This window comes from Phoenix dactylifera, chromosome 1, assembly GCF_051530095.1.
Source record: "Phoenix dactylifera cultivar Ajwa chromosome 1, Ajwa_hap1_PhDact_Kaust_v1.1, whole genome shotgun sequence".
NCBI classification, from domain to species: Eukaryota; Viridiplantae; Streptophyta; class Magnoliopsida; order Arecales; family Arecaceae; genus Phoenix; species Phoenix dactylifera.
This window is the reverse complement of record NC_143190.1, coordinates 55298783-55368274: the sequence shown is the minus strand read 5'-3', so window position 1 is coordinate 55368274 and position 69492 is coordinate 55298783. Positions and strand designations below refer to the sequence as shown.

At 41.5% G+C, this 69492-nt stretch overlaps 6 protein-coding genes and 1 long non-coding RNA gene across 10 annotated transcripts in view; 5 read left to right on the top strand and 2 right to left on the bottom strand.

Moving 5' to 3' along the window:
- The window catches only part of LOC103721826 (inorganic pyrophosphatase 2-like), a 1773-nt gene extending 130 nt beyond the window's left edge, over positions 1-1643 (top strand). The window contains exons 1-4 of the mRNA XM_039125434.3: positions 1-59; positions 148-269; positions 364-565; positions 1034-1643. The exon at positions 1-59 is cut by the window's left edge and continues 130 nt beyond it. Of these exons, the coding sequence (XP_038981362.3) occupies positions 1-59; positions 148-269; positions 364-565; positions 1034-1399 (749 nt within the window). The 3' untranslated portion in view covers positions 1400-1643. The remainder of the gene's footprint in view (positions 60-147; positions 270-363; positions 566-1033) is intronic.
- A 4960-nt stretch (positions 1644-6603) lies between these two features.
- LOC120110361 (uncharacterized) lies at positions 6604-7859 on the top strand. The gene is made up of 2 exons (XR_005511296.3): positions 6604-7059; positions 7213-7859. It is a non-coding gene; the product is annotated as an uncharacterized LOC120110361 (long non-coding RNA).
- Positions 7860-11958: 4099 nt separating this feature from the next.
- LOC103721819 (protein NDL1-like) lies at positions 11959-16146 on the bottom strand. 2 transcript variants are annotated; one of them, XM_039125436.3, is made up of 11 exons: positions 15891-16146; positions 14270-14369; positions 13900-13997; positions 13687-13775; positions 13503-13563; positions 13335-13421; positions 13174-13251; positions 13024-13080; positions 12868-12923; positions 12624-12759; positions 11959-12546 (listed from the first exon to the last, which is right to left on the bottom strand). In XM_039125436.3, the coding sequence occupies exons 1-11, from the start codon at positions 15948-15950 to the stop codon at positions 12274-12276; spliced, it is 1095 nt and encodes a 364-aa protein (XP_038981364.3). In that variant the 5' UTR covers positions 15951-16146; the 3' UTR covers positions 11959-12273. The 2 variants fall into 2 exon arrangements, with proteins under 2 accessions (XP_038981364.3, XP_008810391.4); XM_008812169.6 differs by having other exon boundaries at positions 11959-12495.
- Positions 16147-22630: 6484 nt separating this feature from the next.
- LOC148715542 (uncharacterized) lies at positions 22631-24302 on the top strand. The gene is made up of 2 exons (XM_088711431.2): positions 22631-23901; positions 24225-24302. The coding sequence occupies exons 1-2, from the start codon at positions 22758-22760 to the stop codon at positions 24263-24265; spliced, it is 1185 nt and encodes a 394-aa protein (XP_088567557.2). The 5' UTR covers positions 22631-22757; the 3' UTR covers positions 24266-24302.
- A 5777-nt stretch (positions 24303-30079) lies between these two features.
- On the bottom strand, positions 30080-35500 carry LOC103721820 (SNF2 domain protein). 2 transcript variants are annotated; one of them, XM_026810302.4, is made up of 6 exons: positions 34379-35468; positions 33907-33959; positions 31897-31923; positions 31323-31489; positions 31094-31242; positions 30080-30996 (listed from the first exon to the last, which is right to left on the bottom strand). In XM_026810302.4, the coding sequence occupies exons 1-6, from the start codon at positions 35187-35189 to the stop codon at positions 30548-30550; spliced, it is 1656 nt and encodes a 551-aa protein (XP_026666103.4). In that variant the 5' UTR covers positions 35190-35468; the 3' UTR covers positions 30080-30547. The 2 variants fall into 2 exon arrangements, with proteins under 2 accessions (XP_026666103.4, XP_008810392.4); XM_008812170.6 differs by lacking the exon at positions 31897-31923 and having other exon boundaries at positions 34379-35500.
- Positions 35501-36669: 1169 nt separating this feature from the next.
- LOC103721821 (APO protein 2, chloroplastic) lies at positions 36670-43554 on the top strand. Its single transcript, XM_008812171.6, has 4 exons — positions 36670-36942; positions 38063-38130; positions 41259-41579; positions 42381-43554. The coding sequence occupies exons 1-4, from the start codon at positions 36757-36759 to the stop codon at positions 43207-43209; spliced, it is 1404 nt and encodes a 467-aa protein (XP_008810393.2). The 5' UTR covers positions 36670-36756; the 3' UTR covers positions 43210-43554.
- A 781-nt stretch (positions 43555-44335) lies between these two features.
- LOC103721822 (uncharacterized) lies at positions 44336-51811 on the top strand. Of its 2 annotated transcripts, XM_008812173.5 has the most exons (7): positions 44336-44717; positions 44852-44962; positions 46517-46585; positions 47554-47685; positions 51010-51087; positions 51168-51290; positions 51377-51811. In XM_008812173.5, exons 1-7 carry the CDS (start codon positions 44508-44510, stop codon positions 51560-51562), a joined length of 909 nt encoding a protein of 302 aa, XP_008810395.4. In that variant the 5' UTR covers positions 44336-44507; the 3' UTR covers positions 51563-51811. The 2 variants fall into 2 exon arrangements, with proteins under 2 accessions (XP_008810395.4, XP_088563122.2); XM_088706996.2 differs by lacking the exon at positions 46517-46585 and having other exon boundaries at positions 44414-44717.
- The last annotated feature ends 17681 nt before the right edge of the window (positions 51812-69492 follow it).

Below are 69492 nucleotides of genomic sequence, written 5' to 3'. Positions count from 1 at the left end.
TCGGCGCCACCGAGCTTTTTGAGCACCTCCTCCCGACCATGCCGTGGAATTCTCTCATGGTTTGTGCACCGCTATCTCTCACGCACACCGCTCCCTTCTTCATTATATATCATACTCACCTCACCTTATGCTTCGCAACTCTTGCAGGACAGGATGATGAAGGAGCTACATTTACAGGGGAAGACCATCGAAGAAATTTCAGATTGCCTGAAGAGGGCTCCGTTGGACCCTCGCATCATCACGGCCGTCAAATCGGCTTATGATCTTGGGTACGCTTTCTTGTTTTGGTCGGGTCCTTTTCCGTTGTTCAGGCATGATGTTGTGTTGGTACCGTTTTGATGGCTTGTTCTTCTTTTGGTTTAGGTGTGATCTGAGGGTGGTGAGTGATGCCAACCTCTTCTTCGTCGTGACAGTCCTCAAACACCATGGGCTTCTTGAGTATTTCTCGGAGATCAATACCAATCCAAGCTATATGGACGAGGAGGGGAGGCTCAGGATCTTCCCTTACCATGACTTCACCACCTCTTCTCATGGCTGCAGCCTCTGCCCTCCAAACATGTGCAAGGTAACTATTTTCTTAAGAAAACCTTCTTTGCTTAATTATTTATTCAGTGTGATGTATAGTGCCTCTTCAAGCCATAACTTCATTAATGGTTCTAAAAATCTATAATTTTCTCTGATATTTAAGTGGTGGCTTTTCTTCATCCTCCTTTCCGTAATGTTTTAGGGAAAGAAAAAGAGAGTAACGGTAATTTGTTTTGAACTTTGAAGGTTTAAAACAAAGTTTAGCCAGTTTCCTACTTTAGCCCCCCATTTTGAACAAAGAAAACAGAAAGCGTTGACGTAGACGTCCAGACCATCGTAATCTAATTTAGAATCCTCTTATCGAAATTCCACCAATACATTTGCAATATAACTGAAAATAATGTATTTAGAGACTAATAGGGCCTTGAGTTGCTATAGCCCTTTTCTGGCTCTTGATTCTCTTATTTTTTTGGCTGCCAATCTAATCCTGATTTTTTGCCAAATACAGGGCAAGATCATCGAACGAATCCAAGCACAGGCCCTTGCAGATGGAAAGAAGCGATTCATCTACCTGGGCGACGGGAAGGGCGACTACTGCCCTTCTCTCAAGTTCAGTGAAGAAGACTATGTCATGCCAAGGAAGAATTACCCTCTGTGGCAGCTCATTTGCGACAACCCTCAGCAGCTCAAGGCTGAGCTCCATGAATGGAGCAATGGTGAGGAGCTTGAAAGAACCCTCCTGCAGCTCGTCAACATGTCGAACACTGCCGAACACAACAATGCTGCCCAATTATTCTCAGGAGATTGCAAGCTCGAGACCATTCCCGCGTCACCCAATGAAGCCCTTCTACTGGCTCTCAGGGTTCCTCACTAGCAAATATTTGGCACAAGAAGCCAATTTAATTGAATGGTAGTCAAAGACCATGTTTCGCATCACCTTTTTTTTTTCCTTCTTCTTTTGCCATTTCCCCTTCTTTCTCCTCTTTGACCTGGCATGCAATTTTACACTGGAAAGAATGTCAGAGATGGAGATGGATTTTCCTGATGTTTTATGTGGTAAAATTTTCATGTGAAATCCATTGGATAGAGACCATAACAACAGAGGTTTCTTTCTAGTATGGCAAGTGCTTTAATCTTGGGTGCAGAATTAAGAAAGGTTTCTTCAACTTGTTTGCTAACTAGTCAGCAATTCCATTCCCTTCTCTATGTATATGTCTTACTTTGACCTGTTCAAATTAAGCAACCAACTGTATTCTCTCTTCCGGGATTGGCCATAAAGTCATAGGCCACCCTCAGTCTAGTATTCTGCTGCCAATTTGATTACTTTTTTTGAGGGAGGCCGAGGCTGAGCCACGCAATTTATTGAATATATATGAGAAGTATGTACATGAGAGTTAAAGGAGACAAGGATGGAATGTACAATGTGAAGGTCGAATGAGAATAAGTAACAGGCAGTGAGAAAAAAAAAAAAGTAGACGAAACAGCAAGCAATATGATGAGAAGGAGATCGCACCCAACTGATGGTTAGGAGTTAAGTTCAGCTTCCTGTCAGACTGGTCTCTAATTCAATTTAGCTTCCTATTGGGATGCTTTCTTCCTTTGTTGTAAGGCTCCACCAAATGAAGAAACAATAAGAACCCTTCAAAAGCAACATACTATGCCATTGGGAATTCAGCAAAATCAGGTTAAAGTACGTCAGTTGAGCCACCACCTTGATAATGGCTGAAGCTCGAGACTTGGTAGATGGCACTAAGCAGAAGTTGAACAAGAGCTATAGCTAAAGAAAATAAAACTGCAATCCCTTAGTCATTAAAGAGGTTGATTACAACTGAAGCAGAGGTCAAAGCGGGGCTGATTTGTTTTGCAATTTCTTTCCTTCCAAGGATTGCATGACAGTTGAATGGTAACCAAAATATAATACACTCCAATCGTATGTGATTTCCAAAAGAATATCGTATAGAAGATGCAGCTGATTAAAACTCATCATATGAAACCAAGACAGAACCATGCTAACAAGGAAAAACATGATCCTTTGTTTGAGCAATATGAAGTGAGAGCATTTGATGAGAAAAATTAGCATAAAAATCCAACTGATCTGAAATTTGTCCACTACTTTGTTCAACTTTATTAATCATCCACAAGCTTAGAGATAGCATTCTTCACTTTGTTCTTCCAAACTCCATCTGCATATTAGGATCGCATAGCCCCGACCAGTCATTGAAACCTAAGTCTCTTTGCAGTAATTGAGGCAATTGAAGATGTTTTATTTAGAAAAATTCTGGATTTCTGCTCCTTCCAACAGGTCCAACATATAGCAGCAATCAGCATGAGAATGACGGACTGAGCACATTTCGTAAAATGGTTCAACCTCCAATCAATGCATAAATTTTCAAAACTTAGTTGAGGATGAAGCATCCCAAAGAAGAATAAATGATCTTCCATATAGTGGAAAAAACTTATAGGTGCAGAAGAGATGATCAACAGTCTCATTTGTATCATGGCACAAAAAACAACCGCCAAGATGCTTACCCAATTTTTTTTCCAAGGTTGTCTCTAGTGTTAAGCTTCTTTTTCCAACATAACCAAAAAAAGCATTTGATTTTAAGTGGCATTGAAAGCTTCTATAATGAGGGAGCAAATCTACATTTGGTACCCCTAGTGTTCAAAAACCGATAATGTGATTTTGTGAAGGATCCATTGCTACTCAATTTCTAAAATATTTGGTCTTCTACTTGATTAAGAGTGACCAAAACCAAGAGATACAAAAGATTAATAAACTAGATTCGAACTTCCAAGAAGGTAGAGGTTGGCCTCCTAAGCCTCCAAGACATAAAATGCGGGTTATAGTGATGGGCAACAGTGCCACTATTTCTTTTGCTAAGATTGTATAAAGCTGGGAATAGGAATTAGAGGGGTGCATCACAGACCCAAGAATCTTTACAAGATAGTGTATTCTATCCATTGTCAATTTTAAACTGAGCTCTATTCCAAAAGGCAGGGAGAGCGTTAATGACATCACGCCAAATATTAAAACACCTTCTAATAGGTTTCCAACTCATGGATGATTTCAAGTTTGAAGTTGCTGGGTGGGACTTCTTAGAAACAAAAATTGTTCCCTATTACTTATTATGAGGAGTTTGTTAAAGTTAGGAAGGTAATGATAGGGAAAAAAACAATCACAGGGCACCCTGCTGTAGGCTTATAACATGAAACTTTGAATTATCTATTTCAATGTTCATATTTCTGAAGCAGTGGAAATTAAACCTATATATTCCACTGGAATATGAGATCAACTTGACATCAATTCTTCAAAGGTAGCCATTTTGTGGTTCTTCTACTGTCGTTCTCAAAAGTTCTACATATATTCCACCCAAGCTTAGCACTTGCATCAGTGGAGTGACGCATCTTTCAACAAATGGGCACCCAAGCTTAGCACTTGCTTCTTTTTTTTCCCTCCTTTTGTCTTTGATGGAATGGAGGAACATGATCACCTTTGCATTATCAAAGAAGAGAGAAACTAGTGAACAAAAGAAAAATGTCTCAAAAAACAGAAAAATGTTCCTTGGCAAAAGAGGATCACACCAAAAATCATGGATCCCATGATACCACTCGTTTCGAATTTCATGGAACAAAATATCATAGAATGGTCATGTTCAGCTGATTTTTGTTACTATTTAATTTTAATGCTGATGTTTGATAGTCATGTCAAGCCAATGTCATGTGTTATAACATAAAATATATAACAGTTAACAAAAAAAATTGCACCATTATTTGCTCATATCGCCATCCATAGCATTAAAAATATATATTATCAAACCATTCAGAAAATAGATATTTTAACTATTTTTTCTAAATAATATTGTTATAATATGATGAACAAGGACAAAGTTAAACAGGGACTTTTTAAAACCTTAATTTATCTATCTAATGTAACAGAAGACACTGCAATCGAGATATTACTCCTTTTAAAGCAACTTTGGCCTTTTTTTTTTAGCATTTCATTGTACATGCTTACCCTAAAATTAATTCAGCAGTTCAAAAGGAGTCATAGCAGATAATATTTTTAATGCACCATAGCACTGCCCCTTTCTTAATTAAAGGCTCAAAATAAGGAGCCGGCAGTCTACACTATACCCAGAGGTGGGGGGAATCAGAAGCTCCCAGCCCGAATATCCCATCCACTTACCTATGAGAATTAGGCGTGCTATCCACGCGTGTCCGCAAGGATTCGGTACTCGCGGAATATCCCGAATTATACCCCTGTCGATGCTTCTCTGAAGCGGAAAAGAGAACATTAGTAGTGACTTCGCAATCCCAGCCACCTTAGATTAAGGCATGCGAAATGAAAGGAAAGAGAGAGAGACAGGAATAAGATTCCGCAGCCTACGTCCATATCTCTATCCATGTTACGTGATATTCCTTTGGCATATTCTGCTCCCTAACCCCGTGCCTGGCGACAACCCACTGGTCCCTCATAATCTCACAGCATCAGATTGCAAGTCCGAGGAGTCCAAAGGCTTATTCTCTCTGTTCCCAAGAGAGAATAAGAACAAGAAGCAGCTAAATTTTGATCCAGGGATTGTCTTTTATATATATATATATATATATATATATATATATATATATATATATAAAGGGAGGTAAAAAGAAGCCATCCGACTTTTATTGGAGATTAATTGTATTTACAATAGAGATGAGGGGCAAAAATGAGCTGCATTATTGAGGGAGGAGAGAAAAGTGACAGGGATTGTCGTGGCGATCGACTTCGACAACAACAATGGGGTGATTGAACTAGTTGGTAAAGAGTGCTATTGCGCCGGCTGGTAATGACTTGGATCATCTCTTGCAATGAGCTACTTGGCTAAATTGCACGCCTACCGTCTTACCCATTATCCATCTTGATCTATCATTAAACAATGCAAACTTTTCCAAATCAGATTGGATGCTCCTACCTCTCAAAGCTAAAGGAAGGCTAGCAGCTTGGACAGATAGATTTCTCTCTTTTAGGGGTCGGCTGGTCCTAGTCAATTATGTTTTAACCTCTATTCCCCTCTATTATATGTCACTCTTCAAGTTGACCTCCTGGCTTATTAAGAAAAGAAATAATCACTCAAAAAATCCTAAACTATTTAAAAGTTTTCAATTTCCTTCTGAACTTTAATTTAGTAAAATCAAATGATAGAACTCTTAAATTTATTCAATTTGGACCCTAGCTATGAATTTGATCTGATTGTCGTGACTGAATTATCACGTGACGTCATGTGACTAGCTTACATATGCCTCATGTGACATCACGTGACAATGCTATCACAATAGCTCGACAAAATTTATAGCCAAGGTCCGAATTGAACAAATTTAAAAGTTCGATGACCTGATTGCACTAAATTAGAGTTTAGGAACAAATTGAAAACCTCCAAATAGTTCAAAATTTTTTGCATAGTTATTCCTTAAGAAAATTGACTGCTTTCGAAGGGCTTTCTTTTAGAAAGACAATGAAAAGGCTGGTGGGCTTTCTTGTAAAGTAAATTGGGCTAAAGCCTGTCTCAGCAGAGAAGAGGGAGGTTTGGGTATTAAAGATCTTAATGAATTCAACCGAGCTTTTATGGTTTAGATGGGGTGGTGGCTTTTCAATCATGGCCATGGGCCTTGGAAGCAACATTATAAGTGCTTTCATTTCAGAAGAAGACAAAACTCTCAGCCTCTTGGAAGCCCAGACGTGGATGCTCAAGTATTTGGAAGTTTGTAATTGGAAGCCTCCCACCATTATGGAATCATATTCAGTTCGTGGTAGGCAATGGGTTAAATATGTTTTTCTGGAAAGATGCTTGGATTCTAGACGGACCTCTTTGCAATGTTTTCCTTAATCTCTTTCGAGCTTGTGGTCTGAAATCTGGTGCTGTTGCTAAATTTTTCTCCTCCAAATCCAATTCCTGGAACTTGAGAGTTTACTCTACTTTATCTCCAGCTGCACAGGCTGAAACCACTATTCTACATGACCCTCTAAATAATTTTCAGCCTGGCAGCAGGCTAGGCTGCATTCAGTGACAGCTGACCTCTTCTGGTAACCTCTCTTCTGCCTCGCTCTATCACTTCCTCAACACCAGGGGTGTCAAATGGGAAGTTGCTAATTCTTTATGGAAAACCAATGTCCCCTCTAAGGTGAAGTACTTTCGCCTCTGGCTTGGCCTCCTCAATAAGCTTAGCACAAGGGAAAACTTGTATAACAAAACTAGCCATTCCTTGGGTGATTGCCCGGTTGAATACATCAACCATTTATTTGCTGCTTGTTCTTTTGCTGCCTCAATTTGGAATCATCTATGCAAATCTCTCCTTATCCCTCTTCTTGAAGGCAGTCTTTGGGACCTGTGTACCAAGTGGAGATGTTGTCTTCAGCATGCTGTGTTTATACTAGTTGCAGCAGCTTTCTGGGTCTGCTGTCAGGAAAGAAGCATCCTCAGTCAATTGCCTTTAAAAACATTCAGCTTCTCAATGACTGGTCCCTGCTCTGCAAACAGAAAGATCTCCTTGGCTTCTGTAAGTTAAGGGACAAAATTAAATACCTTGCGGCCACTGCAGGCTCTGCTTATTTTGCCGATGCCCTTTGAGGCTATCATGTTTTGGGAACTTACTTCCCCTCTCTCTGCTGAATTCTCTTCATTGTTGCTTTTTATTATTCATTTCTTGAAGACTATGATGGAAGAGGTGCAGCCTGGTGATCATCTCCAGGATCTTCTCTTTTTGCTGCTATGATGGAGGAGAGACAATCCTCAAACACCATGGGCTTCTTGAGTATTTCTCAGATATTAATACCAATGCATGCTGTCTGGATGAGGAGGATAGGCTTAGGATCTTCCCCTTCCATGGCTTCACCCCCTCTTCTCATGTCTGCAGCCTCTGCCCTCCAAACAAGTGCAAGGTAAGCCTTGTTTATTTTCGTCTACGTCTCAACTCCTGTCTGCATAATTCCAACAACAAAGAAAACTTTGTTATATGGCTTTTTGCGCCACTAATGCAAAGTATTAGTGCTGATGCAAGGGGGTGGTAATCTTCTCCAAGTACAAAGTATAGCTGCCTTGATCCTAAAATATTGGACGCTAGCAATCGAATTATCTGAATATTGGCCAAAAAGATCATGTTCGTGTCAACTTTCTTTGTTTTTTCCCACTTTTTTTTTCCTCTTCGAAGTGGCTATTGGAAATTGTTACAGATATATATGAGCTTTGCTAAGGTCATATGTTGTATGGTTTTCTCACAAACTCTACTTGAGCTTCCTGTGGCTTTGGACATTTTGCTTTAGCTAACTGTGGAAATTTGATGTGTTCAATTGCTTGGTACTATATGGGCATCATCATTCATTGTCATGATTCTCTTAAACTCCCTCTAGGTCTGCTGTTGTGATGTGCATCCATATAACACCAAAAATTTGTGGCTTTATGGTCTTTGAATTTGCCGAAAGTTATCTGGAGGTGGAAGAAAAGAGAATGATGAAGAAGCTTATCTCGACCAGCATTAGTGTACTGTCACTCAAATTCAGCTCACCATACACTGGTAGATATCTAACACAAGTTTTCGCTCCAGGAGGCAGACCAAAAAGTGTAAAGAGAAGCTTCCAAGCATTCATATCATGAAACACTGCCGGATGATAACCATGATCCTGGTCCTCGGCGAGCCCTTGACATAAGTCAGGCACTGAAAATTGTAATGAGAAAAGATTACACCATACATCTAAGAGACAGACTGAGAAGGCTGCAATCCTTAATAAGCCTTAGCATCGGTGATGCACTCGCTACATATCATGATAGATTCAATCCAAAAACACCATAAAGGAAAGTAAAACATGCTATCCTTAAAAATATGTGCAAGGACACCTTTTCTATTATTTCTTCAGTGACGATATCGGGCATCTATGCCCTTTGCACTAGGACAATTATCACTGCATGCACCTGCAACTTCAATTAGACATGATCATTAATAAACAACAGCATGTTGTTGTTGGAGAACTGGAAGTGCAAAATCACTGCTCCTGCAACTTAAATTAGCCATGATCATCAATAGACAGCACTGTGTTGTTCTAGAAATCCACATCATGTTTTATACTGAGAAAAGACCAAATGCCTAAGAACAGTATAGGTTCGCTTGTAGTATCGATTCCATTATTATCTGACCAAAACCAAAGTGTTTGAAGTGATGTTTCAACACCTTCTAGGTAAAACCATCAGCAACCATTGAGATGGAACTCTAGATCTTCTCAGCCTTCTTGATCTCTCACTAGAGGTGCCGTCTGATCTCTTTTAGCCTTCAAACATCAGATGGAAGTTTAAAACAAGCACACAACAACTAAGCTTTAGTATTGCAATGTGTCCTGAATTCTTTCTGATTGTAATTAATGATGCTTTTCTTCTGAAAGAGTCATGGGGCTTTTTACAAAAAGCAATATAAACTTGTTTTAATCAGAACCTGTAATCCTTCTCTTGGAAGATGTGTCTTTGTTATTAATTGCAGATTCACCATTGAAGCTCCTAATCTTGGATCTAATTGGCATACCATATGACTTTGGTTCTCGTTATATTTTATTCTTGTTAAATATGACCTCTGCAAAGCATGGAAATTTGAAAGTTTGCTTTGCTTTCACGCATTTAGTATACCATATGAGATATCAGAATAATCTAGGTATACAATTTTCTGAAAAACTGATCAATTTGGAAATGAGTAACAGATTCCTCCACTAAAGAGTGGGCATTGAAATGAAGCACATTCTTCCTTGGTTCTTTATCTTTCTTGCTTTGTCCTCTTTTTTTTCTAAGTTTTATATGCAAAGGAGGTGTTGGCCACCCATTTCATTAATAATAAAAAGAAATATTACAGAAGTACAATAATGAGAAGCATAGAAGAGAAGCTGTCAAGGCAAGGGTATTGCTCCCACCAGCAATTCTCAGAAACAAAATGGTAGAGCTTAATCCTGCCTGGGGCTACTCTAATCAGACTGTCTTTGGAAAAAAAACCAATACATCAGAATTGGATTGGATCGAGCGACTCCAAAGCTTGCTTACATGATACACATCCACCTAAGTCTTTTCTCAATTGCTTACTTAGCACATGCCTTATATTTAACTGGTTCTTATACCCCAACCAAAGAGAAATCTTCAACGTTCTTTCTTTTGTTCACCAAGAGAATTTGTTATCCAGAGTAAATAAATCATTTTGAAGAAAGCTAAAATCTATTTGAACATTTGAATGAAACTATATATCTGCATGCGACATGAGTCATGAGACATAAGTTTCTTTTATATATATATATATATATATATATATATATAAGTAAAGGGAGGGGTTACTCCCTATCCAACCGCTGGGGTGTAGGCAAGGCTCGGACCCAGGCCTTTAGGTGGGTACCTAGATATCTAGATGATTGCCAACTACACTAGTTGGCACCCACCATATCTAGCTGAATTCACCCTTCACAGAAAATTTACTCAGACATCCCTGATCGGTCCTTGAAATACTTAAAAATCCTGACACCTTTTTATATGAGTAGGCAAAGACTGCCAGGCCTCTCTTTCTATAAAAAATAATATGTTGGGAGAATACATTTTTATAGTTCCCCTGATGAACCATAAATTGCTTTTAGTCCCTATGCTTCTAGCATGATATAAAGTTGGCAAGCTTTGCCACTCGACTCATTTAGCTTCAAATCAAGCTTGATTCAAGCTTTTCTTGAGCTTAGCTCAAGATAGAGCTCAAGCTGCCAAATTTATTTGACATCCCTAGTTTCCATTCACACCCCTCTTCTTTTTCCTCCTCCAAATCCTTTTGTGATAGGAGAGCACCTCCTCCTTATGTAACCAGTGGGATAGACTCATGTCTCCCAGGTCCAGTTCCGACTGAAAATGATTTGGGTCCCATGAAGCCATGCTGCTCTAAGGAAGCAAGACGAAGGCTAGGCTCAGTAATTGGCCAGATGGATGGTAAGGCGTGGCTGGTCCCAGCAGGTCGCACTCATACATGGCTTGTGAGCCACCTCTCATCCATCAATGGTGCCCATGGGCGATGTCATGATGACCTACTTCATAATCATAATACTTCCCAATGCCTAGTTAAGCTTATCTATCTGGAGCCAAGTTATCTCTTCCACCTGTCGTGGCCCCTCATGAAGTTGGTGGTCGAGCGTCATCATTCTTTGATCTCTGGCTCTGCCGTCGCCTCGACCAACTACTCGGTGCCTTGACGTCGAGACAAGTTGAAGCTTTATGGACAAGCATTGTTAATGCTTTCCAAGGTGTGACACAAACGAGGGATTTCTTGGCACAACAGCCTCCGCAAGCCGTCTCAGCGTACTCATTTAGCACAGCCTACTGATGATTTCCACGAGCAGGTTTGGTGGTGCAGGGAACCATACTCTGTCACCACCAACAAAGCTGTGGATGATGTCAGTTTAATTTAGCAGCTAAGAAAAATGGTGGCGATGATATTAATGACCGTTAGTTGATATGAATTCAACAAGATAATAAATTTTGGGTATGTTTTTGAAGTCTTTAGTATCGGTATGTACGACAATTAGCTAGTGTTACAAAGTTGGAGAGGGACCACATGACTCTCATTGACAGCTCTTTTCAGTGATAACATTCTTACAAAAAATTAAGATTAGAGTGACGAAGGACAAAAAAAAAGTAACAGAAGATAAAATCTAAAGCAAGTGTATCTGGACTCAATAATTTATGTCAAGTCACGATAGGCAGGCAATGTTTAAAATAATCCTTGTGATTTTCTACATCACCAAGAAACACCACACACCAGTCAGCCCAACATCCAAAGCATGCGATAAGAGTTCTGAAGAATATCCGTTAACAAGAATACAATTGCAGTACTTAACTTCAACTAATGACGAGCTTAATCTCTGGCTGATGCACAACCCACGACGCTTTGGCTGCATGCATTCTACAAAGAAATAGAGAACGTCGTCGCCTGCCATCCAGACTAACAACGAGGCCTGCGAGATTAAAAAGGAGTGACAGATACTGGAAGATCCCTGAACTAAATTCAAAATAAAATGTATAGGTCCAGGGCATATAGCTATGAATAATGAGAGCCGAAGTGCTGTAACTCTATACAGCTTACCATTCACTTCTTTGTAACCTCCGCTGCATCTTAAAAGCTCAATCAGACAAGCAATACCAATTCAACGCTGAAAACAGACAAGCCGATCTCTTTCAAGCTCTTGCTACAAGAAACATAAAAGTCGGCTTTTGAAAACACAAACGACAACAATTAAATGTAAGTATATGCCAATAAAGCTATGAATCTAGTAATAATGAAAATGTGACTTCTCAATGATTACTGACCTTTCCTTTATTTAAATAAAGGATTAAAATATATCACTAGGTGGGGACTTCAGACGAATACGAAAAGGAAACCAGAAAGCAGAAAAGCCTGTGATTGAGGACACCACCATATCTTATTGTTATTAGATTATCATGAATAATGAAGATGTACAGGTGAGCGAGCATGACGCCTACAAATGAATGGAACAGAATCACACACTTCCCTATCCACCCCGCCGCCACCCACTGCACGCACTCTTTTCCTTTCGTATCTACACTCCCAAAGAATTCCATCCCATGTCTGTCTGTCACAAGCGCTTGCATACATTTTTACATATCAGAGCTACAGCTTCAAAATTACACAAAATGTTGGGACATATCTATACTCTTTCTAAACCTGTGACTCTCTTGCCTATGCTCACCCACTAATTCAAATTGCAAGCGACACCCTCGTCTTGATAGGCTTTAGCTTCACGCCCATGCTTTCTGGTGACAGCAGCTCCGGGGAGATGCGTGATGGACTGAGAGGGCTGCGTGGACTGCCGGTGAATTGGCTCGGCCTGTAAAGCCCAAACCCTATGAAGAAATACTCCATGGGAATCAGCATGGCATGGGGTTGCTCCTCCGTGACCAATGACCCACATGCCTGGACCTTCAGCATTGTGTTCGTTCCCCAGAAAAACAAGCAATACCAGCAGTGAGACTGATATTCAAGCGACCATTACCCTCTAAACAAAGATAAGCACGCAAGATGTACTGATGACTCAGTATAGTAAGTACCTCGACCAAGGCGCTGTGTCTTCTGTCCAGTTTTGATGTCATGTCGAGGGCATCAGAATAGAACGGAGAGTCTTCACCAACAAATACAAGCGTCCGACACTGTAGCCGATGTAATTCTTCTGTGATGTCATATCTCCTGCTTATTATATGCAGAAAAAAATTAATATGAGAAAAAGATCTTTACAAGACCCCCCCTCTTTTTGATTTAACATTTTATATAACAAAGGTGCATGGACATATATACCCATTAATCGATTGAAGAAAAAGCCAGACATTTTTACTTTGCCTCTCGTCCAACAACTACAGTGACAAAAGTAATAACAACCACTAACTGCAATGATTAAAAAATTTCACCAAATGATAAAACAATGAACAGCAACAAGAATAAATCAAAACTCACACTTCTGCAGGCTTGTACAATATCTGACTCAGGGACCTGTGCACTACCACGGACTTCCTGGAAACCAAGTCGGAAAGAAGAAACTATCAGACACATCAGACAGATGGTAATGCGAAACAATAAAAGCTGTGAGAACTGAAACTTATTTACCTTACTAAAGTACCGCTGAAGTAAGCAATCCTTAACCAAGCCACACATCCCATAGAAATATAACAAATTGGACATTACCTGAGAATACAAGAGGATAAGATTCAACTCATCAGCTTAAACTGGATTCTTTTTTAACTTACAAAAGGGATCTGACACGATACCTTATTATACAACCACTCTGTCCAGGAGGGAGCTTTACATAGAGGAGAGACGAGTATCAGACCTGCAACACGCTCCCTATACTTTATCTGGAAACAAGGAATAAAACTTTAGTCATTTAAACTTTAAACACAGCAACATGTTTTCAGTGGTGCTGGAGATTCACATACAGCAAAAAGGGTAAGGATGTAAGCACCAGCCGTGACCCCCAAGCACATTACCGAACCTAACCTGGAAAGGGCATATTGAAAGGTTATAAAAATGTTAGATTTCAAATTGTCTTGTCACACATCCTTCCATCCTAAGCTCCAATGTTACATACAATCAGACACAGTATTGACTAGTAACTATTACCCAAAAATGTCAAGAACGTCAGCAATCTGATCTGCCAAATCATCCACAGAAGGGACGGGAACATGGGAAGAAACTGGAGAAGCACCTAACTGCAACAACTCCTGAGGAAGATGACAAAGTTATGTAAATACCATGTTCAATTTGATGCACAACCACCTTTTCTGAATAAAACTTATAAAAGGTTATTTCAACACCAAAAACTAAACTACCGACCTCATGTCCAGGAGGACTAATATGATATATGCAGAAGTTGTGGAGAAGCAAAGATGCAGCTTCAGGGCAAAAAAATAATCCTTGGAAGCATGATGCATCTGTTTATTTCAACACAAAAACAGAAAAAGGAGTATAAATTCCCTCAAAAACTGTCAGGAAAATGTGATAGCAGCGTAATACTGCAACTGTGTGAACCAGTTAAACTAAATCAAAAGGGAACCGGCACATTTATTGCATTAAGGAACAAATCTTCAAACACATGCATTTTGTATTCACTCCATAAGAAACATTAACAATGCATATATTTGGAGAATAAGGACGATTAAAACGAAAACAGTGTTTCATCCCAAATGTTTTAACTGGCACTTACGGTTTAAAGCCACATCTGGATAGGTTACAAGTGCAGGCTTCTCCTGATCTCCAAAAACAGCCACAGACACTGTGCCATATCTTGTTTTAATAAAATGTTCCTGCAGGCCACCACAGGAAAAGCAGTCTGTATTTAGCAATCAAGAAGGCAAAATAAAAAAAACTGAAATTGCTTGCTGTGCAATAAAGGCTGTTTAGATAAGCATTAGTTCAAAAAGAAGAGTTAAAAAATGACAAATGCCAGATGAGGTGCATTGTATAGTATTTCAAGTTAGTAGGTGCTTTGCAATTGGATTTTTTTCAGGAAAAAGTAAATTATTGGTTTGAAATAAAAGCCAAATAAACTGTTACATACAATATTCCCCAAACTATTTCAGAGTAGAGGAATTTAACATAGAGCAAACGAGACAATACAAACAGTTCAGTAGGAATGAAGCTTGGTATAGCACCAAAATCAATCAATGTAATGTATTAGAACTCTATTTTGCCAATTACCAGCCATGCAATAGAGAAATTAGTGTATCGGCCTGCTGAGATTCTTGAAGGTACGGCATATAAACTGAGAAGTATAAGACATCAAAAGCAGATGGCCTCTATGCGCACTAAATCATGGATCAATGGAGCAATAACATAGCGATGCTCCAAAATTCAAAGTCAAAAGGCAAGGGCCTTGAAAACAAGAACAGAAGATTTAAGAATCACAAATGTATTGAGGCTTAGATCTATAGACAGAGCATCAAATTCCTGTGTTATCCAAGAATACAGAGTAATAATAATCTTTTATGCTGTTTTTTCCCTGACCAAGGAAGATTCACTTTTCTTTCCTTAATATAAAAATATATTGGAATATGGAGACGTGTTTTACCTTTTGAGCAGACTTCTAATTTGCAATCATGCAATGATAACCCAAATGGTTAAAGTAATGCCTTGCTGACTCTTTAAGAAAGGAATAAGCTTTTCCTCCATTTTTCCAAGTAACAACAAAACTCAAGCAGTCATTAGCTTTTTCCTAATTCTAGCGTCATATGGTCTACAACAAAATATATAATTAAAACAACATTTATAATAAAAAAAACCGAAATTTTTACACTCGGAAAGCACAGCCATATGAACGTGGGCATCAATAAATCAAAGACAAATTTACCTCTTTCCATGATTAGAAATGGCAACTTATTTCTATGCCTTAAACGAATTTATGAATAAAAAAAAGGACGACTACGTTTCGATTTTACGAAGACTCAATAGAAAAGAAACCCGACATGAAAAGCAATCTAAAATTTTCCAAGATTAAAGCTCCCTGCACTTTTCTTTAAATTTCCCAAAAAGAGAACAGCACTGAAAGGTGATCACAAGAATAAGCACTCCAAGAACATCTCTAAATCAAGAAAAACTAACGAAAAAATCCACACCTTAGAACCAAAACAAACCACTCCATATCCGAACCGCATTGCATCATCGTAACTTCGAATAATTACAAAAGATAGTCCTCAAGATGGACAAAAATCTCCACAGAAATTCATATACACAAAGACCAAACTAGAACACACAACAAGATCATAAACTCTGAAAAAAATCCAAGAAGGAAGTCGAAGTCGAATGCCGACGGATCAAGAAACCCTAACCTTTCCAACCAGGGAGATCCTCTCCACATCGACCGAAACCGACCCGCTCGATTCTCCCATTGGCCGGCTGAGGAGGTTTCACGGCCGAGAACGGAGCTCCTCCCCTCCCCCGAACCCTTCCCCTCCTCGCCTCCCCGCCTCTCCCTCACTCCCCCTCCTCCTCTCACCTTCTCTTTTTATTTTTTTAAGCCCCCAGCCCATTCCCTCGCTTATATAGGAAGCGCCCCCGCCTCTAATTTTTACTTTTATTTTTAGCGCCCCTCCACCGACGCTCTCTCTCTCTTTATTTTCACCCTCATTTTCTCTGGCAGCTGGAGCCTTCCCGGACCCCACGGCCCACTGACGGACGTGACAGATGACGTGAACCTCGCGTTAGCGGACCCAACGGTCGGATCCAAATGACCAAACTGCCCCTGGCGCCCGGAAAGAGACGCGATTTTCGCCCGAAGGACCAAACTGCCCCTCCCTGGTCCGTGTCCCACGAATATCTGAGCGCATCGATCAGAGCCGTCCGATCTACCATGGCGATTATTGTGGTTGCTGTTGACCGATTGACTGGTCGGGCACCAGAATTCTGACGGGCCGGGGTTTGACGGTGTCGGCGAGGACCACGGGAGATTGTGGTGGTCGTTGGAGGAGCACCGTCTGATCGTGTGTGAAGGGCCCGGATTTGACGTTTGATTGGTACATTATATCGTCGCGACGTGAATGATTTTTTTGGATTCTAATGGCCGTGCGAGGACCGGGGCACATTGATGTCGTCCCGTTGAGAGACGGATATTACCTAAGGGGTGTTTCCGTCATTTTATTTTGAATTTATAATTTAATTTTACCTAGAAAGTATATAATTCTGTAAATTTTGTCGAAACTCCGCTATTATTAATTTTGGAAGATTTTCATCTTTTGCTATTAGTTTCGTGACACGTATCAAATCCAACGATTGATAAAGAACGGAAAAAGATTTTCATCTTAAGCGCCGGAGTTGGTCGGTATGACTGCTGTCACGGGATTAACCATGTTCAAGGAAGGGAATATTCGATGACGACCGGGAGCGCGATCTGCTAGAGTCCCTTCTAATATTTAAAATGTATAACGGCCATTTCCGATCGATTTTTTTTATGGCAAAAATTAAGTTAATAAATTTAATTTTACATCCAGCACAAACGGATCCTACTCCCACTCAACTCTACTTTTTCGTGCAATTTTCCTTTTCCCTTGTATGTAGGGATACAAATGTAGGGGTATAAATGGGTTGGGCCAGCTCATGAGTGACTCCGACCTAATTCAGTTTTTTGTTCGGATCCTAATTTTGAACCCAGACCCAACCATATAAAAGATCGGGATAGATTGAGTCGAATCCACCGCTTCAATTTTTTGATCCAATGATCATTTGAGTCAGGTCAGGTCCATGTATAACTCAGACCCCACCCAAAAAAAATCGGATCCGGTTCGGATTTCGGGTCGGATCTAGTTTGGGTCAACCCATCCTGGCTTCAAAACTTGTTTGCACCTTCGCGGGTTGCAACCTATAGCCCAAATAATTTTACATATTCAAGTCGAATCGAGTCAGATCATAGGATTGAAAGTTCAAAATTATTCAAATTTTAAATAGATCGGCTTAGATGGGGTTGAAATTCAATAAATCTAGATCTAACTGAGAAAACGTAACAGGATAAATTTTAATATCCGATCCGGCCCCACGGATCCTCTAAAAATAGGTTGGGTCAGATCTAAGCGGGTCGAGTCGGATCGAATTGCGAGTCAACCCGGTCCATTTACAACCTTAGTTATATGGTGACCAAAATCTCCAACTGCCAATCCAACTCATAACAAAAACCACAACCTCAACCATCAATAGTAGTCATAAAAAAAAGAAAAAAAAACATAAAATCACTGTCTTTATGCAATAACACTGTATAACATGAATAGTAGTATTAATTACTATTTTTTACTTTTATCTTAAAAAAATAACATTTATGCTTTTTCTAAATTCGAATTAAATGATGCATTACGAAAGCCAGTGAAGCGTACTGGAGGGTGGGGTGGGAGGATTAACAGTTAAAAAAAGCTATCGCACCATCATTTCTTGTTATTATAGATAATATTCTTTCTAAAATTAGTTTGCTTTAGAAACTAGTGGCTGTTATTAATTTCATTAAAATGATAAATAATAGATTGAGGAAATCAGAGGGCGCCGGAGCAGGAGAAAAGGCCTGCACCGAATCTGAAAAGCATCTGCGGACCGTAGGATTCTGGCAATCAATGAACCTGCCATAAGTCTATGTAAGGATCCAAATTAGCCAGAGTAACCCCACCGATCAAACGGTACGTAGCATTGGGGTTCAAAATAGAATGTAATTTATTATGGATACAAGTGACATTGTTAGCGACTTTAAAAATGAAGTATGTCTGCGGGACCTACCCTCACATGAGATCGAGGCCGGTTCTCTGATCACATTCATTAATGATTGGATAGATCCATACCATGCATAAGTTGGCATGTAGATAGGGTTCATTGTGCCGATCATGGACGGCCATACTCAAAGAACCAACCCTCTCCAAGTCATATACAAACTATTCATCAATTAATTAATATCATCTTTAATTTAAAATTTAAATTATGGAGATATTGTTTTCTAATCACAGTCGTTTATGTATTACATGACGATTGTGATTGAATGAGCTTCCCAGAATATCATACAACATACTATTTCATGAGCCACATTCAATTACAAGCATCATATAGTAAGGATAATAGTAATCCGATGCCTTTGATCTTTCCGATTGAACCATCGACCAAGTGATAATCTTATTTCTTTTAATAATAAAATAATAAAACCCTACGCATATACTTACATATATAATTTTGTTTTGTAAAATAATATTTGATTTAAAAATGCAGCATTTTTTTTGGTACATCTCACACTAGTCTTGCGTAAGCATTGCCATCAGAGTCGAGGGACAAAATACTCTAGAGAGGTTGAGGAACAGATACAAAGTGGGTCCTAAAAATCTCTCTAGAATGGTGAACGGATAGATAAATCTCGTCATGCCCGGTGTGTTTTACAGGCCAGTTCCATTGTCCTAAAGGAAGACTCGGCCACGATCATCAGTTGGACCCGGAAGGCCCAAGGGGTAATAGTTGTGCCCACCCTTTGCTCCAAAATATCCATGCAATGGTGAGGGACAGAGGAACCTTTCAAGCCAAGCATGTTTTTCGTGAAGCTAATGGGGCTATGGACTGAGTGGCCGATTATGTAGCAAGTCACTCCGGTAGTACCTTGTGGACTAAAGAAGGAGAGTTGCCCGTGGCACTCCAAATTATTTTATTTTTTGATTTTATTGAGTGTATCCATACTCGCCAAGTATGATCCACGCGCCTTAGAAAAAGAGAGAGAGAAGGCCACCTAATTATAAGAGCTGAAATATATTCATATTTATCACATAAATTTTAGAAAGCAGATCAGGGCATAACAATTCTAATGCAAGCCATCAAACTACTTCCATCACAGCCGTCTTTCTTTTTTTTTTTTCTCTTACATACGGAAAAAGCACATTCATTTATTTCAAAAATTATAATCATATAAGAATATTTTCTATCTCTAGAAGGAGCTGATGTAGCGTTTTGGAAGTGGTCCTGGGTAAATAAAAGTTTCTCGGAGTTACCGTGGAGGGCGTTGGGCTTTCCAAATTGGTACGGCGAATTTTGCAAACGAGCCCCTGACGAGATTTGCGGGGCCGCGCCGTTTCACAATCTGGGACCGAGGCGGCTTTGGATGGCAAATTTAGGGCTGTTGGGAGATAATTACAGCTGAGCAGGGACCTCAGAGTACCGCCATGTGTCAATGTTGCATTGGAGAATTGAGTTGGTCGATCAGCTGGCGAGTCCTCGTCACAATCTTTTGGTCGGAAAACCGAGTCCCCAGGTTGAAGCGTGATGGGAGCAGGCCAACCTTTTGGAGCCTTGTTGAAGCAAATAAAACCCTCCTGTTTGTTTTATGTTGCTTCTCCCTGGTGAGGAGAAACTTGTAAGGATATGGCAATGAAGTTGGCATTGCTATTCCAGCCATCAAGTTGAGAAAAGAAAATGGAGCTAGTGACATGTATTGCAAGAGAACAGGATGGAGTTTTCTTAGGGTATCATGCATGGATGTATTTAAAAGGATTAGTGGAGTTGATGTAGAATAGTTGGAAAGAAGCTCAATCTTGAATATGTCTCCTTTTCTTCTTCTTTTTTTCCCTTGGAAACATTTGACATCATGTGAGGTTGGACTGAAAGCTAGCTTAACTGGTGTACAAGCAGAGATAAAACATAAACTATTTGTATCCAACATTCTTTCACTCTACCAACTCCACAAATTAACTCGTGCGATATCTATTCATGGTGATTAATTATGCAAGCTTGTTTGTTCTCGTAGTTACTAGGTTTCTTTGTTTCTTTCTTTTCTTCTTTAACATGAAGGCAGCCATCATAATCATTAAATGGCTTAATTTGCAAGTGAGGTGCAAAATAAGCTATCGTGCTCACCTATATATATTGTAATAATAACTAAAGATATCGAATTTGATCATTGTATAGTAGTAGTCCACGACTCTTTGTTTAATGAAGTATTGAAAATTGATTTGGTCTAATCCTATAATACCTTCATGGAGAAGATGTAGCATCCATTTATATCTACAAAATTTTATTCTAATGATGCAAATTGTAGGGGGAATGATTTTTTTTATTTATTTTGCATGACATTGTTTAGTATCTCTCAGCCAACTTTCTTCCCTTCTTCCTGGCGAGTTTGAGTGTGATTTTTTTCTCTCCCCTCAACTTTCTTACCAATTACAAGGCTATATCATATTTTTAACAAAAAAAAAATCTCTTTCCAATTTGATTTTCTAATCAATTTCCCTCACATCTCCTGAGAGACTTATGCAAGTATGTTTAGTGGAGTTTTATATGAGACACTAAGCAAATATCACAAATTCACAATGCCACTAAGGCTTTCAAGAGCTTAGATATTAGTCATCTTGGTAAAAAATTGAGATCAAGATGAAGAGGAATCTCGAACTATCTTTCCAAGATGTAAAATAAGTAAGTGTTAAAAGCGCCTGGGATTTTCAAGATCTTGGCAAATATATCCTAACTAAAATATCATAAACTTAGCCAATATGATAAAATCGAGATCACTTCAAAAATACAATATCAACATCCAGATCATTAATAAGCATCCATGTATTACCAGTATCATTGGTTGAAGCCATCACAAGGATGATTGTGTATGATTTATTTGTTTGTTACCTTGGTTTTTCTTAAGTCATATCTTGTTTTGACAAAGCAAGGACCTTACCAAAAACAATTATATACATTGAATTTAACTATTTGCGAACTAATAAAAGCAGAATATGCAGATAGAGCTATAAACTATTGATTGCTCTCTTTTATTAAGAGGAGGTTCCAAGTTTTAGGGGAAAAAATTCTCAAGTTTTCAGAAATGAGTACTTCTTTTTATCATTTTATATGAAATGGTTGTTGGTTGACTGTGCTGCCGCTGTAATTATCCATGAATAATTCTTTCTAGTGTATATTAGCATTTAGCTCAATTCAGTGAGTACGTCCAAAGGAAACTGCTGTTTAGCTTTATTAATTATAGGTAGATTCCATGCACTATATACAAATGTGCATGGCACGATTAAGTTATGCTATTGGATATTTCAGTTCAGTCCTCCCATCTATTTGATATTTCAGTTCACGGCATGCAAAGCACGCAAGTTAACTTTCGTCATTAGATATTTAGGCGCATGGAATTCATGCAAGGTAGGTGAGACGTATAAATCTCTCGTCTAAGCATGTTGCACGCTTGCATTCAAGAAATATTAATAAATTTAGTTCTTTAATAAAAAATCACCATGCGTTTATGCCCGAAGCAATACGGCTTCTGTAGGTCCAAAGTAACACACTGTTCACTTATAATTATCGTTTGTTTAGAGGCTTCTCAGAAATTTCCAGTTACACCAAGCGCTCAACACCTCTTAAGTCTTCTCAAGAAATGTTTTAAATATTTATCTTCCTAAGACTGTCTTTGTTTTGTTTTTCTTTTGTATAATTTTGGCAAAAGGGACGTCTCAGCTACTCCAGGATGAGACATCTTAGGCACCAGGGCTTTTTTCTTTTTTATTTTCCTCATCTTGAAGGAAAGATGGGTTGACCCGTTGGGGTCCATCAGAGCTTCGAAAACACGGTCCAGGGCACGAAGCGTGCTTGAGAGCTTGTGGAAGAGAAATGCCGGTATTTTAGATATTTATATAGAATTAAAAAAAAATTAAAATAATATTTTTTGGCTAACCTTGTTGGGTATGGTAGTGGACTGTAACAAAATAGTATCACAATAGATCTAACCTATGACCTATATGGATTAGGGAACACTATAGCACAAATTCATTGAGACTGACTATAGGCTAATCATGATGCTTATGATTAGATTTGAGTGGATTTGGATCCTTAGCTTGATGAGGACATCAGGACTTAAATGGAAGAGTATGTGAGGATTCGTGCGGGGGTATTGTTGTGAACCAAAGTTCATCTCTCAGCTCAGCTGAGCTTCGAAGAACTTCACCTGAAGTCAAGAACTTCAACTGTTTCAACTGTTTCCGTTCATTCAGTTGCTTACTGTTAGATAGTTAAAGTTTCTGTTATTCAGTTATTCAGTTGTGTATCCTTATATATAGACCATGGGATGTAATAAGGTGATTGATTTTTTTCTGGGAAGTAAAAAGGACTGAGGTTGGTTCCTCAGTTTCCCTGTTTTTGAGTCTTCTTTCATTCTTTCATCATTCATCAGTTCTTACATGGTATCAGAGCAGTGAAAGCTTCCTCCCATGGCTGCTCCTGCTAACAGCAGTGCCAACTCAATCTCTTCACCGGTTCAGAGTGTGGTTGAGGATCCAGCAAGTCCCTATTTCTTGCATCATGGTGATAGCACAGGTTTGCAACTTGTCTCTTTAATCTTGAATGAGGAAAATTATTCAACATGGAGCAGATCGATGATCATGGCTTTGAGTGTTAAGAATAAGGAGGGATTCATTGATGGAAGCATTCCTCACCCCCCATCGAATGACCCACACCATGCGGCTTGGAGAAGATGCAACATGGTGGTCTCTGCATGGATCCTGAATTCCATCCCAAAAGAGATGAGTACCAGTGTGATCTACATGGAAACAGCAAGAGAAATTTGGATGGATCTAAAAGAAAGATTTAGCCAAAGCAACGGTCCAAGAATTTATCAATTACAGAAAACCATTTCATCTCTTTCTCAGAACTATGGCAGTGTAATTTCTTATTTTACCCGCTTGAAGGGACTCTGGGAAGAATTGGCCAACTTCAGACCTCGGCAGCACAACGAGTACCAATCTGAAGAACAGGTCATTCAGTTCTTGATGGGATTAGATGATTCTTACTCAAATGTTCGTGGGCAGATTCTGTTGATGGACCCTTTACCACTCGTCAACAGAGTATTTGCTCTTGTACTTCAAGAGGAAAGACAACGAGAGGTAACTGCCATGGCCCAAAGTCTTGAGGTTGCAGCCTTTGCCAGTAAAATCTTCGACAAGCCAGTCTACAAAACCTTTTCATCTAATTCAAAGCAAAACAATGGAGGCCAAATTCGCAGGAAAGACAGGCCCATATGCAGTCATTGTAGAAAAACGGGTCATACGAAGGATAAGTGCTATAGACATCATAGTTTCCCACCCGGTTTTACCTTTACAAAAGGCAAAGGAGGAACCTCTGCAGCAAATCAGGCCTCTAGCACTGCAACACCAGATTTCAGGTGTGATTTCTCTAAGCTCACTATCACCCCGGATCAATGTCAGAAAATTCTTTCTGTTTTACAACCTCAACTGCAGTCCCATGGATCAAATGCCACTGCAAGAGATATGGCACAACAACCCTCAGTAAATCAGGTCGGAAACCTACAAATAGCAGCCAACAATGTTGGATCAGCATCTGCCTCAAATTTTTCAGGTAATCTTGCATGTTCATTGAGTGTTCTTGCTCAAAACCAAACTCCGGTTCCTTGGATCATAGACACTGGAGCCACACATCATATGGTATGCTCTACTTCTCAATTTTCTTCTATCACAGCCAATGTAAATGCCACAGTCAAACTTCCCACGGGTGAAAAGGTCCCTGTGACTCATGTGGGAACTGTCAGAATTTCGGAATCACTCACTTTGACAGATGTTCTTTGTGTCCCAAAGTTTTCTTTCAACCTCATCTCAGCCAGCAAGCTCATAGATACACATCATTGCTGCCTGATATTTTTATCAAAATTTTGTTTCATCCAGGGCTTGTTGAATTGGATGACGATTGGAGTGGGGAAGCTTGAGAATGGCCTGTATCATCTTCAACTGGATAAGAGACAAACTGCTGCTGGTACTGCAAAACCTCCATCATATTCTTCTGCTGTCTTGGTTGATAGTTGTCATGGCTTTGATCTTTGGCACCATAGGCTAGGCCACTTGTCTTTTCCTAGACTTAGCCTGTTGAACAAGTCTATACCTGAGATACATGTCGGCTTGAATAATCACTGTGGCATTTGTCCCCTTGCTAAACAACAGAGATTGAACTTTCCTTCCACTGCACATATTTCAAATTCTGTTTTTGAGTTAATTCACTGTGATATATGAGGACCTTTCTCTACACCCTCACTTGATGGCTCAAATTATTTTCTTAGCATTGTGGATGACTATAGTAGAGCCACTTGGGTTTTTCTCATGCACTCCAAGTCACAGACTCGAGATATCATTAGATCTTTTTGTGCTCTAGTTGAAGTTCAGTTTTCTACCAAGATTAAAATGATTAGATCAGACAATGGCAAGGAGTTCAGCATGGTAGACTTCTATGCATCAAAAGGGATTATTCACCAATGTAGTTGTGTTGAAACTCCCCAACAAAATGGAGTAGTGGAAAGAAAGCATCAACATAATCTCAACGTTGCTAGAGCATTAAGATTTCAAGCCAATCTCCCTCTAATTTTCTGGGGAGAATGCATTCTAACAGCAGTTTATCTCATAAATAGAATACCAACTCCAAAACTTTCCAACCGATTCCCTTATGAAGTCTTATTTTCTACAAAACCTTCTTATAATCATTTAAGTCTTTGGTTGCCTATGTTATGCTTCTACCCTAAAAAGGCATAGGTCAAAATTTGATCCTAGAGCTAGACAATGTATTTTCATTGGATACCCCCATGGCATGAAAGCTTACAAACTTTATGACATTGAATCCGGCAATGTGCTCATCTCTCGGGATGTTGTATTTCATGAGTCTATCTTTCCTTTTCAACATATCAATTCTTCTACTTTGAGCACTCCTCCATCTCAGTCTTGTGATTCTATTTTTTTCCCATCACCTGTTATGACTAGTGATTACTCATATTTGAACAAACTTAGCACTGCAAGTAAATCTTCCCCATATGACCCTAACAACCATGTTTCAGCTGGCACGCCAAGTGGCACGCTTGATAACATGTCCAATGGCACATCTTTTTCCACTTATCATTCTCCACTCTCTCCTAACTTGGTGTCACCAGTCATTCCTCTACTTAGTCAGCCTCTTCAAAGGTCTTCTAGGCTCAATTCTCCAATCTCCCCTAAGTCAGTACCACTAGTCATTTCTTCCCCATATCAGCATCTTAGAAGGTCTTCTAGGATAAAGCACCCTCCTACCTATCTCAAGGAGTATCAATGCACCTTGGCCTCTTGTACACCTCACTCTCAATCACTTCTTCAACGACAAACACCCCATGTAGAGTCAGGAAAGCCCTATGACATCTCAGCCTTTCTGCACTATGGAAGATTTTCTTCATCCCACCGTAGATTTGCTTTGTCTATTTCATCTTCAACTGAGCCAAAGACTTATGCACAAGCTTCCAAGTCACCAGAATGGCGTGCTGCCATGGACACTGAGTTAAAGGCCCTTATGGACAATCATACTTGGACTGTTACTACACTGCCTAAGGGAAAAGAACCAGTGGACTGCAGATGGTTTATAAGTAAAAATTCAAGGTGGATGGGACTGAAGAAAGAAAGAAGGCGAGACTAGTTGCTAAAGGGTATACCCAACAGGCTGGTTTGGATTATTTTGATACATTTTCCCCGGTTGCTAAGATGGTTACTGTTAAGACACTCTTAGCAATTGCCTCCATTAAAAATTGGCACTTGTATCAGCTAGACGTCAACAATGCTTTTCTACATGGTGATTTGCATGAAGAGGTATACATGAATCTACCTCCTGGTTATGAGCGACAGGGGGAGAAAGACAAGAAACTGGTTTGCCATTTAAACAAGTCTATTTACGGGTTGAAACAAGCTTCAAGACAATGGTTTGCAAAATTGTCTTCATTCATCATATCTCATGACTTTACTCAATCCAAGGCTGATTACTCCCTGTTTATAAAGAGGAATGGTTGCTCATACACAACCATACTTGTATACGTAGATGATATAATAGTCGCAGGCAATGATCTTTCATACATAAATCATCTCAAGCAGATACTTGATGCGCAGTTCAAACTCAAAGACTTAGGAACTTTGAAGTTCTTCCTTGGACTTGAGATAGCTAGGAGCTCCAAAGGAATATCTATATGCCAGCAAAAGTATGCTTTAGAAATTCTTGGGGATGCTGGATATCTCGATTCAAAACCAGCAAGTTGTCCCATGATACAAAACTTGAAATTGAGTAGACTTGAAGGAACACCTATTGAGGACCCTACGGTTTACAGAAGATTGATAGGAAGACTATTATATCTCACCATTACAAGGCCAGATTTGAACTATTCTGTGCAAATGTTAAGTCAATTCTTAGATTCACCAAGACAACCACACTTGGAAGCAGCTTATCATGTGTTACGATATTTGAAAGCCACGTCGGGACAGGGGCTGTTCTTCCCATCAAAGTCTGAACTCCATTTGAAAGCATTTTGTGATGCAGATTGGGCAGCTTGCTTGGATACACGACGGTCAGTCACAGGTTTTTTGCATTTTCCTTGGAGAATCCCTTATCTCATGGAAATCGAAGAAGCAACATACTGTCTCGCGGTCCTCTGCTGAAGCAGAGTATCGTTCTATGGCCTTCACAGCTTGTGAGATTACATGGTTAATAAATCTTCTCAAAGATTTAGATGTACAACACACGAAGGCAGCATTGCTGTTCTGTGACAATCAAGCAGCACTACATATCGCTGCCAATCCAATGTTTTATGAAAGGACGAAACACATTGAAATTGATTGCCACCTTGTGAGAGATAAGCTTCAGTCAGGGGTTCTTCGAACTTTTCATGTATCCAGCAATGTGCAGTTGGCTGATTTATTAACAAAAGCACTTGGAGCTAATAGATTTCACAGTTTACTCCGCAAGATGGGTGTTCATAATCTATACACTCCATCTTGAGGGGGAGTGTTGTGAACCAAAGTTCATCTCTCAGCTCAGCTGAGCTTCGAAGAACTTCACCTGAAGTCAAGAACTTCAACTGTTTCAACTGTTTCCATTCATTCAGTTGCTTACTGTTAGATAGTTAAAGTTTCTGTTATTCAGTTATTCAGTTGTGTATCCTTATATATAGACTATGGGATGTAATAAGGTGATTGATTTTTTTTTGGGAAGTAAAAAGGACTGGGGTTGGTTCCTCAGTTTTCCCTATTTTTGAGTCTTCTTTCATTCTTTCATCATTCATCAGTTCTTACAGGTATGTTTAGTCTCACATTGGTTATTTGTTGAAAAAATCTTGGATAGTTACGTAGGACTAAGGAATCCAAAAAAATACCTCTTAACTAGTCTTTTTGGGGGAGATTTTGGGTTGTGACACTGTAGCACGGGTATATTTGAGCTGATCACAAACTGATCATGGTATTTGTGATTAGATTTAAATTAATTTGAATCCTTAACTTAGCAAAGATGCGAGGGCTTAAACGGAGGAGTATGTGAGGACTCATGCAAGTGTGTATTTAGTCGTATGTCGATTATTAGATCTTAGATACTTATAACAAAGGGGATTTTCAAAATATTTTTCGGCTGGCCATTTTGGATGAGGTCCTAGGTTATAACAAAGGGGATTTTCAAATATTACTTCCAGAGTAGTTGGCAACTATGGGCCACCTAATTAGCTATTAGATGCATTATTTCCTTCTCTATAGGCGTGACTTGCTTAAAAGTTGTCCATATAATAACTCAGGACCTCACCCACAAAGAATAGTTAGAAAGTATTACTTGAATTTTTTGGCTCTATATAAATACTCAGGATCTATCCAAAATATAGCCGATATAGAATTAAACATACACCCGCATGATTCCCTATATACTCTCTTGTTTTTATCCTAGCATTCTTACCAAGCTACGAATCCAAATTAATTCAAATTCAATCACAAAACTTACAAATCTAATAACCAACACCATAATCAACCCATAGTTGATAAAAATGGACGTGTTGTGGTGTCGCTAAATCCATATGGGTCATAGATCAAGTCTATTCTGATATCATTTATGACAAGCTAGAACCTCATCTAAAAAAAAATTAACTCAAAGATATTTGTTGGATTCTTTGTCTCTATTTAAGATTTATCTAGTGCATGACTAATATGGGACTAAACAAATACATATACAGATAGATCCTCGCAACCAAATATAGCATAACCCAGAATGCTTCAGGTGAAATGTGCCATTAGATGAAGCAAAGTGATTGGTGCAGGACATCCAGCGACTCTTCAAGTAATTTTTCTAGTTACCTTAGCATTGCTCCTTTTTTTCACTCCTTTGAATTGACATCATCACCATAACATTGCTCTAAGGCGATAGTTCGGATACCTATAAAGAAAGAGAAATTCTTAGGTAGACTTAGTCTATCACGTCATCCGTAGATTAGTCCAATAAAAATTGGACGTCTAACCTAATCCTAACTATAATTAGAAGAATAAAAAAATAATTGTGGATGCTCTCCCCCTCTTCGTATCTCAAATGGGGGAGGAAGGGGGAGCTCGTTTTTTTTTAAAAAAAGAAACTTCTAACCATGGTTAGAACTAGTTGAGAAGAGGGCTGACATGTCTGATTTTTGTTGGACTAGTCCACGGATGACGTGGTAGGCTAACTCTACCTAAGTATTTTTCATAAAGAATGGATAGTCTATTGATCCTGACCACAGCCATGAGGAAATCGCCCTCCTTCAGCGTTTTCATTCACACGCACGTCCGTGTAGCTTTACAACTCTTCACTTCCTTCAGCATGGAAGAGACAGGGGATGGGTTTTAGGATGTGATCGATACTGGCCTACCTGTTGGGTTTGGATCACGTCATGTCCATTCGTCGGCAAGATTTATTTATTATCTTCACCTTATTTTGACTTCCAACTGAACATTGGAAATCTATCCATTTAGATCGCCACATTGCAATCCTACAGTAAAGGAAACATTGGGATTATCCTATCCCAATGGACCACCCACCACTGCTTTGTTTCTCGATATGATCTAGGCTGTTTCATACTGCTTGCAGTACTTCAATAGACATTAATAACAACCATTTGAGCCTGGGTACGATGTGAAGTTTATTTGCATTCAACTCTAGCCATTTAATTTTCCCACTTTAAACCAATCCTCTTGGCCAAATCGGAACTGGGTGTGCAGAGGTTGCATACTTGCATGGGCGACAGGTTAGTTCCATGTAGGGTTGTACATTAAGCACGAAAGAAGGATTCACCTTCCTTCTCCTGAATCCACTGTGAATGAGAGAGTTCGGAATGCTTGAACAGCTGTGCATGGTGCGATCCAATGGTTGGCATCATGAAAGAAGATCAATCATTCTTCCATGAGCGTACGATGCAACCTGAATCCTGGGTGCTGTGAGTGAGCAGTGAACTGATGCCATAACTCACGAATAGACCCGTGCACCAGGAATGTCCCTACTTTCTGATTGCCACGGAAAGTTGATATTCTCTTCTCAAGATTCATCTCATAATTACAGCTTAAGAAAAAAGATTCATCTCAGAATTGTCAAAACCTTGCCACTAGCTAACTATTCATGAAAGACTCAAAATCCTTCAATCGCTGTGAAGCAAGACAGTGGGCAGTGGGCAGTGGGCGAGAATTGGGAACTTTTCAGGATCTAAACCTGAACATTGGAGATCAAATAAGCATGAAAATTGCAAGAAAAATGAGCCCCAAAGCAATTTAGGTTATCAGGATAATATAAATTCATATAGCCTGCTATATAGAACATGTAATTCTGCTCATCATTTTCAATCTTCTTGTAAATTCGACATATCTAAAGACATAAGTATCCAACATGGCTGGGATTATGGCTAGTGTTAGATACTCAGGTAACCAGCTGATGGAAATCGAACAGGCATATAGCAATTAACAAAACTGGATGTCTCCACAATTAATAGATGCCTTTCAAACCTGATTCCGATCACCCATGTGATAGTTTTTTTGGTACAACCCACAAGAAATGACCACCTATCTTTTGTCACAGCCAGAAGTCTTCGACCCAAGATGACAAGAACCTGAACCGAGCATCAACTCATGCAAAATGATCCTTCTCATTGAATTACAAGCAGAAGTGCCACCAACTACGATCAAGATACGGTTGTTCACCATGCACAAAATTCGATTTCTGCTCATTAATCTGTGTCCTCCATGTCATCATCAGATGCTGGATTTTCGACCTCACTACCACTACTCATATCATGAACGACAGAAGGGGCAAAATCCTCTTTCACTGAACTGTTGTCAAGCTTATGCTTGACAAATTTCATCTGCTCTTCCCCTTCTTCATCTCCCCATTCTTTTCGTTTCTTCGTTCCATTACTTGGTGTTGATTTCATGGAACGAGCAGCAGCTAGAAAAGCAGTATCCATTGTTTCCATGTCCTCATCCTCTGCAGCCTCCTTAGCAACCTCCCCTCGGTTATCAAAAAAGAAAAGATCTGCATCTGTTTTTTTGCTGTCCATATTGAACACTGAAGCATCAGACCCAAATTTGGTCTCGTCAAATATTAATTTACTATGAAGTTTCAATATGTTGTCTTCGAACAGCCTCAGACCTTGTTCTTCAAGACCCAGGAACCACTCTGTCAAAACAAGTCTCTTATCAGTAAGAACTTTTTTGGAGACATCAGAGGGAAATATAAAAAGTTCATGGTGAAATAGGGGATCTAGAATACACACTGAGAAGAGCTTGAGGTGTGGTGGCAGTTGGTCTGTTAAGTCTCTCCAAGCCAACTCGTTTAGTGACCCAATTAACTAAACCATTGGGAATAATCGATGTTGAAAATGCATTTATATAAGCAATGGCTTTGCCCTGATCTCCCCTACTTCTGTTACCCAACAGTGGAGATCAGCACCAAAATACACACATCCACAAGCATCTCGAGTACTATTATGATTAATTCCTTACCTGGCAACTTGGATGGCTTCATGGGTAACAATCAACCGTGTCATAAGAAGATTCATTATAGAATCATCAGATCGTTCCACCTCAAATCCAGGATTAATGAAAGAATAATCTACTAATATAACAGCATCATAGAGAATGTCTCTCACCAAGCTTTCATCCATAGAACACTGAAAACACAACCTTTACATTAGAACATAATCTTTACATCTGGATAAGATGGGGAAAAACAAATTGTTAAGGCCTGATCCCATGTAAAAGTCTATATATATAACCTGAGAACCGGACATCACTTGCAAACAATTAATGATATAGAACAACCAATGAGAACTCCAAGTGCAGGAAGAGTGAAGTAAAATTTAAATCAGAAAATTGGATCAGGAATTGCTTTTGCTTTTCTGAATAAAGAATGACTGCATAATCTCTAAGTCAAAAAACATGCACCAGCCTTAGCCAAGGTGATGGGCCCACTACAGTCAAACTACTGGAGTTCCACCATCAGAACAGCGCCTCTTAGGAAAACAATCATCACTTGAAAATTTCATATTATTTGCCTTTTAGAGCAATAGATACTTGCCTTGTAGCATTCTGTAGAGAACGCAATCTGAAGTAACATAAGTAATGACAAAACAAACAAATGTTAGCCATCTTAATACCTAAAAGCATTAGGCAAACATCAAATGAAAACTCACTGCAATCAGAAGCATTCATCAGTTTAAGTTTCAGCCAGCCAGGCTAACCAAGAAAGATATAATATAGATGCCAAGGAAAGCTTACAGATCTCAAATTATGGCCTGATTTGTCCAGGCAGATTTTTTATTAGATGAAACCCTGTAACTTCTAATAAAAATTACATCCTGCATGTAATAGCAATATTCATGATTGTTCTAGAAAGACACTAACCATAATCCACCCTCCAAAAAAACAAAAACTAAGGCCACATTTTGTTCGGGAATAGAACAGGAGTGAGACATGGAATAAGATTTCTTCCTGTCAAACAGGTCTTGAAGAGCATGAATAAGGAAAGAATAGTTATCCCAGTCAAGACTGTTTATTCATGGATAACTGGCCAAAAAAGGAGCTGGGATAACTTTATTCCTGGAATTAAGCCCTCTTCTATTCTAACTTCCTTTTTTTTGGATAAAAATACTGTCAGAGTTATTCCAAAAAATTTAGCCAAAAGGCATATTTGGTGTTGCTTAAAAATGAGTACTTTTGTAGCTTTTACAGTAAAAATGTACTTTCTTGAAAAAATAAGTGCTTTGGTAACAATATCTAAAAGAAGAAAAAAAGCAAAAAGGTACTTTTAGGAGAAGCTAGAAAACCCAACTTCTAGGTTCTTCTTTTATGAGGAATTTTTAAAAAGTAGAAGCAACATGAAGCACGCCCAAATAGAGAGGAACAACTTTTGGAGTAACTATTCCTATCCACTTTTCTAATTCTTGAACCACACATCCTATGGGTCTCTGTGTTTTGCCAAAAAATACATTCACTTGCAGCTACAAAAGCAAAAGGAAGTCCATTTTTTCTGAAAATGTTGAAAAAAAAGATCTGCCCAACTTGCAACTATGTTTTCCTAGATGCTCTCTTATATCTTCTCCTCTCCGACCTTTTTCTCCCATCCCACACAATTAACTGCTCATTCACAAGTACTTACCAAATACAAAGAGATAAAAACTGCTGCTTCCTAGAGCACTGTCATGGATGTGCTTTGCATAAAGGCATTTCATAAGAGTAGAAGTGGTACAAATGCAAATGGAATGAAAATAACCAAGAGAAACAAAATAGTGCACTAATTGTGCTCAACAGCCAAGCTTGGGGCCGATACTTAATATGCAGTTGTTATGTAGATGCAAGGGTTCTCTCATTTATTCAGTATATGTGTCAGATAAAATGTGGGTTACTGGACCTAAAGATGTAGGAGATCTTACTAAATGTGTGTTAAAATATGACTTACAGCTAAGTTCTCAAGGGAAACAGGTTATAGTTGTATTGTTATAACGGCATAGCCACTCAATCTAGAGCTCACTCTTAGTCATGAAGACTATTTTAACAAGAGGCATGTATCCCAACGTAACCCAACTTATTAATTTGTACAACTCTGTTAGCAAGAAAATATACACCTTTATCACCCAATCACACAGGTTGCTTCAGCCATATCACCCCATTAGCAAGCTTTCTACAAGGCAAATATGTAGAGAAAATATGAAACAAATCTTTTCTTTATGATCTCAGGTAACTGCACACCAAAGAGGATTATAATTTATGGGATCACATAGATCAACTGCAAACTATTATTTGTCAAGATGCGATGGGGAAAACTTGGCGACTTTGTGTAACAAGATTAATGGGATAATGTGCTTTGTGTGAGTGCCATAATGACTTACAAATAAATTACAGATATAACTCTTAAAAAAGCTGTCTGAACAGGATACGACATTTTTCAAATGCATAATTAAGTCTGGTCCATTTCAGCAAACAAGGCAGGGGGTCAAGCATGAGATTCAGCACTAACAGACATTCGATGATACTCAAATGCATATTCAGTGAATTTTGTCGAGAGTGTCTGCAAGTAATAATTACTTACCAAGAGGAAGCTGACAGGCATTGGCGGGTCCAGCAGCAGCCTGAGTAGTATCTCTGATTATTACAAAGAAGAATAAGAATCTAATCAAACTATGCAACTAGGCTAATAATATTTAAACAACATATGCAATAGAAAAAAGAAGATAATTCCATCTTCAATACATCATGCTTTTTAACACCAAGGCATTCATACAAGAGAACCGAATGTCTGCATGACAAGGTCTATGTTAAAGCCAACTAACAAGATATGTTTAAGCTGCTAATCATGGTTAAAGCACTCAATTCCAGTTCGGTAAGTTTTGCAAATCAAGGGGGAAAATGATCATATGAAAAATTAGTGATGGCATGGTTGCTGCTCAGACAGAGATATTCAGTCCTTGTATCTAGAATCAACTGCAAAGACGATGATGCTGGTCTGCAACATGTATTTCGAATTGGTAATAATATAAATCTAAAAGGGAATAAACAATTACCAAAGAAGACACGGTTCTGAAAAGTAGTTATCGAACTGACAGCCCAAATTCTCAACTCCTTCTGTAAGTCAGACCTTGGCGCCCCGGCTGCTTTGATCTTTAAGCACAACCTCAGCAAGAAAGCCTCGGTAACCACAACACCAGCCAAATAACCAGTACCACACCCTTCTTTCCGGAACTGGCCCCGAATCTCATCACTAACCAAGGGAAAAAGTACTCCCAGGCCATCCAATCCACACGAATGCTGCACCGTCCAGACTCGAACAAGATCAACAAAGCAAGGAAGCAGGTAGCTATCAGAAAATTCTTCCACCTTGGAGCTCTTGCTGCTACAAATGCTGATGTAACTGATTATCCCTTCCACCAAAGCCTCGATCTCCCTCCTCGCCTTTTTCGCCACCTTCTTGGAGAGCTTCTCCGCCTCTGTCACGCATCGATACAACTCGGAAACAGCAGGAGCAAGCAAAGCTATCGACTTTAGGCCACCACAAGAAGCGGAGCAAGCGAAAAGCAGCTGAAGGAGGTCCTTGACGGCCATAACGCGTTCAATGGCGTCTTTTTTGGATGCAATGGCCTCGTGGTAGCCAACCGCGGAGTATAACCAGATTACCTCGAGCGGAGGGTCGGCGCTGGACTGGATCAAGCGGAAGAAGATGGAACGGAAGGCGGAGAAGTCGCAGGACTCCTTCTGGACTTCGATCAGGAATCGGTCGATGGATTCCTTGAGCACGGATTGAAAATTGAGGCCCGCGAGAGGGGCGAAGGCCGGGGGTTTCGCGACGGTCGGGGATTCGAGGAGGACGGCATCCATCTCGAAGCCAACGGCTTTCGAAACAATAATCGAGCAGAAATGGAGAGGGGAAAGAGGCGCGGATAAACCCTAACCTAATTTCTTCTCAGTGGAGGTCGTCCTTGTCCTCTCGAAGAGGTCTTGGTGGGGGTTTGGGTTAGGGTTAGGGTTTTGCAACGGCTCGAATGCGGGAGGGATTTAATAATTTGGGAATTGGACCTCTATCGAGCGCCGTGGGGCGTTAGTCTCCACTGCGGGTGCATTTAAATTTCAAACCACCACCATGACTCCATGAGGCACGGAGGCTGTCTTCTCCATGCACGCATATAAATGTCTATGCTGTCAACAGTTGGGGGGATTTATCAGATGCAAGATGGATCAAAATTTTATCAAGGCTTATTCATTAAACAAGTAATCTAATTTGATCTATAATAAATTGACTCAAGTTACATAAATTAAATGGTTAAGCATTGCCATCCCTAATTTCAACAAAAATATTTTAAGATAGATCTAGATCCTGCACAAAAAGATATTTTTTTTTTTTTAATAGTCTAGACATTAACATTGCTCATTTTTCACACTGCCTACAGAAATCTTCTTGATCTAGAACCCGAGTATCTTAAATCCTTTTGCTCATTATAAAATGACTTTTTGTCTAATATAAGCATTCATTCAACAACCTATCAAATTCATTGCAAGCCAATTAACTTTCGTTGGCGACTTAATGTTCTTTGTAGACATTTATTTAGAATTACATCTATCTAATCGACCATTAGTCATGCATCTAAAGCGTTTGCTCTTGCAACAAAAAGTAAAAAAGTAGACGGTATACGTTTGCTTGTTATCCTTGATAGTTACAGATAATACTAAACAAGCAGAGATCATACAAAATTTACATTTCAAAATAATTTCATCCCTATTCAATTATTTCCAATTACCAAAGTATATCTAATATGTACCAGGTATTACCTAAGTCAAAAGACAGATACATTTTATTTTCTTACCACTTTTTATTTTGCAAAGTTAGACCAAGAGAAATTATGATGAGATAGCATAGTTTTGAGTTCACCGTCTCGGTACCAGATCTCGTATCGGTGCCATATCAGCACAATATCGGTACGATATGAAGTTTTGTCGCTATATCGAGGGTTGCTACGCCATCCGTACAAAGTATCGGTGCCGAAATGGTATGGTACAGTATGCTTTATACCGTCCGATTCGGACTAGTTTGGCGTACCTTGCTGTAGGGGATGGACAGTTCTGGTCTTCTGGAGAGCTGAAATGTCTGGTTGTCATTTTCCAACAATAAAATAAGGATAATATAATTATCCATTTATCCCTTCCCTTATCCTGCTTTTAAGGCAGGGCCTAAGAAAAAATACGTACATGTCCGTAAAAGATTTTTGGGCCCGGCCTGGTCGCTGTTGGCCACTTCCAGCTCGGCCCTCGGCCAGGCTCCGGGGCTCGGGTTCCCTTTGGATTCGGGAGACGGTGGATCCGCGACTGGTCCATCCGATATTTCTTTTTGGATATCTCTATCCGACGGGCGCCGAGGAGGAGAGCGTCGCCAGCATCAGTTGGTGATGTGATGAGCTGCTCATCTTCTTCTCCTTCTTCTTCTCTTTCTCCTTCCTTGTTCTCCCTCCTTCCTTCTTCTGCTTCAACCGCAAAATCAACCTTCGTTTTCTTCTACTCCTCGTCGAGCTCCCAGAGATTCTCCGGTATCCGCGCGTCCCGTTCGGCCTTCCTCAGCTCCCTCTTATCGAACAAAAGGGTATGGCGTGCACTTCCTTTCTTTCCATCTCAAATTCATGCTACTATCTGGAATCCTGCATGGTTATTTGTCCGTCAGCACTACTACAGCGAAGAATTTATGTCCGGAGAATCGGAGCCAAGGAGGCATCCGGACTTTGACTCTTGTGTCTTTGTTATGCTCGATTTATTGCCTCGCTGAGTTTATTGTTGTGGCTCTTGCGATCCATCGATGTAATGCAAGCCTCACGTTGTAGATTTTTTTCCCCCTTCCAAATGATGTAGCTTTCAAAGATGATGATTTCAATGGAGTGTGAATATGTGATTGATTAGGAAGAACTTGTTCTCAGGAAGGATGGTAAATCAAAAAGGTCACAAGTAGCATCCGTGCAGAAAAGGGAGGAAAAGCAGTTTTGGAGATGGTTAAACCATCTTAGAGGTTTGCCAAAAAGAGTCATGATAAGGAATTGTCTCATGATCAAGTTGAAGACAGAGTCTAAGGAGAGTTTGATGAAAATAATGAGCAAGAATTGAAATACACTTTGTCAAGGACTTGATCTAGGTGGCAAACTTTGGAGGTGAAAAAGGGAGAAGAAAGTGGCATTGTGTTTTGTTTCTACATCTTTTGTTTCTAATAGTAAATTAGAAAACAAAATGCATATATGAATCCCCAAGAATATGAGAATGAACATGCTCGAAAAAAAAAAACCAAAAGTGGAGTGTATATCTGATGAATAAGAAGTTAACGTGCCATAAAATGGCGTTGAATGTTAATGACTAAGCATATCATTTATGTCAAAACTGTACCTGCTACAGCTAGAAATTCATTATGAACTCCATTTTTACTTCAGGGAAACTGTATGACTAGGACACAACCTTGTCTAATATCTTCTATTTCACTAGCTTAGGTTTGTATCCGTCAATTGTCATACCTTGGTTGGATATAATTATGCACTTAGTGGAAACAAAAATGTCACCATTCAGTTGTTTGGATGTAGTTGGCAATACAATATTACTTTTGATTTCTTACATGCTTGTCTTTCTATAACAAGTAAAAATTATCTTCAATAGTTCACTTGCTGGTCCTTTCAAATTTCTGATTGTTTAATAAACTGTTGTCTTACAATTAAACTCATTAACAGATCAAGGAGCAGCTAAATCTGGATGCGGTTCCTGTCAAGGATGCACGCCAAGGCTGTCAGCATGTCAGGTCAGCTTTTTTTTCCCGTTCCCATGAGTTATGTGGGCCCTCAGCTAGAGTTGTATGATGCTCTGCTTCTGCTTTCAAGTCATAATAGTATGTTTTTTCTTTAAAAAAAAGAATTGTACGAATTCAAAATCATTTTTGCTGCTATTCCTCCTTGTTATATGGATATGAAGATCTACATAGTGCTGTAAAATGGTTGAAATGGCCATGCCCTTGATTATGCTTCAATTTCTAGTTGCTGGATGCTGACCGCATGCAAACGTAGTGTAGCTGATTTTGAGATTGCTGAATTGTAGTTTTCTCAACTGGATTCTAACTAATAGACATAATGTTGATGGGTAAATTTGACGCATAGGGAATTCATGAGCCGAATTGGTTTTTTGATGTGTATAAAACAAGTTAAAACAGGGAGTTCCAATAAAGTCATTATCTTGAAGTATGTCATAAAGTCCATGGTTTTGCATCAACGCTACTGCCTACTGGTTTAGGTTATGTTTGTATTAAAGCATGGGCGGAAAAGAATATTTGCATCTCCGAAGACTCATATTTTTCAGATTAGGTGACTTGAATGAATTATTATTGACTAGGCTGAGTCATAACTACTAAAAGCAACATGAAACATACAGGAAACTGTAAATTTGCATTAAGTTAGTCTACTGCTTATATGATATAAGAGGCACACTCTGTTCTTAATTCTCATGAAGGAAACAATTTCCATACATGATCATATATCATTCAAAAGTAAGTATGTAATGGCAACACAAGCTGACAATAGCTAGTATCTCCTAGTGATTAGCCTACAATGTGAGACTTTTTTCCCCTACTATTGAATCTGAGGAAAACACTCTAAATAGTAAACTTATGATGAGTTATTAGTTATGCTGTCATGAATATTCAGTCTCAGAAAGGACATTATATTGGTTCGAAGAACTAGAACTCCAATTTCTTAATAAGTCTTGAATAGACTAATACAAACGAAATGTCTATGTTTAGCATGTTATCAATCATCCTCACCAATATCTTTCTTGACACTGTTCACATTATCATCCGTTGATGCATTTGTTAGAGCTGAATCTGAGATCATAGGTGGAATTGGAGTGTGTTCTTTTACTTTTGATTTATTTATTATAACTTTATAAGTCTCATTTCTCTCCCACCCATCCACGTTCTCATATAATCCATGCATTAAATTTATGTGTATTATTTTGAGCTTAAAATAGGCAATGGTGAAACAATTGATAGCACAAGGAAGGTAAGGAATTGCTGTTGCTGCTCCTCTTTGGCTTGTAATTCATACCTGATGACTATATAAGAATGTTATACAGCGAAAATGAATGGCATTATCTGATTATTAAAGCTAAATAATTATTTGAGTAACTGCATGATTCCATACAGAGTTCTTTAGTTAATATGCTGATGATCTTGTTTTTGAAGTAGATTGAGGAGCAAGGTCTGAAAACACAGGTTCAGTTTCAATTTTGAAGTTTGCCAAATAAATTCAAGAATATGAAAAATTGTGAAATGTCAAAATAAGAAAAAGCTAAAGCAAGTCGACAAAATAAATTAGACATTTTTTAGCACATGATGTTTTGTTTAGAGCCTAAGTGTGCTTGTTTATTCACTTTTGATGGTCTGTGCTGAAACACTCAGAAAACATTTTTTGAAAATTTGAAGAAGTTCAAAAATATTTTTCATGTCATATTAGAGTATAATATATGCTTTATAGTCTCATGACAATCTTACGCATGGAGCTCTAAATCTCTTCAAGATTTGAGCTCTAGACTGTCACCATATTTTGTTCTTTATACTTCTTCTGTCAACCCAATAACAAAATGTTTACAACTCATTTCAGAACTTTCATATTTTAAGTTTAACTTTGTTAAAAATCTTCTTGAAATTTGAAAAAAAATGAAAGATTGACAAAAGAAAGATAAAAAATTTGTCCTTATGTATACTAATTTGGGATCTATTAGTCAGTTTCGACTGGAATGTGACCAACCTGTGGGTTTGGATCACTTTTGATGAAACTGAAATGTTCAAAACTTCAAATGGTGTGGGAGTTTTGCCCAAAAGCTCAGCATAAAATCTGTCTGGTTCATTGCTGAGAATAGGTGGTTGCATTAATTCAACCTGTAATTGGCTTGCTATGGTTGAATACTTGATTAAATCGCTAAGTTTTTCCACCCTTGTTATTAAGTAATTGAACAATCTTTTTACTTTTACCAAAAAAAAGGGGACAATCTTTTACTGTGATATGATCTTTTCCAAAGTAGAATAAATAAAAAAATGCATGACTTCCAAGAAATGGTAGAATTGGATGAACTGGCCTAATCATTCTCAAAACCTGGACGAGTCATTGCATACTTAACCAACCAGAAATTTCGTCAGGTTTCATCAGCTAATCTGGTCGATGCTTCTCAAATTATTTTAGTACCATTAAGGAGCTAACTAGGATGATTTTTAACCGTGATGTGATTTGTACTTTGAGAAAAAATAATTAAATTTGGGATTCTACATATGACTTGTAAGTCAATAGCTAAAGAAGGATCAGGTATGCAGATTCATGATTCTTTTTTCAAGAATGCACACTTTGCATGTTAATTCGATCCAGTCGAACAAACTGAAGCTATTGTTTTTCATGTCATGTTTGCTTTTCAAAAAGTTACCAACTATGGATAAGATAGATGTGAATGAAGATGTAGAGAGGGTGCAGTATCACTCTAGGGATTGCATTCTGGCTTCATATGCATCATGCTTTGTTTAGTAAACATTCTAAGGAGATGTTCCTTATTGTTTTTCCCAGCTTGTGATCTTTCAACTGCTTTGTTTCTTACACAAGAATCATGTCATCTCCATCTCTCTTTCGCAGCCCCCCCCCCCCCCCCCCCCTTCCCTCCTTCCTCCCCATTCCTGTGGAGTTGCTGGGTGTATTTTTTGTTCTGATTTAAGAACCGCTTGAGCTTTATTAAAATATATATCAATTTTCCTTGAACTTATGAATAATTGTCATTCTTTGCGTATGATTAGAAGATATCAGATCAGCCATTGGTATGGTAAACATTAAATCGAACCTTGTTGGTTGTTTATTTGCAGCATGGTGCTGAGAAAGTTAAATGTTTGTTGATTTTCAGACTTCCAACTCAGTGTTTTTGCCAAGACCATCCAAGTTCTGTGATAGAGAAAAGTAGTTACCCTCAAAATGCTGATTTTCCTCGCTATTACTCGAAGAAGGAGAAGAAACCCTTTCCTATTCCCATATTGGAGCTAAGGCGTGCAGCAAGAGAGAGGCAAAAGAAAGCCAGGGGAAAGCCCAGAAGACCAACACCGCCACCAAGAAATGGAATGCTGGTTAGAAGCCTGATACCAGTTGCATATGAAGTGATGAATGCAAGGATTTTGTTGATAAACAATCTGAAAAGGCTAATGAAAGTAGTACCAGTGCAAGCTTGCAAGTATCTTTCTCCACTATTCCTCTTCTTTTGAGCACCTTGCATAATGTTGACATGCATAGTTCATTGTTGCATCATTTTATTGGACATTGTATGTTTGCCTTTATTGTTGCAATGCCTTCCAGCTCCACTGTTGTATTTGTAGTTTTACTTAAATGTATAGATAATAAATGCTTCAGGAAACAGTTAGACTTTACTGACATTCAACACAACTGGTGTGTATATAACGAATCAATTTTGAAGTGAGATTTATTTAGCTTCCCATTTATGTGCTACTCTTGTTAAAACCGTAAAGCCTTTGTTAGCCTATGGGGTACTTATTCTGTGTGAAGATACCACAAACATGTAGTGGTGTATCTTTTCTTTGATATACTCAGGTTTCTAATTTCGTGCTTACACCAATGAAATATATCTGTAGTGAGAACTGAAACAATTAAATTGCATTTCTTTTGTGGCTGTCTTAGAATTGGAGTTTCTGACTTCATTTGATCTTCAGTACCTGTTTGACCCTCAAGAGAAAACCGACCCAAATGCTCTCAACTGATTGTAGCCTCTCCAACTTTTATGTGTAGTCAGACCATGACAAGTCTCAACTGACTGCAAATATCACCAATATTCTGGTGTCTATTACTATATCAGATGTTTGTTGAAACCTTTATGTTTTATTACCTATAGAGTTTGGTCAGTTTTGTCGTTCACCATTGCCTATGCTTGTTTGTTGATTGGCCCAAGCAGCTAGTTACGTAAGGATTTGCAGATTCTTGAGTAAACAATGTTTTCTTTTCTTTCCTTTTTTTTTTCAAGGTATTGCAATGAAATTCATGTTGGCCAGTCTGGGCACCCGTTCAAATCATGCCGAGGCCTGCACGCAGATAAACGCAGGAGTCTGCATGAGTGGACCAATGCAACAGTGGAAGATGTATTTCTGCCTGTTGAGGCCTACCATATTTTTGACCGCCTTGGTAGGCGAATCTCTCATGAGGAGAGGTTCTCCATCCCCCGAGTTCCAGCTGTTGTGGAGCTTTGTGTGCAGGCTGGTGTTGACCTTCCCGACTTACCCACCAAGCGGCGGAGGAAGCCTGTTATTCGCATTAGGAAGAGCGAGATCATTGATGCTAACGAAGATGACTTGCCTGACCCCATGCCTGATAAATTTAAGAAGCCGATTCTGGATGAAATTCCTGATTCTGATGCATTTCCACCATCAAGTGCCGAGGAGACTGCTTCCCTTGCTGAGGAGACGCTTGAAGCATGGGAGACTCTTAGGCAGGGTGCTGGGAGGCTGATGAGGAAGTACGCGGTGAGGGTGTGTGGCTACTGCCCCGAGCTGCACGTAGGACCCAGCGGGCACAAGGCACAGAATTGTGGGGCATTCAAGCACCAGCAGCGGAATGGGCAGCATGGCTGGCAGGCAGCAGTGATTGATGACCTGATACCACCAAGGTATGTGTGGCATGTACCAGAAACAGAACCAGAGCTGCAGCGAGAGCTGAGGAACTTCTATGGACAGGCACCAGCTGTGGTGGAGCTGTGTGTTCAGGGTGGAGCAAGAGTGCCAGAACAGTACAAACCTACCATGAGGCTGGATGTTGGTATACCAACCGATTTGAGAGAGGCTGAGATGGTGGTATGAGTTCTACCTAATTCTGCGTCTAAACTAGAATGGCTGAAATATACTCAGAGAAGAATTGTCTGGCATATTGAAGCAGATTAACCATTCACCTCAAGCTCCTCTTCGATGTCCCAGAAAAATGTTAACAATCATTGGACTTTGGATATGCTGAATCGTAACTCAACAATTTGATGTTATTTCGTGTAGAGGTAACCATTTCTTAGTGCATAAGCATTGCGAGTTGTACTTGGCTTTAATAGCTATGGTCATTCAAGGGGTGTTTGGATGCCCAGCTATAATATCTGTAAATCTTGCATGATAAAATGAGATGCAGAAGGACTGGCATGTCCTTCATGGTTGTGACAACATGAGACCTTTTCTCAGGGGATATTTATGTTGTGTGATGGCTATTCATGAAGGGCCCAGAATCAAGAAAGGAACTTTCGGGTGCTTATTAAATCTTGGTTTACTTTATGAATCCTAATCAGCAACAATCAGGTTTCGTTCTTTCCCTCCCAGGCTCCCACTGTGATTTAGACTCTGATAAAGAGTCTGGTTGGTCTCAAATCCTTTACATGTAACAATAAGAATTTAAGATCTTGCATAGGATATTAATAGTTTAGTTCACCTCTCTTTGAGAAAATAATGGAGTACTATACAATTTGTTCATAATTCGGATTTGTTTGCCCATGTTCCTGATCTCATGATGAATTATACTCTTGGAATTTTTTTTTATTTTTTTGCTCTATTCATTTATTTTCCAGAAAATAAAAAGAACATATTTATCATGACCAAGTTCCCCTCACAAAATAAAATATATTTCGCTAAAACTTCTACTGTTCTACATCCTTTTATTTTTTTTATTTTATTTTTTTTGGTATACCGGCGGCTCACACTAATTTTGTGCGAGTGTAGCCTACCGAGTAAAGGGACAGATATAGAAAATCGCGTATGGCCTCCAACGTTAATATGAGGCTCCCTCTCCAGGATAATCGCGTTTAATGGACCCGAACTCGAACGGATTTCCCGTAGAAATCCGGAAGAATGTTCCAGAATCCAGTCCTACACGGACTATTCTTGTAAATGGATTGGATCCAAATGAGAATTTGCTTGAACTACATCCGACCCGGTTGGGGCTTTACTCCTCAGAGCAGCCAACGGGTTGGATCGATCACGACTCGACCCGTTTTCATCTCCGTCCAGACGCCGGACCCCGACTCCGTTTTTAGATATCTCACGCCGCTGTCATGTCGTCTCCTTGACGACTGGAGAGGCCCTTCAGGAGGAGGAGGAGCGAAGAAGATCGAAGGAGGCGAGCAATGGCGAGGATTCTCCGAGGGCTCCCCGCTTTCTTGCTTCTCCTCGTCGTCTCGGCCCTTCTTCCTCTCGCCCTCGCTGCCCCAAAGAAGCCATCGCCGCCTGCCAGGAAGGAAGACATCCCTTTCATCAAGTGCCAGGTCTGCGAGAAGATCGCCGGCCAGATCTATCAGCAGGTCAAGAAGAAGGAGGCCCAGATCTCCCCCAAAAAGGTCCCTTCTTTCTTCCTTCTGGTCTTGCCAGATTCGAAGTGTGGTTGTGTTTGATCGTTTGGTCCCATGACTAACTTTTGGTCTGATCTCTCTTTTTGTTTCCTTTTTGGTTTGTGTGCTTGGGGTCGAGATAGGTTTCGGAGTTCCAAATAATTGAGATAGCTGAGAACGTGTGTAATTTGAAGAAGGAAGAGGCGAACTGGATTCTCCAGATTGATATTGTTGAGAACGGAGATAAATTGGAGGTAAAGAACGAATTTTTTTCTCAGTTGATTTGTGAGTTTCGTAGTTTAGGTTGCTTTTATTTTGATTTCACTTTGATTTGATGCTTTGCGTTGACTAAATTATAATGGTGATGTGGTTTGTTGCATTTGAAGTCATACGATTGTTTATATTTGATGAAATTCAGGAAGATTTTTCTTTTATTTTCCCTCTCACTTTGTGATATGTTGTAAATTTTCTTCTCTTAATAATTTGGTTGGTTTCCTTCCATTTTACATAAAAAAAAAGGTTCCATAATATGAATGTTTTCTGCAACAAAGAGAAATGCTATTTCGGCAGTATATGCCTTGTAATGAGTAATTGTGTGCCCACCGTTATCAAAACAAGGTCTCTTGTATAATATTTGTGGTTTTGATTGATAAAAAAACTAAATTGCATCATAGGAGCTGTAAAATGAGCTCTAGCGGACCCAGAAAGCATGAAATTGTACCAGATGTTCTGGAAACTTCCTCTCTCCCTCCTGCAGTGAACAAGCTATCTAGATCTTCTGTTTTCTTGGATTCATTGCACCTTTTACTTATTATTACAGATTCTAGGCTCATCTTCGAACCCATCGTGCAGAATCTAGAAATATGCACTGGAGGCACAAGATGAGCCATTACTGTTATACTGGAATGTTTTTTTAATAAAAAAAGTATCTTTATGTTTTTTTTCTTTTCTTTTGGTAATATCAGTTATATTCTGTCACATATATCATACAAGATATGCTAAGTGGTTATGCATGGAAGGATATAAAATCGAACCTTTCTGAGAGTACTTATGGCACTTGATTCTTGAACGTTTAAAATTTTGCAACAGCACCCCGTTTTGATTTCAATAACATATCTGGTTTTTTCTTGAAAGATCCTGAAGCGTATTTTGGGGATGTTGATGGGAGATTTGGAAGGAGAAGAAATCTAGGAAGTTAGGGAACCAAAACCTGATAATCTAGAGCTTTATTACCTTATGTATCGTTTCATGGCTTTAGATCACAGATTTTGGTGAGTTGAGACTTGGATGAGTTCTACTTACTCTGACATTATCTACCCATTCCTGGGAGATATGTCCGTTCCCCTTCTATGTGTACCTTTTTCCTGAAGTTTCCTCAATATTCTTTTTTTTTTTAATGATGACTATTTGTCTTCATGTTGATCTACTTTAACCTCTTCTTTAAACTTTCGCCCTAGATATAAACCGCTATATTATAAAAATAAGGAAATTATAGCCCTTGATGACAATCACTACCTTGAATCATCCATGAAGCCTGGGACATATAGGACTTGCTGGTCATGGTTAGACTTTCTTGCACTGTCTTTTTTTGATTGATATATTCTCTTTGGTAAGAAACATGACATGTAAGTGCAATTTCAAGAATATGTAGATCTTTTTTCTTTTTCCTTATAGTGCCATGTTGTTCCTATGTTGTTATGCTTTACACCCTTTTGGCACATGTATTCTTTTCATGTGTGTGTGGCAACTATTATTAAAGATATTCCATTGCCTGGTTTCTTAAGTAAGTCTTCTTTTTTCCTTTTTAGCTTGTTGAGCAAGGCATTGAAGGACAATGTAATTCAGAATGCAAAACTATTGAGCGTGCTTGTCAAGAGGTAAAAACTTGCGTTTGTTATGACCAGTGATTGAAATTAGTATTCTGTAGAATTCAGGGTAAAAAGTATGTATGTTTACCCTTTTTTATCTTTATCCCATATATCTCTAGTTACAGAGTTACTTTGAAGAAGGAATTGCATATAAAGTAAACTTCACGTTCCAGTTTTTATGTAAATTCGTCCATATTATGGAAAGGAATGACATATCAGATAGATGGGGAAATAGTATTTTTGCACAGCTTACTGGTCTTCGAAATGTCATATATTTTGGATATAATTTCCATTTAGGAACTTGGTGATCGCTGCATGATTGCATGCTAAATCCATTGCCTTTTGCCTATTAAAGGTAAAAAACAAATCTATCTTCCATTAAATTACATCATTGTGCCTTAACTTAGGCTATCAGAATTAACACAAATGGTTTTTCTTTTTGTGTTTTTTCACTGCTCAGAAAATGAACCCAAATATGGTCGTTGACATCTTTATCTTTGTTGGTTAAATACCATGGAAGCAGTTCAGTGCTGAAACCCAGTGATGAAGCTATTGAAGTTCATGGTTTGGCACAATAGTTTGGCTGCTATAGTGAATGAAAATGTTCAAGGACCAATTCAGGTGTCCATGTTGCATATGACAGCAATACCTCATGGTTGGGTCTAAGACTTGCTTTTGCATGAATTGACTGAAATCCTTTTTACCTGTAGAAATTGTCGAATTTGATGCTGTGGCAACATGGAAACTCACGATCTAACTGGAAAAAATATTCATCTTGGGGGAGTGCTTGTTACCCACTGCGCGTTTTTGTTTACTAATTGGTGCAGTTGAGCATGCGGGACAAAATTATTTTATCCTTCTTGGTTATCAGAAAAATTACTTGACATCCTTTGTATGTTGATATTTAATATAACAAAATATTTGTGGTCGTTGATGCTCATACCCTTCCCCTCTTCTTTTTTTTTTTTTTTTTGCAGGTCATGGGTTACTCAGATACCGATGTTGCTGAATTTGTTTATAGCACAAAGCCTTCGATTGATTCGTTGGTGAATTTTCTTTGCAATGACCTTTCTAAAGCATGCACTGTCAAGCCACCACCCATTCCCGAGGTAATCAAAGTACTGTATATTTATACTGCTTTGTCTTTAAACGGATAGCTGCTATAACTTTAAAGGAATAGCTCTCTCACTCACACCATTAAGAAATCATAATGCCTTAATTTTCTTTTTTACTTTTCCATTGAACAGGCCAGATTTCTGCAGACTCATGTTTTAACAGAGATGCAGAAATTTTTGGGATGATAGCTAAAAGGACTCATAAATGACATGTAGGTGTGGCAACTTAGTTGCCAATAGTTACATATGTGAATTATTTATTATATTGTTAGCAGACTGATTTTTGTAATGGATCATATGTTCTTGACATTTATTTCAATCATGTTATTGTTGCATGCTTGAAAATCCTCCCATCCATTCTTCAACATATTAGAAGATTGTAGAGCTGTATTGCATATTGCATTTCAAGAACCATAGCGTAACCATTGGCTATGAAAGGCTTATTGGATACCCCTTGTCTGATGCTTCACCTTTGAGGGGAAACACCTTAAGGTTTATGGGTCAAACTATATAAAGTGAGACATGCACCATGTAGAGAGGCTACTGTGAGGTGCATAAGTGCACCTTTATTTGTACCTTTTACGGATGGTGTGTAGGTCAGCTCAAGGTTGCCCTACGAAAGAAAGGAAAGAACCTTTTAGTTATTTCTCTATGCCGTGTCTGGGCTCATATCAAACACAACTCTCTTATCCTTGACTCTTGTTAACTAAAATTTGGTATTAGCAAGTCCAAACATGGTAGTTATATCCTTGTCCTAGATTTTTCTTTCACATGGCTTCTTCATATTTGTAATAATTTCCTTGTCACGAAGTAAAAGCTGTCACATGGCTTACGTCCCAGCTCCAGGGGCCCGGCCGATATCACATTTACTCTTTGCCGATGACTGCCTTCTTCTGACTCGGGCTCGCGTAGCGGATGCTCAGGCTATCAGGAGGGTTTTGGTCGCCTACTGCATTGTATCCGGTCAGAGAGTGAATGCCCAGAAATCCGCTATCTCCTTCAGCCCTAATACGTCACTTCGGGTTCGACGGGGGATTCGGAGGATTCTGGCGATGCCTGAGCAAGACGGGACCTAGACCTATCTGGATGTTCCGATCTCGGGTAGGAGATTGCGAGTTTCCGAGTGTACTGGGTTGGTGCAACGGGTCCAGAGCAGACTAGAGGGTTGGCGGGCCGTGTCTCTGTCTATGATGGGCAGAGTTACGTTGATTCGATCTGTGTTGGGCTCCATGCCCATCTATCTTATGGCAAATACGGTGGTGCCAAGGTCAGTTCTACTGAAGATCGAGCGACTTCTTCGGGGCTTCTTATGGGGCTCACTTGGAGGGGGCCGTGGGGTGCACCTAATGACATGGGAGAGTATCTACCTCTCTCTCAGGGAGGGCGGTCTAGGGGTGCTGTCTCTCTTGGAGAGACGAGAGCTACTCCTTGTCCGGCATTCTTCCCACTTCATTCTGGAGCCGCATGGGTTTTGGAGCCAGATCATGTCTATCCGTTATGGGGGGGCAGGCCCAGAGGGCTAGGTCCGAGGAGGGCGGAGATGCTCCTTTCTATGGCGTGAGATAGCGAGGTACTTACCTATGGTGTCGAGTCACACCCGATGGCTGATAGGCGACGGGCGTAGCATCAATGTGGCCAGGGACCCATGGGTCGACGGCCTTCCTCTGTGGCTTTGGCCGACTACGGTTAGTATCAACGCTGGGGAGGGTCTACATGTCTGTGATCTCATGACCCCCGGGGTGGTCGGCTGGGATGAGATTCGGTTGGCCCATTTTTTCGGGGAGCATTTGGCGGAGTGGGTCCGCTCACTCTCTTTACCATAGAGTGGTGGACCAGATGTACGAGTGTGGAGTTTCTCGACCAAGTCCAGGGTCAGGATGGGCGATCTCTTCCGCATCCTTAGGCCGAGCCTGGCCCGAATTGTGCCTGGATCTAGCGATTGGGGCTCCACCCGAGGGTCGCGTTGTTCCTCTGGAAGATGGTCTGGGACCGTCTTCCTACAAGAGCTGTACTTGGCGGTCGAGGTGTGAGGATCCCATTGGAGTGTGGGGCTTGTGGTGTGGCCGAGACGGTGGACCATGCCCTGTTCCGGTGCACATGGGCTAGGGGTACTAGGCGTCTAGCAGGGGTCCCACAGGTGGTGTAGCGCTGTAGGGACCTGTTCTTACAGGCCATGCGTCAGGGCTCGGAGTCCCCGGTGTTTCGTCAGGAGGCTGTTCGAGCGAGCTGCACTGCCTACCAGATGTGGCTGGCTAGGAATGCTCGCACTTTCGGCGGACGACGTATGTCGCCGCGATTTGTGGTCGAGAGTGCCCGTGTTCAGGAGGCAGAGCTGTGTTACACCATCCTTGTTGGAGGGACGTTGATAGCTCGGGACATCTGGGGCTCTCACTCTGCTTCGGCAGTATCCCGTACGGTGTTCTTCACCTGGGAGCCCCCATCCTCGAGTTTTCTCAAGGTCAACTTTGATGGGTCTGTTCTGGATGGTGGCATGAGGGGAGGCGCGGGTTTTGTTATTCGGGACCTGTCTGCCAGGGTTGTGGCTGCCGGCGGCAGTCAGTTGTTTGACACTTCGGTTCTGAGTGCGGAGCTGAGAGCAGCCTGGGCGGGCCTTCACCATGCCCGGTGCGTCTTACAGGCTAGGTCTATCATCCTGGAGGGCGATTCAACCACCGTCATCAATTGGATCCGGTGAGGTCCAAGGGGTGGCAGTAGTGACCATCTCTTGCTTCGTGATATTTGGGTTATGGCGAGGGATGGATGGGCCTTTCAGGCCAAGCATATTTACCGTGAAGGTAATGGTGCTGCGGATTGGGTGGCTGCGTATGTAGCTTGTCATTCCGGAGGCACCTTGTGGACTGGGGATGGGGAGTTGCCCTTGGCGCTCCGAGGTATCCTATTTTTTGACTTTATTGGGTGTATGCGTTCCCGTCAGGTTTGATCCACCTGCCTTAGCAAAAAAAAAAAAAAAAAAAAAGTAAAAGCTGTCAAGCTCGTATCTTATGCCTAACTTTTTATAATTCTGTTGCAACGTCTTGTCTTGCATCAGATACTACTCCAGTTTGGTACGAGAAGTAACTCTTCCATGCTGCTTTGGTCAATTCGTTTCCCTTAATTATTAGACCCTGGAAAACAATTTAATTGATGAAGTTCGCAACCAAACTAAAATCTAGGCAAGTCAATAAAAAAAAAGGCTCGCTGTAGAATAAGATTTGATGCTGACATCGAAATTTATTTTGTTTGTTCCTTCTTTTTACCTGCTCTCTTTTGTGCATATGTTGTCTCATATCTGAAATCATGGCTTCTTATGGTTTACAGGGTAGGATTCCTGGAGAACCTTTTATTGCCAAGTCCACTAAGGAGGCTGAAATGGAAAAGATTTTGAGATCCATGGAGGTAATTCTCTTTGGGAGGGTTGAACATGTAGACTTGGTTATTTATACTTGATTTGATGATTTAAATTGTCATAATATCAGGGCATGCCAGGAGCACCTAGTATGAATATGTATTCAAGAGAAGATTTGATGAACATGAATTTTGGTAACGAAGAAGCTGATGATGACGAAGATGATGATGAAGGCAACTTTCCTGGAAATTTGGTACGGTATCAATTTCTTTCCTTGGAAGTTATCTGAGCTCTGTTCTTTTTCTGCTGTCTTAGTGGTTCTCTTCCTTGGGATTTCAGGGAAAAATTCTAAACGAGAAAGATTCTCCTAGAAAAGATTTCAAGCAGAAGATACTGCAAAGTATTACAGAGACGGGAACAGCAATACAGAGACACGTAAACAAAGTATCAGAACAGTTTAAGAATTGGTGGGGGGGAAAGAAAACAAAATCGAGTTCTTCAAAGGCAGTTAAAACCGAGCTATGAGGATGACGAACAATCAGTTAAAATGATAACCAGATGCTGTTTTCTTGTGCTTTGTCTCTAGAATTGACACTGAAATATGGCACTTTCTATACCAAAAAGTAGAAAACAGTTTGCGGCCGCCAGCATCGTAGAAGCTACTTATCACAATCCTTTTGTTTTGAATGTATTAATTGGTTCTGTTGTTTGAGATTTTTTAACTTACTGATAGAATAGAAACTGAGAAGATAACACTTTAGAGTTGCTACAAAATAATTTCTGAGCTCACATTCTTTGAATAAATATTTATTGATAAGTGTTGCTGGAAATTGGACCCGGGGGTGACCACTAGCTGAGGGGGAGCTCCTGTGAGTGGCTGGAGTTTCCGGCGCCGGCCTTCCGATGCTTAAGTTAGAGGGGGGCTTTTGTATAGAAAGAGAGAGAGAGAGTTGGTATGCAGGAGTCTAAAGTCAGAATCCCCTTCAAGAGAAAGAAGTTCCTCTTTTTTAGAAGGGATACAGGGTTACCTGTGATGTGACTGGGCGAAATAATGAGTTACCGTCATGATTAGGCATGATCGTGTGAATTAATGAGTTGCTGTGGGCAAGCGGACGGCGTCGAGTGAGTCAACGAGTTGCCATGGATGGTCTGAGATTTTGAGCAAGCTGGAGATCTATGGAGATTGTGCGCATTTAATTATTGACAGTTGTTCAGACGGAGATCGCGGGATGAGGTCTTGGGAGTAGGGCTGGAAGTGGGCTCGGGCCGGCCCGAAGCCCATCGGGTCGAGCCGCCTGCGGGCCGGGCTATGAGCTCGGTTCACTGCCTTTCGGGCAGGGCTCGGGCTTAATCATTCAGCCCATTTTTATTTCGGGCCGGTCTCGGGTATTTCATTGGCCCGGCCCGGGCCCGTCCAAGCCCGAGCCCATTTCCAGCCTGACGCGAGCCAGTCTGCCGAATCACGAATGCCTTAGCCCGAATCACGAATGCCTTAGCCCGATTGCCGAATCACGAATGCCTTAGCCCGAATCGCGGCCGAGTTGCCATTAGGGATTTTAGATTTGCAGCCCGAGGGATTTGCAGAGCAGGCCAGCAGAGGCGGCGCGGACGAGCGGTGGATCTCCTCCTTCATGAAGCGCAGCAGCGAGCCCTTGGCCCTGGACACCCCCCACATGTTCCACGCGGTCTCCTCGACGTTGGCGGCCTCCTCCTCCTCCTCCAACCCCCGCCAGCAGCGGGCAGCCCCAAGGGGGGCGAAGCCGGAGCCGGGCATGTCGTCGGCGTACTCGACGGAAAAGGGTTTGTCGGCGCAGGCCTTCCAGAAGAGGGTCTCGATCTCGAGCGGGGAGAGGAAGCTAGTGGCGGCCTTCTTGGCCTTCTTGAGGTAGGCGCGCTCGAATTGCTTGGCCTTGGTCTCGAATTGTTGGAGCGTGTAGTGCTCCCCGCTCTGCCAGACGGGCTTCGGGACGGGGCGGGGTCGTCGGGGGCAGAACCCGATCCGCTGCTGGCGGGTGGTGAATGTAGGGGGCTTCTTGGGGTTGGGCTCGCGGGTAGCGAAGGAGCGGTTTAGGTTGGCCAGCCCCAACCAAAGAAGCCCGTTTGGGCCAGCCCATTTGGATAGTAGGTGAACATGGAGCAGATTGTTGAGAGTCGGTGTCATCTGGCGTCACACTTCTGAAAAGCTTGGAATATTTTCTCATAAGATGCAATAAGTAAGCCACAATGGATTCCTTCCCATTGTCTTCCTCAACACAGGCTCTTTCAATCAGCTTCTTGAGAGCTCTTCTCTCAGTAAGAGCTGCTCTAGAGGATGTAATGCCCAGCTTTAAAGCAGCTTGGTGGAAAATTTCAAGTTCAATGCCATCATTGGAATCACCATTAAATTGTTTTTCCTTCTGAAGCAATGTGATTACTTCCTCACCTACTTGCTTCTTTGATGGATCCAAAGTAAAAATAGTGCCCTCCAGCTGAGCAACAATCTCCATGATCGGACAAGAATATGCGAAAATATAATCTTCAGTAAACAAGAAACGTAAACTTTGTCAAAGATAGATACAATTAGATGGATATTCAAAGCCAAACGGGTTGGCCCAAACAGGCTCGGGCCGGGCTTGGGCCGGGCTCGGGCCACTTTCTTGTAAAATCGTTCGGGCCTCGGCCCGGCCCGAAGCTCGGAAGATAATTTTGGGCCGGGCTTGGGTAGGGGTGTGGCCCGGCCCGGCCCGGCCCACTTCCAGCCCTACCTGGGAGAATGGGAGAGGAGCTGGATTCCTGGTGGAGTGGAGAGGTCTGCTTCATTCTTTGACTGGACCTTCTTTGGACTTAAGGTCGATCAAGGCCGTATGGCTCTGGATTCCTGGTGGAGTGGAGAGGTCTGCTTCATTCTTTGACTGGACCTTCTTTGGACTTAAGGTCGATCAAGGCCGTATGGTTGTGAGCTCCGAGGTCGGGCGCCTCGGAGGTCGGGCGCCTTGAGGTCGGGTGCCTCGGAGGTCGGGCGCCTTGGAGGGTTGCTGCCGTGGCATCCGTCATCACGTGCCGGCGATGCATCCACGTGCTTCGGGGCAATCCATTTTTCCTCCGACACTAACCCCGACTTCCGAATCCGAGCCGCTCGCGAGCTTAGGCGAAGGAAGTAATTGTCTTTACTATGCTGGTGGGACCAGGTAGCTTTAAATTGCTCCGCCGTTCCGCACGCTTCGGGGCGTCTTTAATGAGGCACGAGGCAACACCCTTTTGCTTTTCGAGGCGGTTTTGAGCCGTGGGCTCATGATGAAACTCTGGGATCCGACGGGACGCCGCTTCGATTCCACTTTTAAAGCGTCAATCCAGGTTGATATGCCATTTCGATTTTCGGGGCCGACACGTGGCGCGATTTAGGCGGAAGGCAGGATCTGGCTCTGTCGATCTGGACCGTCGGGGGGGTCTATATAAACCTCTGACCTGGCCCTAAAAGTTCTTATTTGGCCGCCACAGTTGTTGCCTTCTTCTCCCATCTTTGTCTCCTTTTCTCCTCCGACTATTGCTTAGCTTCTCCCGGCAGTGCTCCAAGGCAATTTCCGGCGATTGTCTTGATCCTTCGCTTTCGGCCGTCGGCGTTCGCAGTGAAATCCGCAGTAGGTCTTCTACCCACATTTGCTCGGAGGGTTTTTGTTTTTCTACTTCCTTTTTTATTTTCCCCTTCTTTGTCTTTCTCTTGGAGATGGGTCACGGTCCGGACGAAGTCAGGTCCAGTTTGGCCGAGAAGGAGTTGGAATTGATCCGCGCTCGGTTCTTCCCTCAATGCGGATTTCATCTTGAGCCCACGGGGTCGGAAGACCGGATGACGAGACCTCCTTCAGGTCGGATCGGGGTGTACATGGAGACACTCTGGGCCGGCCTGCGATTTTTCCTACACGAGTTTGTCAACAAGCTCCTGGTGGCGTATCAGCTCGTCCCAGCGCAGCTCGCTCCGAACTCGCGGAGGACTATTGTCGGTTTCTTATCCCTTTGCCTTGCGCACAGGATACCGGCCTCGGTAAACATCTTCCGCCAGTGCTTCATGTTGAAGTCCAAACCGGCGGATGAAGAATGGCTCTATCTTGCCTTTTGAGGTGGTAGGCCGTTCTTTCGAGGCGCTCTTCCTTCATTCGTAGGTGGAAGGAGAAATTTTTCTTCCTTTCTTCCGAGCGCACGTGAGGATTTGACCCGAGGTGGGGGCAGCCCCCGGCTCAAGGCCATCAATAAGCTCCCCAAGCTTTCAGCGGACGAGCAGGGGGTTCTCGATGCTCTCCATAGCCTCGGGGGAGACATTCTTCTGAATGACCTCCTGAGCGAGGAGGCCCTGATGAACGTCGGCCTGAGCTTGGCGCGCCCCAAGGGTAAGGGCGGTTGCACTGCTCCTCCGTTTTGTCATCCTTGTCTTATTTATTCCTTCTTCTTTTTCATCGTCATTTTTTGGTGCCGGTCTGACACTTGAAGTTTTTCTTCTTTTCAGATATTACACAAATGGTAACCAGCTACGCGGCCTCTTTGCTAGGTATAAGAAGAGGGTAGCCGAGGCCGGCGGGGTTCAGCCCGCGCCCAAGAAGGCCAGGTCGGCCTTGACTTCTGCTCCCGCCGAGGTGGCGGGTCCTGGGGCCGGGACTTTCGGGTTCATCGGGAAGAAAGTTCCATCTGCCGAGCGCACAAGCTCGGGTTCTTCCAGGGGGCGAGAGATTGGCCCCAGCTTGCCCGGCCCCCGTCCCTCAGCGGTCAAGTCGCCAGGTCATCCGCTTGCGGTGCTCGGGCCCCGAGCTAGGCAGTGGTCTCGGGTTCCCGAGCTCATCTTTGCCGAGCTCGGCGAGACCCAACCTTCTGAGCTCTTCGAGGGTCGAGGCCCGTCCGGAGAGGAGGCCTTTCTGCCTAGAGTGGGTAGTCTACGAGGATGACTCGGCCCTCCATGACGCCCAAATTGCGTGCCAGGTGTTTCGTTGCGCGCTGCTTCCGGTTGATCGGGCCGAGTTCGGGGCTACCGACCTTGGCGGCCTTGTCGATCAGACCTACTGCTCCGCCATTCGGGTAAGTTAGCTTCTTGCCTTAACTTTCATATTCTTTTGCACTCTTGACCTCTGCTTACTCCTTTTTTCCCTCTTTGCAGCATCTTCACGAGGTCGACTTGTTGGTCTCCGTGGCAGCCAACTATCACGATAAGGCCTCGCGGGGAGAGGTCATCGCGAGGATGGAGGCCGCCGAGGCCGACATCGATCCGCGGTCGAGCAGCTCGAGGAGGAGAAGGCCTCGCATGCTTTGGCCAGGTAGGAGCTCCGCGCCTCCGAGGCGCGCCTGGCCGAAGCCCGCTCCATGATCACTGGCCATCAGCACGAGGCAGGGGTCGCCCGGCTGAAAATAGAGCGGCTTGAGGCTCGAGAAAAGAGGGCTTTGGAGCAAGCCCGGAACGCGGTGTCAATCTTTCGGGAGTCGAAGGAGTTCCGCAACTTGATGGAGGAGGAGGCAGTGGACGGGTTCATCCGCGGCTTTGAGGACTTTCGGCCCAACATGGGGTTCGCCGAGAATGAGAGCGAGCCCGGAAGTTCCGATGGTGGGGCCGGCAGCACGCCCACAAACCCTGAGGCCGAGCGGGAGACCGAGGCGGCCGAGCAGGCGCCCAGGAGGCTTTCCTTGGAGAAGTTGCCGAAAGCGCCCCTGAGGGAGTGTCCGAGGCTGCTTCCGAGGCCACTGGCAAAGCTCCGTCCGAGGTAACTGTGGATGCTTGCGGGGATGGACCAACGGAAGACCATGGGGCAACTCCCGCTGAAAATCCTGATGTGATCGTAGTGGACGACCCTGAGGCCGATGCCGAGGCCACCGCCGCTCCAGAGATACCTTAGGACTTAGCCTTTTTTTTTCCTCTCTTTTTTTTTTGTGAATGAGGTCGGCCTCTTTAGTCACTGTATGGCCAGATGGGTTGGCCTCAAATTCAAACTTTGTACTTAGCCTTCGGACTTTTAATCAATCGAAAATCCTCTTTCTCAACTTTTGTTGTGTACTTGTATTTGCTTTCATCTGTGCAATCAATAAATTGTTATCTTGACTGCTTGAGTTGAACCCTTGTTTGGCGGATTTTACCAAGTCTTCGAGCTCGGCTAAGTCTTTAGACCTAGGTTCCGGTAGAACTTGCTAAGCTTTGAGGCTCAGCTTCTGAAAAAATTATGCTAAGACCTTAGGCTTAGACTTTAAAGGGATTCGCCAAGTCTTTGAGCTCGGGCTTGATGTCAGTGCAGATCGAGGCTGAGCTGCCATCGGAGCTTGCATGCCTCTTAACCTCGAGCTTGGTCGGGGTGTTGCCAGGCGGAACCCAAGGTTGAGTTCGCGGCCGATGCGACTGGGTGTCCCTGAGCTTAGTCGGGATGACCTCTGTGAGGGCTTGAGGTCGCTATGGCTAGCCATCTCGAACTAGGTTGAGGCGTTCGAGCTTGGCGGGGTCTTTGTTTGGAGAGATTTGAGGTTGATGGAGATCGAGCTGGAGGTTGGCACCGCGGAGCGTTTCGAGCTTGGTTGGGGCATCTCAAACTTGGTCGGAGGATTATGCGCGAGGTCAAAAAAGACTCAGCTCGCGATCAATCCGGTAGGGGATCCCGACCTTGGTCGGGGGATCCCGAGCCTGGTCGAGGCTTTATCGGGGATACATACAAGAGGCGGGCCTCGCCCGTAGATTGTCCTGCAATATAACCAGGTAAATATAGAGATGTATATGCCAAGTAGGGTATACCTCCCATGCTGCTGGAGCTAAGTGTCTCAGGTTGAGCTGTCGAAGCCGAGCTAAGCGACTTTGCTCCAAGGTCGACTTTAGTGGCCTGTGGTCAGCTCAACAGGGTGCCTCCACTCAGATCGGGGCGTGTTGCCATAGGAGACGTCGAAAGGCGTTGAATGTCGTCGAAAAGTCATGGAGATGTCGTCAGAAGATCGAGGAAGATTTGGCTCGCGGTCAACTCAGCGGTGCTTAGCAGTGCTTCCCGAGGTCGAGGGAGGCTTGGCTCGCGGTCGACTCAGCGGGGCTCAGCAATGCTTTCCGAGGTCGAGGGAGGCTTGGCTCGCGGTCGACTCAGCGGGGCATCCCGAGATCGGGGGAGGCTTGGCTCGTGGTCGACTCAGCGGGGCATCCTGACTTTAGTCAGGGGATCATGCGCGAGGTCGAGGAAGCCTAGGCTCGCGATCGATTCTGTGATGTTTTTCGAGGTCGAGGGAGACTTGGCTCGTAGTCGATGCAGCGGGGCATCTCGATCTTAGTCGGGGGATCATGCGCGAGGTCGAGGGAGCTTGGGCTTGCGGTCGACTCTGCGATGCTTTCCGAGGTCAAGGGAGACTTGGTTCGTGGTCGACACAGCGGGGCATCCCGACCTTAGTCGGGGGATCATGCGTGAGGTCGAGGGAGCCTGGGCTCGCGGTCGACTCTGCGATGTTTTCCGAGGTCGAGGAAGACTTGGCTCGCGGTCGACGTAGCGGGGCATCCCAACCTTAGTCGGGGTATCATGCGCGAGGTCGAGGGAGCTTGGGCTCGCGGTCGACTCTGCGATGCTTCCCGAGATTGAGGGAGACTTGGTTCGCGGTCGACACAGCGGGGCATCCTGACCTTAGTCAGGGGATCATGCGCGAGGTCGAGGAAGCCTAGGCTCGTAGTCGATTCTGCGATGTTTTCCGAGATCGAGGGAGATTTGGCTCGCGGTCGACGCAGCGGGGCATCCCGACCTTAGTCGGGGGATCATGCGCGAGATCGAGGGAGCTTGGGCTTGCGGTCGATTCTGCGATGCTTTCCGAAGTCGAGGGAGACTTGGTTCGTGGTCGACACAGCGGGGCATCTGATAAGTGCTAAATAATGTACAAATTTATCTATTTTACATAGCACTTATTATTATTGTTATGCACATATTTTAAATATTAACAGAAGAAAATGTGTTTCCCCTCTCATTTCATTTGAATAAATTATTAGAGGTAATTCAAGTTTGGTTTAATTTTCTATATTAATTTAGTCTAATGTGTGTGCAGGTCGAGTCATCCCATTCACGAACTAGTCTCAATCTGTTCCATGTGTGGACTACTTTCTCCCACATGTGCATGAAGCTACCCATTCCTTTGTCCACGTCATATTTCCCGTGTGCACCAAGCTTCCCAACTTGGCAAAACAAAGGCCTCTCCTATTTTCTCCACGTGTCCAAACTTCCTTTATTTTAGATTCAGAACAAAGCCCTTCCAACCTACCCGAGTGGACCCCAACCACTTTTCTTAAAAAGGAAGAAGAAATATAAATAATAAAAAAATTCATATATCCTACTCATTCCCGTATTCATCTTCCATGTCAATTTCTTTTATCTTCTCCTCCCCTGTTTTGGAACAAGCCGCATGATCATCCTTTCCGCATCCAATCCAGCGCCCAAAGATTTTATCCCAGCTCACGAATCATTTCTTTCCCCTGTTCCACGTCCTCCCCTCCCCCGCCTTCGCGATTCAAAGCTCAACCTCCAGCCATCCCGAGCTTCACGGATCTTCTCCGCATCCTCCCAGCGTATTCCCTCCTTCCATGAATAACTCCCAGCCCAGCCATACCCTTGATCGCCCCCGGATCACGTTAAATAAAGAATCAAAACCCCTGTTTCAAGATCCTCTCCGCTTCACCGAGCCTCATCTTCGCCCAGATTCATTCCAAGAAGAAATCCTTTCTCCTTCCCAGCGCTGAAACGGGAGACCTTCTTCCCAAATCAGCCAGCCGGTGACTTCTTTCCTTCCCAGCACACCGAAGCAGATCGTCCCGGATTCCTCCCGGCGATCCCGCACCGCGTCCCCATCTTCCGGATTCGAGAGCCCCTGCATCGCGCCTCACGGCCGCTCTAGCATCCCACGGATCATCCATTTCCAGCAGCGGTCCCACGGCGCCCTCCACGGATCCTGCGCCCGTCTGCCATCTTCCTTCTCCATTTGAAGATCCCGTACCAGCATCGCTTCCAATCCGGTGATCCCGAAATCCCAGCACCATTTCCGCTCCAGCCGTCCGCGTTTCTCCCATCGCGTGCCAGCAGCCCACCTTCCGCTTCAGCTCCCAGCACCGCGTCCGTGAATGGCATCCTTCCGTGATCAGCGTCCCTCTTCCGTGATGCAGCAACGCACGCTCCTCCCGGCGAGTCCGTGATTCCAGCCATCCACGTGCTTGCGGGGGATCTATATAAGGGAGCCATCAGCAAGAGAGAGAGCAGCTCGGTTGGGGGTGGAGTCCAAGAGAGGAGAGCTCGGTTTGAAGAAACAGAGGATACTCTGTTTCGGTGAAGAAGAAAAGAAGCCACCAGCCGAGAGAAAGAAATAAAAAAAAAGAGAGAAGAGAGAGGGGGGAAAGAGAATAGTTGTGATATTTTGGGAATAATGGGAGGTGATCAATTTCATTTGAAGATGGGAGGTCGTCCGGAAGCCATGCTCGGCTAAACGTCTAGTCTAGGGCTGGATGAAGCCCTAGCAATGTATCAGGGCAATTGTGGTTCTTATTTTTTTTAATTATTTTGGAGCCTGTTTAAATTCTTATCTTCAATGAAATATTTCTCTTATGATGTTTAAACCTTGAGCATGCCATTTACTATTCGTGTTTGCTAAAGTAGTCTAAGATAATCCATGCCTAGGAAGATGAGGTGTGCTGCACCCTAGATTAGCATACTTAGGTAGACACTTCATTCTATACCGAAGATGGATTTTCCTAACACTCTTTATGCTTTTATTTTAAAAGGCTTGTAGCCAATATTGCATGCCTCTCCAAAAGATAAAAACTAAGAACACAATCCTTGATGCAATGCTATGTGGTGGATTCCAAACCCTAGATCTATTTACTTTGATAAAATTTCAATTCGTACTCATAGATTAATTTAGTTAAATCAAGTTAGCAAATCCTTCTTTTTGATTTATTTTTAAAAGAAAAATAACTTGTCTCCAATCCCTGTGGACCGACACACGTAATCACTATCCTACGGGATACGTGCTATTGCGTGGTTTATTTTCAAAATTGAAATAACCGATCAATTTTTGGCGCCGTTGCCGGGGATTGCTAGCATAGTTATTTTTCTTATTAAAAAAAAAATTATTTAAAAAAAAATTTAAAAAAATTTCTATTATTGTTACTTTTCTTATCTTCTTTTTCTCCCTTACTAATTTTTATTTATTTATTTAGTTTTTTTTAATCAGGAATCGAGGAAAAAAAAATCTGGGATGATCAAAAGGAGAACTGCCGGAAAAGAAATGCTGTAGAGGTTTGCAAAAAATAAATAAATAAATAAATTGCTGGGGAAATTCCCTTTGGTAACCTCTAAACTTTTCTTATTTAAATTAATTATTGGTTTGAAATTTTGTGGTGATTGTTTGATTTTAATTATAGCAAAATTGTGAATGCATGCTTGATACACATACACAAATCAATTTGCACATAGTAAGGGCAATCACCCCAACAAGATAAGAGCCGGATTTCATCACCGGACTCTTGCCCAACTTAGGTGAACTCAATCTCACATAGTGTCATCTTTAATTAAAATCAATTAGACGTTGGCCCCTAGGGACATTCGAGCTCAATAGGACGAAGATCACCGAAGGTTGCACCAATTTCGCTCTGTGGCTTAGTTGATATCTAGGCAAGCTTTGTCCCTATAAGGGAGACAGTTCATCTGTTCGAGGCAAGTGGGTTTTAAGTGGGACCTTTGCGAACGCATCGTGACCCCTCCACTTACCTGGGAGCTTACCTGGTCAACTCGGTTCATTAGACCGGATTGGAGGCTTAGGTGCCCTCTTCAAACCAGTTAGGAGCTGTCTAGTGATTTTAGGACAAATCAAGGACTGATGTGTTTTTCTTTTATTGCATGCTTGATTGATCGAGTACTAGTGTATGCACGGTAGTCGTTCTAGAGTACAAAACCTATTACCTTTCGACCCTGAAATAGAACGAACCCTTAGGAACATTCGAGCTAAGATCAAAACATTAGGATCATCCCCACCTCTTAAGATGGCTGAAGAACAACCCAAACTCCTGAGGGAGTACTTTACTCCCACTATTTACACTTCCCCATCTTGCATTCGATTACCTGAGGTAGCAGCTGTACAATATGAAATAAAGTCTAGTGTGATCCAAATGCTCCCATCTTTTTATGGGCTCACCAACGAAGACCCATACAAACACCTAGATGAATTCCTTGAGATTTGCACCACTGTCAAGATTCAAAATTTCACTGATGATGCTTTAAAACTTAGATTATTCCCCTTCTCCCTTAAAGATAGAGCTAAGCAATGGCTGAATTCTTTAGAGGCCAATTCGATTCATTCCTGGGGTCAAATGCAACAAGAATTTCTTAAAAAATACTTTTCCATAGGAAGAACGAACCAGTTTAGACGTGCCATTATAAGCTTCTCCCAAACCGAGGGAGAAGAATTTCATGAAACTTGGGAGAGATTTCGTGACCTAATCCGTAAATGCCCACATCATCAAATACCTAAGTGGCAGCTAGTGCAATGCTTCTATGATGGATTGACTGAACGAAACCGTCATATAATTGATGCTGCATGCGGGGGGACTTTCATGCTTCGAAATGAGCATGAAGCATGGCAATTATTTGAAAATCTTAATGAAAACTCCCTCCACCATGCTTCATGTTCTCGTCAAGCACCCCCGAATTCTCAAAGAAAAGGAACCATTTGTGAAATAAGTAATTCTATGGACCTGTCTAGCAAGGTAGATGCATTGTCCCATAAGATTGACCAACTGATGGTAGGGGGACATGTCATTAGCTCTTCCCAAGCACAAGTATGTGCTATCTGTTCTAGCCCATCACATTCTATTCATGAGTGCCCCTCAGCACCCCAATATCCCGAACTCGTGCAAGAACACATCAATGCTGCCCAAACACAGCCCAGACCGGGTAATGATCCATTTTCCAATACATATAATCCGGGATGGCGGAATCATCCAAATTTTTCTTGGAGGCAGCAAGCTTCTAATACCTCCCAACCCTTCTCCCAAAATTTTCAAAACCCTCAGAATTTTCATCTCTACCGTCCCTCAACTCAATTTCAGCATCCTCCTCCTCCAACCCAAAGAAATACAGCCTTTGAGGAGAAGGTGTTGACTGCCCTTCAAGGTTTGGAGGCAAATACACAACTATTGCACTCTCACACACAATCAATTGCTAAGCTAGAATCCCAAATGGGTCAACTAGCCAATGCATTAAATAAACGAGAGGAAGGTAAGCTTCCAAGTCAACCAATGAGTAATCCTAGGGGACAATATGTGACTCAAGAAACTCGACTAAATCATGAGCAAGCTAATGCTTTGACTACCCTAAGGAGTGGACGTATAATAGATAATAAGGTTGGGGAGGGTAACAATAAGGAAGATGAAGAAGAGGAGAGGAATGTTTCACATGAAAATCCAAAACCTTCTTCAGCTAGTCCACCATCTGTCACAACCCACATTCCAAAGGCCCCATTTTCTGAAGCTCTTACTTCACCCTCTCCATTTGGCAAAAAGGGAACTTCATTAGAAGAGATGATAGAGGTCTTCAAACAAGTTAAAATCAACCTCCCACTCCTTGATGCCATCAAACAAGTTTCCTCCTATGCCAAATTTCTCAAAGACCTTTGCACCCAAAAGCGAAAATCTAGGACACATGTGCCTAAAAAGGTCTTACTTACTGAACAGGTAAGTTCCATTCTCCAATACAACACCCCTCCAAAATTCAAAGATCCTGGCGCTCCCACTATTTCCTGTGTCATAGGAGATAACTCCATTGACCGAGCACTCTTAGATCTAGGGGCAAGTGTGAATCTTCTACCCTATTCAGTCTATGAAAAATTTGGGTTAGGTGAATTAAAACCTACCTCGGTGTCCTTACAATTGGCTGATCGATCTGTGAAGATACCACGGGGGATGATTGAAGATGTTCTTGTCAAGGTAGACAAATTCTATTTTCCAGTAGATTTTATCGTCCTTGACATGGAACATGTGCCCAACCTAAAAAAACAAATCCCTGTGATTCTTGGTCGTCCCTTTTTAGCGACAGCCAATGCATGCATCAACTGTAGAACTGGGGCAATGGATATATCATTTGGGAACATGAAAATTAAATTGAATGTGTTTCATGCCGCTGACCAACATGTGAGGGAAGACGAGTGTTGCCTAATTGACGAAATGGATGATCTTGTAGAGGAAGCCCTTCCCTATATCTTAGCCGATGACCCCTTACAGGCATGTCTGGCCCATTTTGACATTGACAACTTTGATATAGACAAGGCCATAGAAGAAGTTAACATCTTACTTGACAATCAATCTCCTGTGGGTTCTCTTCCTTGGAAGAGCCGACCTGAACCTCTTCCTCCCATTGCTAGCGCACCACTTTGTCCTTCCATTGATTCACCACCTAAACTTGAGTTAAAGCCACTTCCAACAAATCTTAAGTATGCCTTTCTAGGACCAGAAGATAGCCTCCCTGTAATTATCGCAGCTAACTTATCTACTGAACAGGAGGGTAAACTTTTGAGGGTGCTAGAAGAAAATAAACATGCCATAGGATGGTCTGTAGCCGATTTGAAAGGGGTTGACCCCTCTGTTTGCATGCATCGAATTCATCTCGAAGATGATGCAAAGCCTACCCGAGAAATGCAAAGAAGACTCAATCCTAACATGAAGGAGGTAGTCAAGAAAGAAGTGGTGAAGTTATTAGATGCCGGAATCATTTATCCAATTTCTGATAGCAAGTGGGTGAGTCCGACACAAGTGGTACCCAAGAAATCAGGTATCACTGTGGTTGAAAATACGGAAGGAGAATTGATACAAACACGCACAACCACGGGTTGGCGCGTGTGCATTGACTATAGAAAACTTAATTCAATGACTAGGAAGGACCATTTCCCTCTACCTTTCATAGATCAAATTTTGGAACGGTTGGCTGGTCAAGGTTTCTACTGTTTCTTAGATGGTTATTCTGGATATAACCAAGTACCTGTCTACCCGGACGATCAAGAGAAGACCACCTTTACTTGCCCATTTGGGACATTTGCATATAGGAGGATGCCTTTTGGACTATGTAATGCACCCGCAACTTTTCAACGATGCATGATGGCCATCTTTTCAGATATGGTGGAAAACTTTCTAGAAGTGTTCATCGATGATTTCTCAGTTTTTGGCCTATCTTTTGATGATTGTCTAGACAATTTGACCTTAGTTTTGAAAAGATGTAAGGAGACCAACCTAGTATTAAGTTGGGAAAAGAGCCATTTCATGGTTCAAGAAGGCATAGTTTTAGGACATATCGTATCCAAGAGGGGCATTGAAGTAGATAAAGCCAAAGTCGATCTTATTTCCAATCTCCCTCCACCCAAAACTGTGAAACAAATCCGATCATTCCTTGGCCATGCTGGTTTCTACCGTCGCTTCATTCAGGATTTCAGTAAGATTTCCAAACCCTTGTGCAATCTTCTGGCCAAGGACACTCCCTTTGTCTTTGATAAAGCATGCGAGGAGGCATTTGAAAATCTTCGCTCGAAATTGACCACTGCACCTATCATACGGCCCCCTAATTGGACCCTTCCATTTGAACTAATGTGTGATGCATCCGACTATGCTATTGGGGCAGTCTTAGGGCAACGGCTAGATAAAGTACCTCATGTCATTTACTATGCTAGTAAAGCACTCTCAGATGCACAATTAAACTACACCACCACTGAGAAAGAATTGCTAGCGGTAGTATTCGCACTAGACAAGTTTCGATCTTACTTATTAGGATCCAAGGTTACCGTATTCACTGATCATGCTGCCCTTCGACACCTTCTTGCAAAGAAGGATACCAAACCCCGTCTGATTCGATGGATTCTTTTACTACAAGAATTTGACCTAGAAATTCGTGACAAGAAAGGAACTGCAAATGTCGTAGCGGACCACTTATCTAGGATTCTTCTTGAGCCCTCTTGTGAAAATACCTCACCCTTGCACGATTCTTTTCCAGATGAACAATTATTTGAGGTACAAAGAATAAAAACGCCATGGTTTGCAAACATAGTGAATTACCTTGCCATAGGACGAATTCCTGATGATTGGTCAACTCAAGATAAGAACCGATTCTTTTCACAAGTAAAGTTCTATTATTGGGATGATCCTGATTTATTCAAGTATTGTCCCGATCAAGTCATCCGTCGATGTGTCCCTGAATGTGAATTTCAAAGTATTCTTTCATTCTGCCATTCACAAGCTTGTGGGGGACATTTTGGGGGTAGAAAAACTGCAGCAAAAGTTTTACAAAGTGGATTTTATTGGCCCACACTTTTCAAAGATGCCCATAACTTTTGCCAAACTTGTGAACGGTGCCAACGGATGGGTACCATCTCTCGTAGAGATATGATGCCTCTCAATCCTATTTTAATTGTAGAAATCTTTGATGTCTGGGGTATTGACTTCATGGGCCCTTTCCCACCATCTTTTGGTTTCGAATATATTCTGGTAGGGGTTGATTATGTTTCAAAATGGGTAGAAGCTATCGCCACTAAAACTAATGACCACAAGGTTGTGATTAAATTTTTACATGAAAACATCTTTTGTCGTTTTGGTACACCCCGAGCCATTATCAGTGATGGGGGATCTCATTTTTGCAACCGATCTTTTGAGGCTTTGGTTCGCAAATATAACATCACCCACAAAGTTGCTACCCCATACCATCCCCAAACGAGTGGACAAGTCGAGGTGTCCAATAGAGAGTTAAAACACATCTTAGAGAAAACGGTACGTCTCGATAGGAAAGATTGGTCTCAAAGGATAAATGATGCACTCTGGGCTTACCGTACCGCCTACAAAACTCCTATTGGCATGTCCCCCTACCGATTAGTTTTTGGTAAAGCTTGTCACTTACCGGTAGAACTTGAACATAGAGCTTTCTGGGCTATAAAAAAATTTAACTTAGACATGGCAGTAGCTGGTCCTCACCGAAAACTCCAACTAAGTGAACTTGAAGAATTGCGTAATGAGGCTTATGAAAATGCTAAAATTTATAAAGCAAGGACTAAGGCTTTTCATGATAAAAATATTAACCGTAAGTCCTTCGAACCTGGTCAAAAGGTTTGGCTGTTCAATTCCAAGTTGCGACTCTTCCCGGGTAAACTTCGCTCTAGGTGGGATGGACCATTCGTAGTGAAAAAGGTTTCTCCTTATGGTGCAGTAGAGATCCAACACCTCAATGGTGGACATGTTTTAAAGGTCAATGGTCAAAGGTTAAAACCTTATGTAGACTGTGTTGCCGACGGGCAATTGATCGAATCCCTTAATTTAACGAACCCTGTTTATCAAAATAATTAAGGACCCACTGTGTCTGGCTGAAGACAATAAACTTAGCGCTTGTTGGGAGGCAACCCAATTCTCTTAGATTATTTCTTAATATTGAGGACAATGTTAGGTTTAGGTTTGGGGGTATTCATCTTGATTTTCATCAAAAAAGTTAAAAAATAAAAAAAAATCATCTTTTAAAAAAAAAATTAAAAATTAAAAATATTTTTTTTAAAAAAAATATGTTTATAAAATAATTATTAAAAAAAGTTTTGTTAAAAAAAAAAAACCTAATTTATATACATTTATGCGAGAATGATAAACACACAAGGTATATAAAATCTAAAAAGTCCAATGACTAGTGGGAAGTAATACAAATTTAAGTTCTTTTTATTAAGTCTCTCTTAGGGAGTTGTAAGCTAATTAATACTTTGGAATTTCACTACACACTGGCCGACCCTTCTAAGGTCTAGGCTCGATATTATGTTGAAAGTATGGTAGCAACCTTGGACCCTGATGAATCATACTTATCTAATCCAAAAAAAAAAAAAAAAAATCAATAAAAATGGATTTAGTCAGGAACATCGAAAAGGGCTACCTATTGTCAAAGGTCAAGTGGGCTTGTGATGAGAACTCCGAGCATAAGTCCGTAGGGGAGTCTTGATGCCCGACACCTTATGCCAACTGGTGTGAGAGTTGTCGACTGATTGCTCGTTACACGGAAAAATCACCACAAGAGTAAAAGTGCACAATTTATATATCTTTCTTTAAAAAAAAAAAGAAAAAAAAAGGAGAAAAAAAATGTTGTATTGACCGAAAAGACAATAGTGTGAAAGCCGTCGTTGTAAAAATTCGAGTAAACTGGAATATTACAGATAAAGCCCGTGAGGTACTAAAGTAAACATCCACAACTCTCGAAATCCTGCAGATAAGATGATTTTGAATCAGTGAGTAGGTCTTTTCGACCAATCCTTGGAAATTACTAGTATTAACAATATTTTGGAGATCCGAACCCTTAGCTTGTGTACGGTCCAGATTTCACCGAGCACTCCAGTATAAATAAGTCTTACAACTCCCTAACGGAAACTTAATGACTTCAACTTGAATTGCATCTTGACCTAGAATTTGGGCTGACTTAGTAAATAAAACCGTGTGTGTTTTGAAATTCTTATCATTTATGTATCTTGAATTAGATTTTAATATAAAAAAGAAAGAGTTTTTGAAATTCTTTACTAGTATGCATTTGGAATTTGATTTTCACTTAATAGATCAAAAAAAAAATAATAAAAAAAAGAATAAAAATAATAATAAAAAAATATAATCATAACAATAAATGATTTATTTTAATATTGAAGTTTGTGGGTATCTTCACTGGAAACCCTCACGAGACTATAACTCGTCCACTAGGGTAACCTAGGGGTTTAAAGCCTTGTTGCATATGGTAAATGCAATCGCGATGCCTGCAAAAGTGAGTTAGAGTTCCTTCTTTTCTAATTTTATTTTGCTCGAGGACTAGCAAAATGTAGGTTTGGGGGTGTGATAAGTGCTAAATAATGTACAAATTTATCTATTTTACATAGCACTTATTATTATTGTTATGCACATATTTTAAATATTAACAGAAGAAAATGTGTTTCCCCTCTCATTTCATTTGAATAAATTATTAGAGGTAATTCAAGTTTGGTTTAATTTTCTATATTAATTTAGTCTAATGTGTGTGCAGGTCGAGTCATCCCATTCACGAACTAGTCTCAATCTGTTCCATGTGTGGACTACTTTCTCCCACATGTGCATGAAGCTACCCATTCCTTTGTCCACGTCATATTTCCCGTGTGCACCAAGCTTCCCAACTTGGCAAAACAAAGGCCTCTCCCATTTTCTCCACGTGTCCAAACTTCCTTTATTTTAGATTCAGAACAAAGCCCTTCCAACCTACCCGAGTGGACCCCAACCACTTTTCTTAAAAAGGAAGAAGAAATATAAATAATAAAAAAATTCATATATCCTACTCATTCCCGTATTCATCTTCCATGTCAATTTCTTTTATCTTCTCCTCCCCTGTTTTGGAACAAGCCGCATGATCATCCTTTCCGCATCCAATCCAGTGCCCAAAGATTTTATCCCAGCTCACGAATCATTTCTTTCCCCTGTTCCACGTCCTCCCCTCCCCCGC

Coding starts and splice junctions, on each gene's coding strand:
- LOC103721820 (XM_026810302.4), bottom strand. CDS start 35,189: ATGGATGCCGTCCTCCTCGAATCCCCGACCGTCGCGAAACCCCCGGCC. Junction 31,924..33,906: donor TGCCTGTCAGCTTCCTCTTG/GTAAGTAATTAT, acceptor ATGTTACTTCAG/ATTGCGTTCTCTACAGAATG. Junction 31,490..31,896: donor TCTCTACAGAATGCTACAAG/GCAAGTATCTAT, acceptor TTGTGTTTTCAG/TGTTCTATGGATGAAAGCTT.
- LOC103721822 (XM_008812173.5), top strand. CDS start 44,508: ATGGCGAGGATTCTCCGAGGGCTCCCCGCTTTCTTGCTTCTCCTCGTC. Junction 44,963..46,516: donor AGAACGGAGATAAATTGGAG/GTAAAGAACGAA, acceptor TTTCCTTTTTAG/CTTGTTGAGCAAGGCATTGA. Junction 46,586..47,553: donor TTGAGCGTGCTTGTCAAGAG/GTAAAAACTTGC, acceptor TTTTTTTTGCAG/GTCATGGGTTACTCAGATAC.
- LOC103721821 (XM_008812171.6), top strand. CDS start 36,757: ATGAGCTGCTCATCTTCTTCTCCTTCTTCTTCTCTTTCTCCTTCCTTG. Junction 36,943..38,062: donor CCCTCTTATCGAACAAAAGG/GTATGGCGTGCA, acceptor ACTCATTAACAG/ATCAAGGAGCAGCTAAATCT. Junction 41,580..42,380: donor GTACCAGTGCAAGCTTGCAA/GTATCTTTCTCC, acceptor TTTTTTTTCAAG/GTATTGCAATGAAATTCATG.
- LOC103721819 (XM_039125436.3), bottom strand. CDS start 15,950: ATGGGAGAATCGAGCGGGTCGGTTTCGGTCGATGTGGAGAGGATCTCC. Junction 13,776..13,899: donor TTAGTCCTCCTGGACATGAG/GTCGGTAGTTTA, acceptor GAGTTGTTGCAG/TTAGGTGCTTCTCCAGTTTC. Junction 12,924..13,023: donor TTGTACAAGCCTGCAGAAGT/GTGAGTTTTGAT, acceptor TTGTCACTGTAG/TTGTTGGACGAGAGGCAAAG.
- LOC148715542 (XM_088711431.2), top strand. CDS start 22,758: ATGGCTGCTCCTGCTAACAGCAGTGCCAACTCAATCTCTTCACCGGTT. Junction 23,902..24,224: donor ATCTGCCTCAAATTTTTCAG/GTAATCTTGCAT, acceptor TGTTTCATCCAG/GGCTTGTTGAATTGGATGAC.